The sequence below is a fragment of the Diplotaxodon limnothrissa genome, linkage group LG4 (genome assembly GCF_057381915.1).
Source record: "Diplotaxodon limnothrissa isolate DT_005_m linkage group LG4, D_limnothrissa_male_GT1.1, whole genome shotgun sequence".
NCBI lineage: Eukaryota > Metazoa > Chordata > Actinopteri > Cichliformes > Cichlidae > Diplotaxodon > Diplotaxodon limnothrissa.
Window position 1 is genome coordinate 6,105,625 of NC_140599.1, and position 64,786 is coordinate 6,170,410.

Here is a 64,786-nt window from a genome sequence, read left to right on the forward strand (position 1 = left end):
TAACACGTGCTTCCTCTTCATACTATATAGATTTGTAGCTGGACTAAGTGCCTCTGAATGGAACTCTTTTTTCTTTTAGGTGCTCACGAAGTTTGAGGAAACAGCATTAGCCGGGTTAAACGCACCATTACGTGGTTTGCCAACTGACAGACGAAGAAAGCCAGCACGATGAGGTTGGTCAGCAGGTGGCGGTATAGCACCTCCAAACCCGTTGGATAAGTGCCAATAAACCCAAAGGAAGAAGAAGTTGAAATTGGTTCCGGAGGAGCTCCGGGGTCACACAGGAAAGCTAAACCCTAAAATCCTTCAAAATGCTGTTACGAGTGAGTACTGAAAACCTTTCCAGTAAGCTTGACTGTCCGCAGACGACACATCACAAACTGGTTATATGTGTACTCGGCGGTTTGTGCTGTTATTCTGTCGTGTTGATGATGTTAGCTAACAGCTTGTGTGACATAAGTCTGATGGCATCACCTTTAACTTCCTAAGACTCGAACTCTTCCACGACATGCATTTTTAATTTCTCTTTGATATTTAGGCATATTGGGACTCGATGAATGTAAAAACAAAGAATTACCAGATTTTTTTTTTACCTTATTTTTAAGAAAAATGAGAGCCACATATGAGGATATTTGTTTAAAATTTCGATAGAACAGTAGCAGTATAATGTCCTCGTAAGTGGATATCAGGCCCTTGTAGAGCAAAATTGAGTATTTTGGTCTAAATAACCCAAAATGTGATGTCCACATATGTGGACGCCAGGTCCTAGGAGGTTAAAGCTGCCAGCTCTGTACGCTAACAGCACTGAGGATCACAGAGAGCCCGATCAGCAAACACAACGAGCTTAAAAGCAGTTTGTGGGGCTTTCTCCCCACGCGGTGCTTCTTTAGTTTTTTTAGTTTGTATTATTGTTATTATTATTTGATTGTACAAAGAGTGTTCAAAATAGTCGTATGAAAAAAAGTTTCAACTCATGATCAGAATTCTATGAGCAAATTCTCTGGATTATTTTTTAGTCCGAGGACAGCTGTGAACTTATGAACATGTTTGCTCCTTAAGCAATTTTAGTCTGTCACTTAAAAACAAACTAGTGCTGAAAACATCCCTTAGAGATGTTGGCCTTTATTCACATGATGCATATGGTCACACATAGTGTCATGCACTTGCTGCAGATTTGACAGCTGCACATTCATGATATGAATCTCTGTTACGTCCCAAAGTGCTCTGTTAGACTGAGATCTTGTGACTCATTTGAGTGCAGTGAATCCATCGTCGTGTTCACGAAACCAGTCTGAGATCATGCTGGAAGCAGCGATTAAGATGGGCAGATCATAAATGGCTGTACATGGTTACTTCTGCCCTATAAATGATGCTTAGTTAGTATTAAAGGGGCCAAAATGTTCACTGAAAGTATCGTCCACACCATTATACCAGTTTGACCAGTTTATACAAAGCAGGATGGAGATATGCTTTTATGTTGTTTACACCATATTCAGACTCTACCATCTAAATGTCTCAGCAGAAATGAAGACCCAACAAACCGGGCAAAGTTTTTTCCCTGTCTCAGCTAGGACTGAGCCATGCTTGACACTAGGTGGCAACAGCAGTCTGTAAATGAGAGATGAGATGAGATAGCCTTTATTTGTCAGTTGCAGGTCTTTGGCCACAACCAAGATGACAGACCTTGCCGACCGTACATACAATACACAAACATCACATTGGGGAGACAGGTCAGGCTAGGTAGCGAGGAAAAAAACATCGAAATGTGTAACACAAAATGATAATACAGGAATGCACAGATATCAACACACCATAGCACAATAAACACAGACAAGCAACATGGGAAAGAGTTCCAGTGTGTACATCTGATCTGGGACCGCTGCAATCTTTCGACTGCGCCTCCAACTGACCCGATGGCCACATCAGAGGGGAGGTAAGCGTTGGAGGTGGCGTTGGATCCGGGGTAGGGAGGGTGATGCGTCGGTGAGTGCTTATCAGTATCAGTATATGTATGTGTGTGCGTGTCCATAGTTCAGCTGAGACAGTGTCCTTCGCCCTGCCAGGCTAAGTAAACAGTGTTCCAGCCAACCCAGGTGGCCTTGTAGGGAATGGGAAGGAACAAACTAAACACAGTCGTTATCAAATGTCTGGAAACTGCAGTTACTGAACTTTTGGGAGTGTTGTTGATCCTATATCTTGGGAGGATTTTTTTGTCTGTCTTTCAGCAGGTGTTGCGTATCGGTTCTTTGACACTGACACACAGCAGATCCATCCACCACAGTTCCATATGCCGGACTCCACTCATACCCATAGTCGTGGAGCAGACGGTGAGTGTGATCATTTGAACGGCTGAAGCAGGACTTTCTGTGTTTAGTAGAAGTGTATATACAGTCAGTATAGAGGTGTATATACAATATAAATACATGATGGTTTCTTTTCTCTTGCAAACAAAAATGTTGCACAAAAAGAATTTAAACAGGTGTGAATCATGAAGATTTAGGATGAGAGAATTTTTGTTTGCTTGGCAAAGCAAAGACAGACATCTGTATAAGTGGCTTTATTCCTGCTAATATCGATGTAAAAACATGAATTTGTGTTGCGGCAGCATATTTGTGAACCTTCTGTATGAATTTGAGATACTGTGCTGTTCAGACCTGTAATCCACAGAGAACATCTTTGTCATTTGATTTAAAATCCTCTCCTTTTGTTTCGTTTTTTGTTTGTTTTGTTTCAGGGGAGAGGAGAACGAGCATATGACATCTACTCTCGCCTCCTGAGAGAGAGAATCATATGTGTAATGGGTCCTGTAAGTGTCTTCCTGAAGATTTTTGGAAACATGTTTTCAGAGTGATTTATATTCAAGCTCTTTCTCTTCCCCGTCTGCTCAGATCGATGACTCCATAGCCAGTCTGGTTATAGCCCAGCTGCTCTTCCTACAGTCAGAAAGCAACAACAAGCCCATCCACATGTACATCAACAGTCCTGGTATGACATAATCAAAACGAAGAGTTCCAATCTGAGTATTTTGCTGTGAGGTTTATTGATAAACTTTATGAAAAGAAGGATGAAGGAATGAGACATTTCACCGTCATGAAAATGAAACTGCAAAGAACTTGTTAGAGCACTACTTTTTCATTTCTGATCCACGGAGAAAGGCTGAGCTGCGTCAGTGTTACAGTAAACCACTGCTGACTGCGAGAGTACTCGCACTAACTATCAATATTTTCTCGTATATTTGTGTCATTGTGCTAAGGCTCACTCAGCACCTACAAGAATTTGTATTTTGATTACAATTCTTTTGCCAAAAAGTAGTGCAGTTAAAACCTTTAAAATTAACTATAATTTTTTATTGCTTATTCAAAATATTGATGTTTTTAATCGCAGTATTTATAAAGTAACAGTTTCTTGATTTGTAGTAACAGAAGCAAAACCAGCTGCTTCACTGGGACTTTCACAGGCTGCTGTCATTTTGTTTGTGACTGAAGCCTGTCGGTGTTTGTGGCCATGCTTCAGCTTTGGTCATTGCATGTATGCTTATGGTACAGTTTGTATTAAGTGCTGTAACACTGTTTGTGGGTGTGATGGTTGCACTAGCGTTGCATTGAAGTTAAAGTGGACCTGCTATATTCATTGTCAGCTCCATGTTTTACTTTTGGACTCTGTTAGAGTAGCTTTGCACGATTCACAATACAAAGTAATCTTGATTTATCTTATACTGGGCTTTGGTGCAGCCAGTTTGTCCATCAACAGTCAAAGAAGCAGTTCTAGTCCCGCCCCTTTAAGCCACCTTTCTTCTGATTGGCTGCCAAATAAAAAGTTTGAACAGCAGATGGGCAGAGCTTCCTTTTAGCCCCTCTCTTTGACAGCATGCATTCACGGTAATGGAGCTCAAAGGGATTACTATACATAGGGTGGCCTGATTTTTATTTTATTTTAATTTTTTTATTTATTTGTCTTTTTTAACGTTATCCGTTTTTAAAATGAGCATAAATTGCTTTTATTGTGATGAAACTTGAGGAAAAGCACAATACGCCCACTTCAGTATATTCTAAATATGGACATATAAGAGCAGCAGCAGATGATCTTGTGTTGTTGGTATCACACAGTCCAAATACTTTGTGATCTGAATCTCACAGATGAAATTTTATGCCTGACATAATTAATGTCTCTGTTGAATGCAGTGTATTTAAGTAAATGAGTAAATTCATGCAAAGACAGCTCTCATTCTGTCTCTTTTTAAGGTGGTGTGGTGACAGCAGGACTGGCCATTTATGACACCATGCAGTACATTCTGAATCCCATCTCCACCTGGTGTGTTGGCCAAGCGGCAAGCATGGGCAGCTTGCTCCTGGCAGCAGGAACGACAGGCATGAGGCATTCACTGCCCAATGCCCGCATCATGGTTCACCAGCCTTCAGGAGGGGCCAGAGTAAGTTAGTCTCTCTGTGAGTACTGGTCAGTTGGTGTAAAGAAGGGAATAACATTCAGTGTGCTGTGTGTCCAGGGTCAGGCCACTGACATTGCTATCCAGGCTGAAGAGATCCTGAAGCTGAAAAGACAGATCAACAACATCTACGCCAAACACACGGGCCAGTTACTGGAGACCATTGGTATGTTTGTGCAGCTCATTACCACAACACAGTACAAACTTAAAAGTAGGACAAAAGCAGCACAATGATTTCCCCCCTTTGCATGTTTCCTGGCGACAAAAAACTTGGATTTCAGACAAAGAAGGCTAATCCAGGCCTGGAGTGCACGTCTCAAGTTCGTGGCAATGTGTGACATGCAAATAACCAACCGTATATTCTATATGGACGAGGGTGGCCATAATGTTTTATTCTGAAGAGTGTAGGACTTGCAGGTGTGATGAACATTAATATTTGGAATTCACAGAGGTGTTAGACATCATCTCAAATAGGGATGGGTATTGATAAGATTTTCACGATTCCGATTCCATTTTCGATTATGTTTAACGATTCGATTCTTTATCGATTCTCTTATCGATTCTTTTTTAAAAAAGGAGAACACTAAAGTCGATTAGCTCAGAACTTTGTTTTATGTCTTCTCTTTGAACAAGATAGAAATTTAGGAGTAGCATGGCCTTACAAACCCAACAGTGAGATCTTAAGAGATCCAGTCTATGGCTTTTCAATGGGGTGTCAGAGGGTCCCCGGGGAAAAAAATGTAAAATAATAAAATAAATATTCTTCTGTAGCAATAACAAAGTATAACATAAATTATTCTGTAGCAATTACACAAGAATATCCAGTAATGTCCCTGCCTACAATTAAACACATTCACTTGCCGAAAATTGGGGACATCTGCTGTGGCAAATGGGTGCAAGCCTTTGACCACAAACTTAGTCACTGCTCGGTGACATTCGTCTATCCTGGCCTGAAAGGAGACGCTACCGGCAGACTGCAGCGAGAACTGCCAGCATCTGAGCCAAACTCTGTCTCTCTCATCATGGTCGCCTAAATGCACAGTAATGGCAGGTTTTGTGATAAGGCAGATCGCGCTAACATAATACGCACTGTTAGTTGATTATTTACCTGCCGCATTAACGGGAGAGGACGTGCAAACGTTACCGCTGCTGCTGGGTTGAGATTCACGAGTCCGGAGCGGAATTAAAAACACGACATTCATTTAAGGTCATCGCGTGTTTTGTGAGCAAATGCTTTTGCATATTCGTAGTGTTTCTTCCCTTAAATGAAATATCTACCTTGCAAGTATTGCAAGTTGCCCTGTTGTCATCCGTTCTCATAAAGTATAACCAAACTTTTGAGCGTTTGAGCCGCCATGTTTCCTGCCAGGTAAATGACGCTCCGCAACGTGGTGACGTCATTCGGGGCGACTGGAATCGATAAGGGAATCGTTTGCAAAAATGGCAAACAATTCCAAGGGATTGAAACAGTGGGAACCGGTTCTCAACAAGAACCGGTTTTCGATACCCATCCCTAATCTCAAAGAAACCGATTTTCATATGTATAAGGAGAGGAGGAAAGTTAGTTTAAAACATTTAAACTATAAAACGCTCATTTCTGTCCGACTTACAGAAAGTGTGATGGAAAGGGATCGCTACATGAGTCCCATGGAAGCACAGGACTTTGGCCTCATCGACCGGGTCCTGGTCCACCCACCACAGGCAGGGCAGGATGAGCCAGAGCTGGTGCAGAAAGAGCCAGCGGCAGCAGAAGCAGCAGCAGCAAGCCCCTCGCCCCAGCCAGAGTCCACAGATCCTGAGAAGGCCTCCCCTGGGACAAATCCACCCTCCTCATACAAACCAGAGCCATGAACGCACCACAGCAGAGCTGTCTGCTAGCTGCAAGATCATCTTCAGGAGTCAAGAGAGCAAGATCCAGCCTCCCCGTGTTTCTCCTCCACTCAGTAGTAGCTTACACATGAGCAGGACCCAAGCCAGCCTCATGTACAGTCATCACAGTAACGTCTTTTTAATGATGGTGCTGTTTCCTTTTTTTTTTTTTTAAACGTAATTTCTGTGAAAGAAATCTTCAAAGAAGTGATATTAAAACGTAGTTGATTTTTATAATTTATACCACAGGAAGGAAAGCAGTGTTTCATCTGGGTGGGCTTTGGTCCTTTCTCTATGGTGGCTGAGCTGTACTGTACATGAGCTTGTTTAGGGGGAAAGCTTAAGAGTACAGAGCCATCTGTTTCTCTCTCCTGGCTGATGTCCACTCGAGACCGGAGAGAACCTGATTTGATGACCTGATGCTTAATATTTGTAATAAATATGATCAGTTAAACATGACTCACAAAATGTGCTACTTCTTGATCCAGTAGTGTACTGTTAAGTTTTCAGCTGGAGGTTAAAGGCTGTGTTTGAAACTGTATTTTTATTTTTTATTAATTTTGTCACACCATGAAGCAAAGTTACATTATTCACATTACTTCACGAAAAACAGTGACAGAAACCATCTGGCTAAAACTGTACAGTTGTTAAAACGGCAACACTGTAACAAAATTACACATAACTATGCAGCACAGGAACAGGAAAGGACACAGTTGACATTTAAGATGCGCGGCCATTTAACGCCACAGCATGTCGTCTATAACAACTGCAGATGTAAACTTACCACACAGTATCATCTTTTATTTCCATTAAGAAGTTAGAGAAAAATTAATGTGTGCACAATAACACAACCAACCTCTAAATAAAAAAAAATCTACATGAAATAGTACAAGTTTTATCAGTTGATAGGTCAAAAAGGCAATTTTAGGAAGCATATGAAAATAAAGTGTAACAATTATTATTATAATTATGCTTAACATGTAACACCAAGTGTGTCATATTTGATAAATGAGCTTTTATGAGATGTCAGTGTACTTTTGGTTTCCCAACCAAAAAAGTAAATAAATAGGACAATGCATTTTTAAGCAATGAGTTGCACAAGTGTAGCAAAGATGAGACATTTCACCGTCATGAAAATGAAACCAGCATATGCTAACAAATGCTAATTAGTATTTGTTTTTAATGTCAGAAGATTGAATAAACAATAACAAAATATATAATTTCCTGGCAAATATAATATGGTTTCGACTTACAGGAGAAAGATACTCATGAGCATTATTGGTTTAAAGTTGCTAAAATTACTTGTATAGCTGCATTACTAACACAATAAGTTTGAAGTCGGCACCTTGTTAATCAAGCTAGCTAACGTTAGCCAAACGTTGCACCGCTAAACGTGATAGCTTCTGGCTACAAAAAGACCAACATGCTAACATTTTAGGCAGGCAATTATCAGGAGGCATCATTGTCTCAATCACTAGTTGTAAGTCTTACTGAAGATTATATTCACTTTAATAATGTTCCCTATTTGAAGAGTATTATTAGATATGCTCATTGTCAATGCAATGATATTAGTGTACAGTATTACAATTCTGATACATTTCTAACATACCGACACTCAGCAAACATCATTTTGAACAAAAATAAGTCACTTTTATAAAACATTCAGAAAAAGCTCTATCAAATAAACATAGCCAACACCGATTTGGTCACCGATTTCTCCCTTCATAATATAAAGATTATGAGAGAGAATTTTACTTTTCTTAAAAAGCTTTTTTCTTTTTTTTTTTAAGGCTGTTCGACACAGTTTTTTTAAAACATTAACCTGACATGTCAGATGTTATTCAAAACTGTTAGAAAGGCAGGAACTTTTCAAAAAGTACTTGGCACATGACTTCAAGAACCTCAGTCTGGTACAGTCTAACAGGCCAAGTTAAACCACAGGATTAATACAGCACAGTTTGTAGAGGTAGGACAACAAAGAGGGGGAAAAAGGCAACGGGAAGCATCTCTGATTACTCGCTTTTAAAGCTAGTAAGTCAGTAATGCAGTTAACATTTCAGCAGATAGTTTGTGCAGAAAATGAGCACTTTGGGAAAAGCTCTTTCAAAAGGAAATAATCATATGTTTATCATATGCATCATCACTCCTAAGACATGCCCGATACTGCCACAGGTATAATAATCCAGTGAGGTAAATAAAACATCGTCTTTGTTGGGTAACAAAATAAATTCAAAAGAGCTATTTCTTTTTCTGCTTCAACACTAAAATGATTTATTTGAATGCAACTTTATTCATTTTTTGAATGACACTTGACAACATGCAGCGCTCAGTCCAGATGGGGGATCTGTAAAAATAACAGAAATATTATGAGCATAACAGAGTCATGAACCTTAATAAGAAACTTGTCTATTTAGAGCCAATATTAACAAAAATGAGTTATTTAATAAAACAGCATAAAAGTAAGTAAGATGACATAATTTTTGTTATTTACATCCAACTACATCTTAGCAGACCGGTGGATGCAGAAAATATAATCGAGGCTCGAGCGACTCCTTCATGGATAAGTCAAACCACAATGAATTTTAATGTTATTCTAAATAACTAAGACACTCAAAGCAACTTCTTAAACATCTATACTGTTATTAAGTAAGATACGAATGCCTTAACATCTAAATAAACTTAATTACTAAGGCTTATTACAAAATCCTTAATGTGAACCGTTACTCATCTCTCGCTCTCACTCACACTCTTCTTGCCGGTCATCACATGATTGAGCAGCTCTTGGGTGAGGTGGTCCAGCGCAGCCAGCTCAACTTTTCATCACTATACGGTGGGTAGCGCAGGGCGTTAAGTTTTTCCAAAGCCCAACCACGCAGCATGACTGCTCGCTGGTGACTGAACGCCTCAAAGCCCCAGTGACCATGGTAGTGACCAAATCCACTGTTTCCTGGATGGCAGAGTGAACACTGGTTACGCATATGACTGCATCTCTTACATCTCTTTCTCAGCAGGCCAGCCTGACACATACCTACACCTCCAAAGGGCAGGCCTGGCAGGGCCATGTGCACAATTCCATCATTAGAGCAGAATCCTCCACTGCTTGAATTTTCCAGCACCTTCTTCACCACCTTAAAGAAATAATGACAATATTAGCTAAAAGACTAAATGTTATAAATGTTACAGCAGAAAGTGGAGGCTGCAGAGTTCTGTGTTCTTACAGAGGATTCATCTGAGAAAACATAGAAGGCCAGAGGCTTCTCTTTTGTTTTGGTTAATTTGATGCTTTCCTCCAGAGACTCAATCGTGAGGATCGGCAGGATGGGGCCAAAGATCTCCTCCTCCATTAGAGCATCATCTTCAGCTACATCCACCACTACCGTTGGAGCTATGGAAAGATGAGGACAAAATATTCTTTCATATATGCATTTTTTTCAGTCAAGGAAATTCAGACTCAAGCTACTTTATAGAAACGTGTGACAAAAAAAAGGATACAAGGAATGAGGTGAGATGACCTGTAAAGGATGCAGTCAAAAGAAGAATAACATAATGATCTCACTGACAAAAATAATGAAGTGTGTTACCCATGTGACCTGGTTTCTGTTAGTAACTTGGGTACAAAAATACACATGAATCCATTTGTTTGGTTTTTGTTTGCGCTTTTCCCCCTTTCACTCAGATTTTTCTAACATTTTTATATGTAGTTAATGTTTGAGTCTTTACTAAGCTAACAACAATGCAGTTTAAAAATAATCTTGTTTTATTGCCCAACTCTGCTCTGATCTGCTGGTTGTCGTTTGTTCCATGTTACCAGCAGGAAAGTTGTAGAACGCCCTCTGGTGGACAAACAAAATCAACATGCATAACTTGGTTGAAGGGTGTTTCTCTTGTCTCTTCTTTACTTTTTACATTCTCATTTAATCACTCATCACACCAATGAATCTCCAAATAGCTAATGTCAGCCAATATATCAGCCCCATCAATACACTGGTCACACTCTAATATAAAGACTGCTTTAAGAAAAAGTGAGACTATTTAAACACTAGTATTCACTGTGCCATCCAAGTCATTTAATTCAGGTGTTCCAATCATTTCATGGCAAGGTGGATAAAATCAAGCAGTTTTACTGCATTTGTGAAAGAATGGGTCGCTCTCATGAGCTCAGGGAATTGCAGTGTGTTACCGTGATAGGATGCCACCTTTGCAACAAGTCCACTCATGAAATTTCCTCACTATTAAAAATATTCCACAGTCAGCTGTTGCATTATAACCAAGTTAGAGCGATTAGGATCGACAGTAAGTCGGCCACAAAGTGGTAGGCCATATAAAATAACAACTGAGGTGCATAGTGCACAGAGGTCACCACGTTTCTGCAGAGCCAACCGTTACAGAGCCCCAAACTTCATGTGGTGTTCACCACCCTGCCACTGGACTCTAACACAGTGGAGATTTGTTCTCTGGAGAGACCAATCACACTTCTCTGTCGCTAGAATGGTACTGGTCTGATTGCACTGTGCCAAGTGTAAAGTTTGGTGGAGGGGGAATTATGGTGTAGTGTTTTTCAGAAGTTGGATTCAGTCCCTTAGTTCTAGTGAAAGGAACTCTTAACGTTTCAGCAGAGCAAGATATTTTGAACAATTTCACACTCCCAATTTTGTGGGAACCGTTTTGGGATGGCCCCTTCCTGTTACAACATCACTAACAGTGCATAAAGCAATTTCCATAAAGATATGGATGAGTCAGTTTGGTGTCTAAGAACTGCCAGAGTCCTGACCTCAACCCAAAAGAACACCTTTGAGAAGAATTATGTAGAGCAGAGACTGCGAGTCAGGCCTTCTTATGCAACATCAGTCTCTGACCTCACAAATGTGCTTCTGAGAGAATAGTCAAAAATTCCCAGAAACACACTGCTAAACTTGTGGAAGTTAGATCTGAAAAGGTTAGGCTGATGTCATTTTCAACCATCCATCCATTCGCGGAAGGTATTTTCAGCCATATGGATTGAAATTGGGATGTCACTCAAGTTCATATGCATGTGAAAGCAGACAAGCAAATAATTCTGGCAATATAGTACAGGTCTCAAAGCTGAAAGGCAATTTCTTTTTCTTTTTTAAAAGCGGTGCAAGGCTAACTCTGGGCTGGGAGAGCAACTTTCCCTACATCAATGGTCAAGAAGACTGTTAATTTCCTCTTTTTGTTTTTCCTTGAAACATTAAGTAAAAGTGTGATCTAAACACAGATCAGCCACAACAATGAACAAAAACTAGGAAAAAGTAATGTTCTGTGGAGAAATCCTGGGTTCTGACATTGATGTTTATTTAGTTTGACTTGTACCACCTACCTAAACATTTTTGTAGACCCAACACACCTTGCCATGGTAATGGCACTCCCCAATGGCAGCAGTCTCCCCCAGTAGGACAATGTGTCCCATCACACCAGAGAAACTGTTCAAGACCGGTTCAACATGACAAAGAATTTAAGTGTTGACTTGGCCTCCTCACTTTCCAGATCCAAATCCAACTGTGCAACAATGGGAAAGACTGGAACAAGCCCGCTCCACAGGCCCTACCCTGCAACCGCCAGGACCCAAGGGACTGGCTACCAATGTCCCGATACCAGACAGAGATTACTTGTCCACGCCTCAACGGGTCAGAGCTGGTGGAAAGAGAGGACCTACACAATATTAGGCAGGTATTCTTAATGTTGTGGCCGACTGGTGTAACATTTTTTGCATTGTTTATTTAAAAGTAAATGTATACCAGCTAATATACGGTCTTATACCAAACACCAAATCCTCCTTAAAATACTTTTTAACCCACCTATGTACCTATCCTTCTCGTCGTGCTCTCCTCCCACAACGACCTTGCCCTTGGTCCTGTTGAGCAGTCCCATCAGACGAGTCCAGTGTTTAGGTGTTACAATGCGTGACATATCGGGGCTCTTCTGAATGTCACTGCCGTAGAAGTCCTCCAGGACCTGGCGCAACGCAGGCACAAGGGCATCACAAGTGGCTTTCGAGCACAGAACATAATCCGGTGCCACACAGCTCTGGCCAGCATTGAAAAACTTGGACCACACCAAGCGGTGAGCAGCAGCAGTGGCATTCACCCGACCATATATTAAGCAGGGGCACTTGCCTCCCAGCTCCAAGGTCACTGGGGTCAGGTGGACTGCAGCAGCCTGGAGGACAACGCGTGCCACAGCCTGAGAACCTAACAAAGACGGGTGAAGACTCAGTTCCCAGAACAGAAAAGGATAATCTACATTTCAGTCTTACTAAGCCAACCAGGGAAAAGAGGAGAGAATTGTGTGTCACTTTACTATTGACATGCTGTATTAGACAGGTCATAATTAACTCATAATCATCTAAACCTCTAAACAGTACAGTGAAGCTTTGGCTATGTAAAATTCCTGACATCTGATGCATACCTGTGTGCTCTGAGGTTTTTACCTGTGTAGAAAATGTGGTCAAATCGATTCTTCAGAAGGGCTTGGGTCTCCTTTGCTCCACCGCGAACAACTGCATAACAGTCCTGTCAACAGTCATATCGTCACTGTCACGTTCACTGTGCCCATCTCTATTCATAACAATTGTGAAAAACTCATTTGTCTGTTACTTCTGGTTGATATTATCAGTTATTTCACCTTAGACAGATATTTGGGGATGAGCTCCGTTATCAGATTGTCTGTGGCGGCGCTGACTTCGGAGGGCTTGATGACCACACAGTTTCCTAATCAAAGACATCAACAACAGGCAGCATGTAAAGGCACGTGAAGTCTATAAAATCATTCAAGGTGGACTCTAGGACTCGTTGCCATATTTGCAAATTCTGTCAGCTCACTTTAAAACTTTCGCTCTTACTTTTAGAAATATTACCAAGTTGAGTTCCACTGTGTCTATGAACTGTTAGTCATCCCTTTATTTCATCACATTTGAATTATTGAACTTCAAAACATCCCTAAGACGTCTGCAGATTGTTCAGCGCGCTCCTGTGAGGTATTCACATGTCACACCACCACGCCCCTCCCAGTTACATTTTTCCTGAGCTAGCATTAAATCTCTGAAGTCACCTCACTCAAGGTACCTGTGATTACATTATTGTCATCAATTTTAATGTTGCCTTCAGGATTTAGTTTTGCTAAAAGCGTGTTTGTGGAACTACCTGCAGCAATGGCTCCAATCAAGGGTACGATGAGAAGTTGCATGGGGTAGTTCCATGGCCCGATGATCAACACAACTCCTAAAGGTTCCCTCCGTACAAAACATTCATCAAGCTTTGTGGCCTGAACAACAGAAAACATTACAAAATAAATTATGCAGCAAGAAAAGGCTTTTCAAAATGCAGGACATGCATAGATATATGAAGATATTCTGGATTGCTGTCAGTAAATGCTAGACATATACATTTTATAAATTTAACATTAAAAACAGTCTGAAAACTATATGTGCCAATGAGGCACTGGCCATAAATTTCATCTTGCAAAAAATAGAAAGCGCAGCACACGTCGTATTTCAGTCTGTGCTCTTTGTTTAACAGTGATTTCCTAATAAATACGTTCAGAGTGGAGTTGCTACATTCATTCTCATCATTCTGCAGTGGTGAATTTCCTTTGGCACTGCCTGAAATCTCTCTGGGAGGTGCCAGGGATTTCTCTCTGCAGGAAAAAGACTGCGAGGACACAAGAGGTTCAACTTGTTTGACATGAGGAGTATTACTTGGGCCATGAAAACAGTTGTGTAACGTTTCCTTTTTTGTTTTATTTGGTCGCACACTATTAATAAGTCTTTTTTTTTTAAACTTACCAAGTTTTTGCTCACATACTCCGGCTGCATCCAGCTTGTGAGGTTACTGAGGGCGCAATGGAGCTCGTTCATCACTATTTCAACCTCAGACAGGATAGCCTCAAATTTTGGCTATTGTGCAACGACAGCAACAACAGCAAGACAATTAGTGCTTATTTAAGAACAGCAGACAACAATGAATAATCTACTAATAAAACCATTGGATTTATCGATTAAATTCACTAAACTATTCTCACTTTAATGTTTTTTAAAGGAGATGTTAACCACTTCCGTACAGTTGTATTACGGGCTTTAAAACAAATTGTCATGATTGCAAAATCATCATGACAGCAAGACAAACAAAAGCCTGAGGCTTTAGTTGCGTAATTATGTGTTGGAGAATTACAGTCATGTGTTCATGCTTTGTGTGGAACATGTGAGCACAGTCCTGTACCTTTGTGAGGTCTTTGTGCAGCGCATTTACAATCTGCTCCTCGTTGTCTTTGATCATGGACATTAGGTTGGTCAGCTGTGTCCTGCGAAACTTCTCCGGTATTGTAACACGCGATTCAAACGCTGTGCGCAGCCTTTCCAAAACCTGACTCTGGCTCTCCATTTTTTCAAGCTTCACAAAAAGAAAAGAAAGAAAAGAAGGATTGTTTTCCCTAGAAGCTGTAACGGGCAGATACTTTGTGAAAGGTGGACATTAACTTCTCACATCTTCAACTCAGTGCACGTCGATTACTTATTCCTACTCAGAAATGTTAAACGTCATGAGAAACGTTACAAAAACTGTATTAGGTAAATGATGAATTATACCAAATGTATGTGTATAAAATCTGCATTTTAAAAAGCAAACCACTGCACAGCTCTTTACATACCGCTCCTGTCAGTCTTCTGATGGAATAGTTGGCAACGATATTTCAATTTGTGTAATTACTCTGACAGCGTTTGCATGGTCACTGTTGTGACAGCCTGTAATAACGGCAGATGACTCATTTGAAAAAGGGATTATGGAACCCGGTGAGTAACGTGAGCTGCACATTTCCTCATCCCAGTAAGTCTAGTTTGGAAAACACTGAACAAGACCAGCGAGTCTGAGAAATTACTGCCACACACAGCTTTTAAATCCACTATTTATGGATTTCGCAACATTTCACAGGGGCAGTAGCGGTTTTTGATAGGGGCGACACAGGCGGTTGGGGGGGGGGGGGGGCATCGTGGTGGGGGGCGCCATCAGGGGCATGGGGGAAAATAAAAAATAAAAAAAATTGCTGGTACTCATGCTGCCCCGACATCATGCCAGCGCATATTGGGAACGGCATAGGCACCAATCAGTTTTCTATCGCCCATTTGCTGGGAGTAAGGGCGCCCTTCGTTTGCAAGGTGCGCCAGAGGGAGTGTTCGCCCAGGGCGCAAAAACAGCTAGGACCGCCACTGCACAGCGGATATATCAAATATTTGTGTGGCGAAATGACCGGAACACTGATTTTGCGGAATGGGGAAGAAATACTAACTGTGACATTTCCAACGGACATTCGCACGCTACTGTAGACAATGGCACGCGGACGTTAACTGATAAGTGCAGTCAAACAGCACAGAAACGACGAATTATCAAACAAATTGTTTTTAACATAATTATTACAGCCTGGCAGATTTCCCACGCGGGATTTGGATGCCTATAAGTGCATTCGTACGCTAGCTGTTTGTGGTTAGGGCGAAAAAAACTTTATCGTGGGAAGTAATTCCCGGGAGAGATGAACAATAGGTTCCAGTGTAACCATTTCTTTCAGTGTGGGAGTCAGGATTTTCTCACGATGGTTTAAACTGCTCTAACATTCATTTGCGTGAAGTAGCTAGCATTTTGCAAACAGCAGAAATAAAGCGAAGATACTGCTGTGTTTAGCCTACCTGCTACTGGGCTTATCGTCTGTCCAACTGGCAGACCTGCGAGCAGACACCGTGCCGACAAAATGCTGAAGACCGTTGACGTTTCCGGTAGTGATGGGTCGTTCGCGAACGAAATGGCTCTTAGAGCCGACTCTTTCACGTGAACGACGCGAGCCGGCTCCTTATCGCGAGCCGTCACGTGGGTTTTTTTTTTTTTTCTTTCTCTCAGCCTCTCTCTCGCACTTTTTTTCCGCTTCACTCTGCACGCGAGCCTTGTGCTTTACGCTGGGCAGAGGGGGGAGGGGCGGTAGTTACACTCAGTAGCACAGGAACAGAGCCAGAGAGAGAGAAAGAGAGGCAGGGACAACAACATTAGAAAGGTATAGTAATCATCCACAACTATTTTCAGTTGCAGATGATAAAGGATTGAGAAAGTTTATTCATGCAGGTCCATATGACAGAGAATATGCATGTTCTTTTAGTTTTCATATTATAATTTATATTTAATTGTGTTGTGGTTTGCAGTGTTTTGTGTTCTTTTCACTTTAAATTTGTGAAAGGAAAAAGCTGAAAATTTAAATAGTTAAAACTTGAAATGTGAATAGTTGATTTTTGTATTATATGATTTATTTATTACATTTTATGTGGAGTGAATAAATAAAAGTATATTTACGGTGGCCCCTAGAGACAAAGCACATACAAACTTCAAATCACGTACGAACTCTGAAGCATGTACAAACTCCAAAACACGTAAAAACACGTACAAACTCCAAAACACGTAAAAACTCCAAAACACGTAAAAACACGTACAAACTCCGAAGCACATAAAAACTCAGAAGCATATAAAAACTCAGAAGCATATAAAAACTCAAAACACGTACAAAAGACAACAGAAGTGCTCCAGGATGCTGGGCGCAGTGTTGAGCCTTTGTTATCTTGTGGCTACACAAGCCAGCAAGTACCAACGACCGGATTTGGTGTGTGGTAATAACAGGTAAATGAACTTTTTTTTTTAATTATTTGAATATATATATGAGTGCCTGTGTATAAATACACAAACAATACACACATGCTTTCAATTGTGTAATTTAAGTGATCTAGTAGCTCTGCTTTGGAAGTTCAGTTCATGCTAGAAATGTGTTTTGGAGTTTGTACGTGTTTTGTCTCTAGGGGCCACCGCATATATTTATATATAAACATATATAAATAAAACCACTTGTTTTTATGTTAGTAATTCCTTTTGTGCATAATTTTATATTATTGTTAATAATAAATTAATTAAAGCAACAAAACAACCTGAAGAGCCGGTTCGGAGCCGAAAGAGCCGACTCTTTTTAGTGAGTCGAACCGAAAGAGCCGGGTCTCTAAAAAGATCCGGAAATCCCATCACTAGTTTCCGGGCTTCACTCCTTTTTTCGGAAGTACAGACACCGGGTTTCTTTGGGAGGGGAAACACTTTTGGTCGAGCTAGAAAAACTAGCCTTAAAACTTGTCAAGCGGCAAAGGTGGCTGTTTTTAGTATACATTTCCGTGTGCGAAGCATTGACTGTAAGCGAGTTAAGTGTCGCAGTTATTTGGCTCAGTGGTCCCCGCGGAGGGTTACATTTGACGTTTTTACGGGTACAGCAGTTATTCCTGTTTTAGCGTGAATAAGACAAACTCCCGTTTAAACCTTATTTACCAAAGCCAGCCTTATGTGCCCCAGGGACGGAAAAATAAAGCTGTCCACTTTTATACTTTCACACATTTTTCATTGTCTAAACCAGGGGTCTGCAACCTTTTACACACAAAGAGCCACTTGGACCCTGTTTCCACGCAAAAGAAAACACTGGGAGCCGCAAATACTTTTTGAAATCTAAAATGAAGATAACACTGTATATATTGTTTTTTTTTTTTTTACCTTTATGCTTTGTGTGAACAACTAAAGGAAGTAAGCAAAGTTTATTTATTAAGCGCTTTTCACAGACAGGCAGTCACAAAGCGCTGTACACAAATATTAAAATAAACAATACAATCAATAGACATTATACACAATGTAAAAGATCAAATGTACATAATGTAAAGAATATAAAATATGTAGATCAACAAAAGGCTTGTTTGAACAGAAAAGTTTTTAACTGCTTTTTAAAATAATCCACAGAGCAACTAAGGTGTGTTGCTTATGAAATCCATGAAGTGCTACAGAGAAAATTACATTTTATTTATGTAATTAACACATTTTGAACTCTTAAAGAAATATAACAAAAGGAAAGACACCCAGCTGAACTAAAATAATCCATGTAGTAAACAAAAACTGTTGTGAGCCGCCACCCTTATATCGCCTTTGGGCTTTTGGAGCCTTGACCTGACTTTTAAAAAGTAATTGGAAAAAAAAGCACTATGCTGCTAAAAAAAAACAGATATTTGCAAAATTCTGCCTAAATATGTATTTTACCTGGTTAATGTGTGTGGCGGGGCGTGGTCTGCAGCGCCGCTGCAAGGGAGGCGGACGCACGTGAGCGGCACCCGCAATCACGCCTCGCCACCTTAAAGTCTGTGCTCTCTCTGCTGTTGCGTTGTCGGGCTGTGAGCTGAAAAGCTACAGCCGGCTGTGTGCGTACAGCAACCGCGTGTGAAAAGTGGTCAATAAAGAGATGCTGAAAAGCGTGTTCATGCAAACACTGTCAGGTCTGCCGTGATATGTTTACAATAAGACTTATGGTCCCGAACCTCTGCGCACAGCGTCTGCAAATCGGGGCTTTCATCTTTACGCAGGACTGTAAGCTTTCATCTGTGAGGCGTGAGCGGTGTTTGTTTTTAACATAGTTCACGGTGGAGAAGTTACTGACATAATGTGGATCCGAAGATCCATAACTGGCCTATCTGGGTTTGAAAGTCGATAAATGCACGGCGTTTCGGCGGGTATACCGGCTTCCGCGAGTGTGACGCTTATTTTGAGCGATGAAAAAATAAGATATAATTTTATTTTTATATTTCAAAATCACAATAATCTTCCAATTTAGAACTACAAGTTTAAAAAAAGAACTAAACACAAATAAAATACACTTCAGCTAAATACTTCTAATTTCTTTTCCCAAACCACCCGGAGCCGCAGTATAAGGACTAAAGAGCCGCAGGTTTCCGTCCCCTGGTCTAAACAAACAATGATGCTATTTTGACAATTAGTGTATTGTGACTAACATCTTAGACAAGAGGATTTTTTTTAGTCTGCTTTAAATAACAAACTGACAACTGTGGATTTGTAGCCATCTTTCATAAGGAGGTGCAACTGAATTGATATATCAGCATAGATACAAAACCTTTATTTTCACAATATCAAAATTGACACACCTACAGAGAAGTGTAGATTAAAAGAAATTAAGAGGGCAATGGTTAATACATGACTCGTGTTGGGAGTCGTTACATCTCTGGTGTTAAGATGTGAGGGTGTGGAGCTCTCGGGAAGCTCTTGTTAAAAGGAGCACATGTGGTGGGAGACAGTTAAACAGCAAATAAAGAGAAGAGAGGGCATTTTGTTTAATCCTGGCAGCAACAATTATACAAAAATCAAAAACAGAGACAACATATGCATTGAAGGAATTTCTAAAATGATAAAACTGAAGCTTCCTACGGCTGCATACTTTAGAAAAATCATGAAAAAGGAGAAGGAAAAAAAAGAAGAAGAAAAAAACAGCACTCCTTCCAAATACGTCTAAAACTAAATGACAGTGTCTGTCACAGGAGGGGGACAAAACAAAAAAACAAAAAAACAAAAAAACAACTACTACAATTGTAGTGAAAGTTGAGCCAGGAAAGGAGAAATTCATATCTACACAGAGTGAGGAAGATGAGAACAAATGGAAGGAGAGCAGAAAGAAATGGCCATCTTTATGTAGCTGAAGAGAAATGACAACAGTCATGGGCCCATTAACCACCTCGTCCTTACACCTTCCACAGTGACTGCTCTGTCAGGCTTGGGCAGTAGGGCAAAAAATCCAGCTCTTCAAGCTGAAGCTGTGCAGGAGCTTGGCAGGGTTTGGCAGGTTTTCTGTCTCACTGCTTTGAGTTCACACTGACAGAACGATCCAGCGGCAGGATGGAGGGCAGCTGATTTGAAACGGTACTGGAAATTTGGATGTGTCATGGCTGTCTGCTCAAAGACTTCACAGGAAATAGTCGGCTACTGGTTTCTTGGAGGGTATGCCTCTGGTCTCTTGTGGTGCTGCTTCAAATATGATGAACTCCCGCTGTAGATGCTCATCCAACTCCAAGATGGCTGCTACATTACCACATCTGTTAGGAGAGGAACAAACATTGGTTATACACAAAAAGAGCCTTGTGTATATTTAATTAGCACAGTTTCAAACATTTCTTTGGTATGAAACAACACCGAGATGGCCTTAACCATGCCTGATCACTGGAAACTTTTCCTTTTATTAGTCATGCAATGTATGTAATCCCATCTATTCTGATTGTCAGTGGCCTTTCGTGCCGCCTGTCAAGAATAGAATGAGTTATATCAACTTTATATAGACCATGTTTCATATTTTGATCGAGGAAAATTTCTTTCACTGTAATTATTTTTAGTGTTTTATCACCCAGCCATAGCACAACGGTATAAACTGCTCTATAGATAAAAGTTTCCTTACTACTATGCTTGTTAAAATGCATTCCCCAAAGTGAGTATTGTTTTGTATCTATGCCAATTGGGTCAAAGCAGCAGACTGACATGTATGAAGCATTATGGGGAATCAAAATGTTACACAACGGCTTTTAATGCTTATTTGTCACAGGGGTAACCATCTCATATTTCAACAGTAGTAAGGTAAACAGAACAAATAGTCTGTTTATAAAGTAATCCACCATGAATGGAGGCTTGACTGGCCAATTCAGCTGACGTCAGTTGATGCTAGAACAAACCCGAACATGGTTCAACTTGTTGTACAGCAAGTCTCTACACAGCAGCAGGTATGCCTTTCCAAACATTTGCAATCTTAACATTGGCCTGCATAAGCTGTAGATTTCAATTTATAGTGCTGGAATTTCACTGGTAATTGCTGTTAATACTAAGACAACATGATCCGCCTTTGGAATATTTCAGGGACCAAATCAGTATTTACATGACGAGGACATCTTTCCCCATTCAAGATATCTGAGATTAATGTAGCTATGTACCTGTAGCAGTAGTTGGGTGCTGACCACACTGTGAGCACCGTCTCATTGAAGTGCCACTTGTAGCCTTCCATAACTAGCTGATGAGCTCGACAGATCATGTGGATGTCGTTGGCGGCGTTGAACTGAGCCACTACGTCACTCCCAAATAAGTAGCCGGCACCTCTAGGACTCACCCCCCAGCCTGTGGTGTCTGAAAACAGAGAGAAACTGGTCACACAAACACATCCGTCATACAGTCCTTTAATTCTCCACTGCTGTTTCTTGTTAACGTCAATTTCAATTTTTAGATGTCCAAGTGAACTGTCTGTACCTTCAGGGTCTGACCACAGGAGGTCACACATTGGTCCATCATGGGGCACTTCCTGTTTTCTATCAATGGTCCGGATCTGATCCAGTGTCTGGATGGAGGGAGACAATCCCCCGTGCACACAGAAGATCTACAGACACAGAATTATATCAAAACAAATGAAACAGCTACGTTACACAGGGAGTTTTAAAAGCAGTAACATGTTCAGAAGAAAACGCTACATATGAAGTAAGTGCTGGATGACGTATCTAACCTTGCCATCGATAATAGCAGAGAGAGAAAGGTAGTCGAAAATCTCTGTGCAGTATCTCCAGACAGTGACTGAGCCATATTTGCGGAGGCACTCGTCATAGAAGCCGTAGACCTGGGTGATCTGCCGGGACTCGTGGTTTCCCCGGATCAAGGTAATCCGGTCTGGATAACGTACCTGGATCGTACAGCAGAGATAAAAGATGAAGAAAAGGGAGTTCTGACACCCCGTGGGAAAGTAAATGTAAAAACTGTGACTGGTGTAGCTCAGCAGTGGACAGACAAACTACCTTAAGAGCTAGCAACAGAAGAAAAGTCTCCACACTGTAGAAGCCTCTGTCCACAAAGTCACCCATGAACAGATAATTTGTCTCCGGGACATCTCCTCCCACCTGTCATGCAGAAAAATGAAAAAGAAGCCCTTTAAACAGATGCATACTGGTAATTTAATGTGCACAAGTCTCTACCTCCCCAACTCACAATAATGGGCTCCAAGACCTGCAATGCACCAAGATTGAACCATACCACTAGGGCTGCACGATTTTGCATAAAATGAGAATCACGATTTTTTGGCTTAGAATTGAGATCACGATTCTCTCACGATTTTCTTTTCCAGTATAAATATTTATCGCGCTTATTAAATGCACATCAACTTCGTAACAGTTGAGACTGAACATAAAAACAATAAATAAACATAAAAACAACAAATGTCTCACATTTTGTCGTTGCTGCAAAATGTTGTACTGCTTGAAATTCCATCTCCACCGTTGCTCGACGCTGCGTGTATAGAGCAGGTAGTGCAACAATAGAAAAATAGTTGCGGGACGGCACTGTGTAGCGTTTGTCTAGGGTGTTGATCATTTTCCTAAATCCCTCGTTTTGCACAGAGTTGATGGGAGCCATATCTTTGGTCAGGTGATAAGTGATAGCCTCCGTAATTTCTTTGTGCCTGCGGGAGTTCGACGGGTATAGGGAAGCGCTGTATAAGGTTCCCGTTATTGATGTTTGGGTGGTTGACCGGGACGGATTTTCTCCTGTCACTTTCTCGTCATCCCTGACGTGCTCTCCGTTGTTGTTTCCCTGCTAATTTTAGCATCACACGGCACAGCTTCTGTATCACGTGGTATAAGGCTCCGCCCTTGCCATTTGTTGAGCAGGAAGAGTGAGCGCTTGTTTTCATGCAGAGTACGTCCCGGATCAAAATGCGGTACAATCGTCGTCGTTTTTTTTTTTTTTTTTTTTTTAAATCGTTGTCATTTGGAAATGAGCTCGCACATAAGTATGAATCGAGATTGCGATTTTCTAACGATTAATCGTGCAGCCCTACATACCATATCTCAAAATATTACCTCACATGAGATTAGTAAAAGAAACTAGCATCAATTCACTATTTGGACGACATTTTGGTCCAATACTGACTCAAAGCTACACTGGGTATCGATACATTGGAGCAGCAGTGTACTGCTTGCACCCACTCTCGCTCTTCATTACGTCTGCTGTAAATCTTATTGAGAAGCCTCTACTGGAGCATTTACAGCAACATAACATGATGCCAAGTTTCTCGTCAGCTTCACTGTGTGAGTGTGTGAGGAGGTGTACTCACAGGAAGAGCCATAACAGGAGAAACTAGGATGTCCATAAGTAACAGCAGTATGAAATGAGACTCATGCATATTTTAGCTGAAAAATAAAAATGTACCCCCCCCAATTTTACTAATACCTTTTCACTGGATTTATATTCTTAAATATATTTATTGATGAATTTAGGAGCGCAGTGTGAAAGCTGAGCGACACGTTGCCTTAAACATAAAGAACGATACCCAGATTTTCATCAGAATTAAGAATACGAATTATTCATTTAATACAGTTATGGAATCAGTACTCAGTATGGTCACACACTCAAACTCCAGGCAAGAGTATCAAATTTAAAAAGCTGCATTTATTTCTAATAACTAACCAAGTTTAGTAGTGCTGTGCAGGATTGTAACTCAGCAACAGCAGTATCATACTTAAACGATGAAATATAACCCAATCAGAAGCAAAAGAGATTTTAAAAACAAATAGAAAAAAACTTACTCTAAAAAGTTCTTTCAAGTCATAGAACTGACCGTGTATATCTCCACAAACCTGTAAGAAATAACAGGAGAAACATTATTACCACATTTATCTGACATCCAGGCAAATTCGGAGACAACAGTGAGTAGATGTTACTTACCGTAACAGGAGAATCTACTCTCTGGACATTGCTTTCTTCAACCAAAATCTCTCTAAAGAAATAAAAATACATATGTGTATTTATTAATAAACAAATAACGCACAACAGCACAAGACTAACAGCAGACATAAAACAATCCTTGAGTTACAGACAAGCACCCCCTAGTGGCCACATCTACCGTTTCCTGTTGTGACTCCAGAAACACAGCTGACAGGTGATGTAACTGCAACTTGAAAAATATCCAAACTAAACAGATCGACTTTTTGAAGCCCAGTGACAGATCCCGGGGGGGGGGGGGGGGGGGGGCACCTTCACTCCTCCACCAACCACAATAATCATTTCAAATTAAGATCAGATTGCTTAAATTGTTTCTCCATCATCCTTATCTGAGTTACTTGATTATTTAATAATATCCAGGAGCAGCTGATTGGCTAACAAAGGTCAGTCAGGATAAGGCTCCATTTAATGAGTCTGTATGGCAGTTTGCATCCAGTAGACTTATCCCAGTTCTTCCTAGTTCACAATAGGCCTGTGATTGGTCTTGCGCCTTATCCTATAATGATCGTAGCATACCTTTGCGTATATTTTTTTTTTCCTGGACTCCTCCAAGATCTTCAATCTTGATTAAATTTAGTCTATAAACAACCTAGTCCTAAAATTCAATTCAATTCTATTTGTATAGCAACAACACTGACCTCAAAGTGCTTTATACAGTAAAGATCCTGTCAGATCCCCAGAGAAAACAATCAAATGGGCCTCTATGAGCAAGCACTTGGCGACAGTGGGATTCGTAACATTTATATGGTGATTGATTAAAATATTAACTTTAAATAAAAAATATTATTTTGTTTACTGTGCATTTGTGTATAGAAACTGCATGATCAAGGTCTACCCAACATACCCAGTAGCATGTTTATATGCACAGTGCATAGACATTTAACAGTCACCAGAGGGTTTAAGTTTTAACAACTCGTAAACTATTCCTGTTATATTTATCTATTAACGATATATATTTTCTTTAAAATTCTCAGCTGTAACTGGTCAGCGTCTGATGCAGGTCTGGCTAGTCTAGTTAATCAATTTTTGGCATCTGTAAAACTGTGCCAAATCAAACATGCGGAGCTCACCCATGTAGTGACCCCTTTGTCGAAACAGCCATTGGTCTGCATATAGTTAAGACAAAGAGGCTGCCCCATTACTTTTGAACATTACATATAAATATATTTAAGCTCTACTAAATATCACCCCTCTTAAAGTACGTTTAATTCGCAATCCTTCCCGTTCTTTAAGTATTCAGAAATAAGACAACAGCTAGTTTTCTGCCTTGAATCGAGAGTGTATAATTGATTAAATAAAAGTGCTGTTGGTCCAAGCACACTGATGCTTACCTAGCTTTGGCACACAGTGCTTTGACTTCATTTTCCTTGATGAGCTCACAGCGTCTGAGCTGCTCTATCTGTCGGTCCAGGTCACTGATGTCCCCCATTGTCACACACATAGGGAGAGCTGCTCACACACCAGGCACACACTCCTCTTCTCGCACACTGGGCTCGCTTAAATATGTGGCTCCAAGAGCGAACAGCCCAAACAAAAACTTCCTCGAAAGCAGCCGGGGGGCTTCAGCTCTTAAACGTCAGGGTATTGCTACGACGATGCTCGGAGTGACGAACTGCAGACAAAAAACATAAATTAGGTTATTCAACCGAAGTAATTCCGAGCTAAACATCGCAATAACAACCTGGTAGGCGGATAATCCAGTTTAGGTAATGTCTGCTGTATGATAAATAAGACCCGGTCGTACATAGAAATCCCTAACTAAACGCCAATTTAACACACCACTGTGAAAGTCATACGACTAGTTTGTTCACACCTAACATAAAAGTAGTCTCCCACAGAAAACTGATGTTATTCGTTAGGGAATGTAAGGCCTCGGGGCGTAGCAGTAAGCTAATATTAGCACGCTAGCTTACATCACAGCTAACGACGTCAGCGAACAACTGATTCTTTGATAACTTAGCCAACCATTTTGTTTGGGAATTTGAACAGATGCTTCACAAAAATGTCTGACAGTCGATACCAACAAACTACAGATAATCTATGTGCCAGAAAAAAACAAAATAAAAGCAATGTGTTAAGCGTAGTTGAAATGTTGCATGTTAGCGGGCTAATCGATGCCGACCTGGGCTAACTTACTTGGTTTTCGGCGTCAACGCTGGTTACTGCTAATGTCGCCAGTAAACTAGCTAACGCGAATAACACTATTTAAAAACGGCTCAACTCGAATAACCAAAAACAGCGAGCAAACGAAAAGAACCAACGTTAATATATTTCAGTCCATGGAGCGTCGGCTCACTCACTGGCCCCTCTTCTTCCCCCGGTCTCGTCTTTGCCGGTTTACGCCTGCCGTGCTCGTGAACACTTGCAGGTCGGCTGTAACTTCCGGTATAGGAAGCGCACTACTCAGTCTACTCAACCCGACATTCACTGTAGTGGTAATTTACAGATCGCTTACTAGTCCATCCCAAATACTGAATATCATGAAAAGTTTATTTTTGTTTTCTTTTTTTAAGTGATTAATTTAAAAAAATAAACTCGATATTTATTGTATGAAAAGTATTTCAAAACCCTTTCTTACAATTTTGATCAAGTTTAAGGACACTGAATAAAGTCAGAAATACAGTATTTAATTTTGAGCCTCCCTATGGCCCCACAATAAGCAAGCAGGTTCAGGGTGGACTGAGCCGAGGTCAAAGGCAGGCCTCGGCTGTCCGATCCCCTCTTGCTGCTGTCTGAAACTGGAAAAGAGATATTCTAATATTTTGATTCAGGATTTCTGATTACCACCAGCTATAAACCATTATCATTAAAATCAAGAAAATATTGAACTACTGAAATATTTGACTTGTAATGAAGGTAGAATATACCCTTTTAATTTAATTATAAAGAATTAAAGTTTTTGTGTCATGTTCTGTGCTCCACTATGAAATGTAATGTAGTTCAAGTAGAAGTTTAACAAGAAAAATGTGTGTTATGGAACAGTAACCTATATTTATACATTTTAATTCATTTTGGCTTAGAAACATCACCTATAGCTTTGGGATACCACAGTATAAATTCTCCACTCTACAAGCATTTGTCTGATATATTAGGCACAAAGTGGACAGCAGAGAAAATACTGCAGATTGCTGACTATAGCAACCTTACTTTTTTCCCTAAATAATTTTGAATTAAATATTAGGTTAATAAATGGTTCACGAAACACCCCAGTTAAAGACCAACCTATGTTATCTTACATCACTATAAGTAATAAAGCACGACACATTCCAGTTCATGACACATACACTTTATATCAAAGAAAAAATTAGAAATTAGAAATGTCACGGCTCTCTGCGCAAGAAAGGACAACCACATGTTTGTAGCTAACTGGCAAGCTAACAAAGTCAAAGTGAACCTCATCTCTGATTTCCTGTAAAATTTGATTTGAAGCAAGCAGAAGATTAAAAAACAATATTATGTTGTAACAAGGTTCTTCCAGTTAAGCATTAGCATTAGCTTTATGTGGTCATTAGAATGTCAGTAGGACCGTTGGTCTGCGTTTGAGTGTTCAGGAGAAAACAGGACACATGAATCAAGTATTTAAGGACATAAACTGCATTCCAAGAAAAGAAAACAAATTCAACAGCCCACAATGTTACAAAAAAATAACAAAAGTGCTTCCAAGAATTTTAGTAAAATACATGTCAGCATGACGGCATGAGCAACCTCTATTTTCTTTATTTTACAACAAAAATATTAAAATCAACTTTGTTTCACATCTCAGCCATTCCCAGGTGTTCTGTGCTCCACCTGCAGTGACTAACTGTGCCACAGTTTAACAAGCAGTCTTTCATTAGAATCAGAAAAGCCACAGCTAAGCAAAATGATGTCAAGTTGCACACGATAAACATCACAAAAACAAATCTGTGTGTGACATTGTTTTTGTACAAATCTGAAACAAGTGGCATTTTAAAGCTCCGAATGATCTCCTGGTATTAAAAACTATAATAGAAGGCATTTTTGCTCGCTTTGTTACATACACTCACATTTTTGCTCGCTTTGTTACATACACTCACATTTTTGCTCGCTTTGTTACATACACTCATCATGGACATGAATGTCATGGTAATTTTGGACTTTAATCATTTCTTTGAATTGTTTTCTTCCCAGAGAGGAATGATTTTACAGCATCTGCAAAAACAAAAGACTTTGAAAATGAGAATTGGATGCACATGGTTGAAGTTAATTTGGAAAAATTTCCACCTCAATCAGGCATGATTCTGACGTTATATTTGACCATTATTCTTCTCTTGGTTTCCTGGTACCAACCTGGATTTTATGGTAAAATGGTAAATGGCCTGCATTTGTATAGCGCTTTTCTAGTCCCTAAGGACCCCAAAGCGCTTCACACTACATTCAGTCATTCACCCATTCACACACACATTCACACACTGGCATAGTCCACAATCTTTCAGTAAGATTGAAGTCACCTATAGTCATGTCAAAAAAATAATGAAAATCCCAAATTTCAGATTCATTTCTACGATGAGTGTTTGCAAACGTTTGACTACAACTGAAATACGAAAGTAATCTCTGCTATTTATTAACATGAATTAAACTCTTAACTATAGAACTACTTATTATAGAAGGCACTTAGTGAGAGCCGTCAGGCTTCAGCATTATATTTACTCACAGTTTCTTCAAATAATAATAATAATGTATACTTTATTGATCACCGTGGGAAAATTCCTCTCATTTAACCCATTCACTCAGTGAAGCAGTGGGCAGCCACCAATCTAGTGCCCAGGGAGCAGTACCTTGCTCAGGGTAGCTGTTCAGTAGATTCAAACCCCCAACCTTCCGATCATGGGGCAACCACTCTACCTATTGAGCTTTATTTGCCCCCTGAAAGCAATAGTTTTATAATTTCACCTCCCAAAAATTTAATTGCAGCATTCAATGACTGAGCTCTCTGACTTTTAAAATAGTTTGAAAATAGTAATGGCACATCCTAGCTGAGTAGTCATTCATAGAACTGTTTCTGAACCCAGAGTTCAGTTTGAGGAGTTAATGTTAAAATGAAGGTCAGTAAAATAACAGTTTAGATTTTAAGGTAAATCTTAGCGTTGAAGGTTGGTGTGGAGGGATTTCCTACACGATACTAGCTGCCTGGTCACAGCTCAGAGATACTTTATACTTAAAGAGGACTCTTTAGTTACCACAATTAAAACACAGTAAACTTGCTGAAATGACATCTCCTCTTCTGTGACTTTAAAATGTATTGCATTTATATTTTTTTTATTCATTATGTCAAATTGAAATATATCTTGTTTCACATTGAAAGCTTTTGTTCTGTGAACCACTGGAAGGTTTTTCATGAAGGAAAACCACAAAGAAACTGGTCATCAAAACAAGACAATATTTTCTGGCCTATCGGTTTCACTGATCTGTGTTTCAGGTTTACCTTCTGTGATCGTAGGTAGGATGTTATTGATATTATTTGATCTCTGGCTGAAGGTAAAAAACACTTTTGTGGACTCTGGACTTTCTATATAGTTCACTTGCTGTTATCTATAAATATGCAGCAAGTACAGGATGTGGAGTCAAAGACTTTATATTGACATTTTTATGTAATGTCTGCTTTTTGTCTCTAACCCAGTTCGGATTTAAAAATCGAACGCACCCACGTTTTGCTTACTCATCGTGCTGGTCAGTGTGTGGGCTTGGTTATAATGAACAGAAGTAAGTGTGGACAGGAAGAGATATGAGTCCAGCCACAGTTATGCCCAGGCTGTCTCCAATGCTGGCAGCAGCCATGGAGAACTCCCTGTGTCTGTCTTCAGTCTGTAGGAGAAAAGAGAAGACACTCTGAGGTAGATGCATGCTTACTGTGGAGTAAAAACAGCTCAACAGTGCACAGCTGCTTCTGTACTGATCTCCTAAAATAATCATTGTGACATTTGCAGAGTGTGTATGTATCCGTGAATGGATAAAAAATGAAATGCAGCTTTGCACAGAGGTCGAAGAACAGAAAATATGGAATTATCCAGATTCCTAAAGTCAGAACTGTCTAGAATACTCCAGAGTCTAAACTATATGAATGGTTCTCTGAAGCTGTCCTTTACCTCCTTGCTGATGAAGTGGAAGGTGTTGACATATGCTGCTCCACCCAGCAGACCCTCATAGAGGATAAAAGCGAACACCAACCAAACAGTGGGCAGGAACAGGTAACGTACAGCAAACAGAAGAAACACAGCGTTCAGCGTCTGTGGAGAGGAGAGAGAAGCAGCTCTGAGAAACACAGCAGTGTCTGTAAAGTATACATTCACACACATTTAACAACCCCATATGCATGTACTATAGTTATCTGCATCACAAAGCAACACAAATTATTCAGTCACCTGAAAACAAACCATAAACTATGCAATGTATGATGGAAAATAATCATTTATTCAGCTCTCCTATTATTTCAGCCTGAGTGTCACTTTGTCCTAAACAGTTGTTGAGACACTCTGCAAAGCCACACCTCTCCTGGCTTCTTTCTTTTTCTACAGTCAGATTTTCTCCAAATTTCTTGCCTTAGAGGTGCAGGCTTCTCTCTTATACAACATCATCAGCACTTTCTCTGTTTCACCTGGAAATTTACACAGGGTCACTGTGTAAATAGTATGAACGTTTCCTTGTAAATATTACTAGATGAGGATCATTGTGTGGTCGTAATTTTTTGAGGACAGCTGCTGCGCCGTTTTGTTATTGGCTGCTCCTAACACTTCTATGCACTAATGCAGCTTCACCTACTGCCTAATGGACCAATTATGGATTTGTGCACAACATTTTATATGCACTACGTACACACAGATACACACAAGCAGCAAAAAATACTGATGTTCAAATCTATTGTTTGTAATGAGTAGCCAGTCAGAATAAAGTTGCAGGTTAAGCTCCTCTACCAAAAAAAGGGAGCCTAGCTTAACCCAGACATCCTTCTGGTGCTGATTTGTATTTTATTCTCATTTCTCACCTGCAGAACACTGAGAATCCACACTTTCCTGATCTTCACACAGTGCAGAGAGGATCGAGAGAGCAGTACACCAAGCTGGTACAGAGTCTGATACCTGAGGATGCAAACAAGAGACAAGTATAGCTGCACACCCCAAACAATCTGCATGAAGTCATTCATACTGAATACTCTCTGTAATGGATCACTGACCAGCGATACTGAGCTGCATGGGTCAGGAAAATATTGTGGAAGAACAGGAGTTCCATCTTACAGAGAGGGAAAAAATATTCCTGGTTCAATATTCTCACAACATCACACAAAATCAGAGCCAAGTTTCACTAACAGCATGCAGTGAGCTGAGTGTGCTGCTAGAGGGCATCAGAGGACTCACCAAACCCTGGTTGATGAAATACTCGGTTAAGTAGACCACTCCCAGTGGAAGCACAAACCTCCACAAGCCCTGCTCACAGAAATCAAGTTCAGTAACAGTTTGGCTGAACAGTTTCAGATCAAACAAGTAAACTGTGTACTTACTCTGATAACAAACAGTCTCTCTCTGAAACTGAGAGGCCCAGTGGGTTGGTCCTCTGCTACATTCAAGAGGAAGAGAACATTATTTCCCAATAAGCAGCAGAACTTTAAAACGACAATTCATTCACATAAACTGTGAAGTTCCACAGCAGGAGATGAAGTCAGCAGCCTCATGTTCACTGTCTTTGTTAAGTGTTAACAAACAGTTTGCAAAAAGAAAGCTGTGATAACGTGGTCAGAAATTACAAATCATTGAAACATTTCATTTCTGGGTACTAAATGATACGTATACACATAGCAGCCTCTCACTGAGGCCACTGTAAGGTAACATATACAAACTGTTGAGCAGCAATAGGAAGCAACTGCCAATACACTGAGTATCAGTATCAGTCACATGAGTAAGAACAGAGAGGAACATGTGATCCGTTTAGCTTAGCACGCAAATTTGTGTTCCAAAGGGTGGTCAGAAACTGAGACAGCTACTGCAGAGCCTGTGAGCGCTCGTATTTTACTCCGGCTACAATTTGGCCTTCTGGCACAGACGTACCGGAGCATTCAGGCCCTCACTGCCAGACCGCGAAAGTTTCTTCCCCCAAACGTCAGACTACTGACCACTCAGTGACTGGACTGACACACACACTTATCTGCACAATCTCATATACACAAACATGCACAACCAACTGTCATTGATGCACATTTCTGTTGCACTGTTGTGTCTGTATCGTTCTGTTCTGTCTGGTGCTGCAATGTTTTTTGCAGTTTTTGCACACTTGCACTGTATGTATGTATGTTGAAGCACCTTGAGGTGACTTTTGTTGTGATTATATAAAGCGCCAAATCAATTCAATTCAAATAAATAAAATTGAATTGAATTAAAATATGTAGTCCTGTGTTGATTGTCTTTTATATGTCATGTCATATATGTCATTGACCATGATACTGGAGGGACGCTGTCTCGCTTCACTGTGTACTATAGCACTGAACATGGTTGAAATAACAATAAAGCCATTTGACTTGACCTCAGGTTTTCCTGTAACCATTTCAAATTAAAAGCACTTTCGTGCTTCACTGGATAGAAACACTTAATTTCTTAACTGGGCTCTTATTCTGAAATATTATGAAAACAAACGTTTTTTATTTACTTGTTAAGAACCACCATACAGTAAGTGAGGAAGAGAGGAACATGCATAGTTTAAATGGAGGCAGTGAGAGTCAGGATGAAGCTGTGCACAGACGACTTTCTGCAAGTGAAACTAATGTTTGATGCCACTGCAGATGTGTCATTTGATATATGCAAAAACTCAGGTAACCTGCATGCACATGTGCGCTACACCTCTGCCAATGCAGTCACACTGTGGCTGTATCCCAATTCAGGGTCTGCAGCCTTAAAGGCCGCTTTTAAGGCCGATTACGTCACAGTGACGCGACGAAGGCTGTACCAATTCAAAGGCTGCTCGGTTTTAAAGCCTTTACTTTAAAATATACGCCGTTCAATAGCTGACCTTAATCCTACAGAGAATGTGATGATTTTATGGATATTTAACCTCCTAAGACCCGAACTTTTCCATGACATGCATTTTTAATTTCTCTTTGATATTTGGGCGTATTGAGGCCCGATGAATGAAAAACAAAGAATTACCAGATTTTTTTTTTTATCTTATTTTTGTTTTTAAGAAAAATAAGAGCTACATATGAGGATATTTGTTTAAAATTTTGATAGAACAGTAGCAGTATAATGTCCTCGTAAGTGGATATCAGGCCCTTGTAGAGCAAAATTTAGTATTTTGGTCTAAATAACCCAAAATGTGATGTCCACATATGTGGACGCCAGGTCCTAGGAGGTTAAAGTAAACACTGAGACAAATTGAGTAATACCAACATATTAAAACAACAATATTTGTCTCTTATATATAACACAGTTATATATACAGTGTCAAAGAAACCTGTCTTTGAGTGAAGATTTAAGGTGACAGCAAATACAAATAAATGCAGCTTGAATCTTTACTGAAGCTCAGTATTTGAAACAGAATTCTTTCACTGCTTTAATAACTAATAATGATTGAAATAATGACTTTAATATTGTCCATATTATATTTACATTACCAAAGTAAGATGACTTTAGTCTCATGAACAACATTAGCTAATTGTTATTTACGAGCTAATCTTAAAATGACTGTTCAGTACAGAAGTGAAGCCCAATAATCATGATTTCACAGTCCTGTGGTCTCAGCCTCAGATACTCATCAAATCAAAGCTCATGTACAAACAAACAAACAAACAAACAAACAAACAAACAAACAAACAAACAAACAAACAAACAAACAAACAAACAAACAAACAAAAGATTTTCTCCTTCATTTCTGTCAAATAATGCTGTATGAAACGTTTCCAGCTGTTAGTGTCATGGTTGCTAGGCAACCTGGGCAGTGCCACGGAGACTAGACCGTCCCATTTCACAAGCCTCGCACTTCCGGCCTTAGTCTTCCTTGAGTACGCGGCCCTTGTGGACCGTTAAGGCTGCAGACCCTGAATTGGGATACAGCCTTTGTGTAGGTCAAATGCTGATTGGTTAAAAAGGAAACAGCATGTTCACCTTGAAGACAGAGGCATTAAGAAAAATCAAAGACCAAAAAGTACACGAGAAAAACATGAACAATACTGCAGCAGACAGTTTTGAGGAAGTTTCACTTCCCCACTTCACCAGAGTCTCTTATGACTCTTCTGTGAAACAGAGGCTGAGCTAAAGAACCAACTGAAGGCCAAACATAATCCACCGTAGCCCACATTATTGGCTCTTTCGAGACACTTCACTTAGTGACAATAGGCAGCCACAACACATACCTGCCAAACTCATAGCTCCTATGGACTACCAGCACACATTCAAAAAAGGAAGAGAACTTTTAAGAAGTCTGTTGTTTATACTTTAAACAATAAAAATATAAAATTAGCCCCGTTTTGCAATTTTAAAATTTGGGCTATAAACCTGCTGACTGACAGATTAATAACATTACTTCTACCTTCTTAGCTGAGGTAAATATAAACTACTGTTGTGCTTTAAATACCTTTTCACTGTTTTCCATCTGAGCGACTCACATCTTCCCCTAAGTCATGACCTCCTTTTATCAATTTCAATAAAGATGTAGAATAGTGCGTTTCCTCTCACCATGTCAAACAGAAACTGACACGTGTTGATGACCATCTGATTAGATAACAGCAAAGCAACGCTCTGGGATCTTTCAGGCGTGTCTATTGGGCAACAGTGTAAAGTCATCATTGTAAGAAAACGTGAGTGTCTGTGGACAAACTTCAAATGTAAATGATTTTATATCTTCATCATATTTGTTGCATCTGCCTTTTTGTGCAAATTATTGCTTAAAATGTTAAAATTCATGTATTCTTACGGAAAAACAAAACTGGTGTCATGGAGGACTCAAACACTTACAGGAACTCATGTGTTCGTGTTCAGTTAGTAGATATATCAAACAATGAAACAGAGTTTGTCTTTACAGGATTTGGTTGCTGAACTTTATTTAAATTTCAGTTTATTGCTGATTTCATGCTACACCCTTCTAATGTGACATTTACCTGTGGTGGAGCTCTCGGGCTCCTCCTCGTCTGAACTGTCCAGAAGTTGCTGTCTGTCCTCAGAGACCAAAGCTGCATACTCAGTGTCCTTGGTCCTCCACTGAGGTAATGAAGGTGGACAAACCAGCAGGAGGAAATAGCTGGTAAAATTGTTGGGATGAAGAAGACGACAAATCATTTTGTAAGTTTCAGCTTCATTTATACGCAGTTTACAGGGAAAAAGTCTCAACAGGAAATACAAACTACATCCTGTCAATGTCTCATTTGACTGAAGTGAACTGGAGTCAACTGAACTCAATTAAAGTGACTATTTGGCCACCACTTCACCTCCACAGATGAAAGCATTGGGCTACCTACACCTTAGACCTACAGAAGCTTAATTCAAAATTGGACCCTTGTTAAGTCTCTGTTACGACCCAGCTCAAAAGCCGCAACATAAAAAAGGAGATGAATACCAGATTGTGGGTGAGAAGAGGTTTTAATCCTAAAATGCATAGCAGGTCGGCTAAAATGGCTGGCTAAAAAGCCTGCCTCAGATATGCCTTTATCAGCACCTGACTAGGTGAACACACTGAGGAGATTAGGGGCTGCAGAGGGACATAACACCTCCTCCCTCAAAAGGGTTCCTCTAGGACCCCTACATTTATTAAAAGCCCCCCTGAAGCCTTCAGGTCCTTGAACCACAAACCTGAAATAAAAGTAAAAGCTAACAGAAGCACAGTGTTCACATTATAGTAGGCATCTTTAAGCATGGATGCCCCTGCATGAGGATTTGAAGTTGCCACACTGAACACACAGGAAGTAACATGTGACCAACACAAAGGAGCACGACAGTCACAAACTCAAAATGATTACTTGACCTGCTACAACACAAAACCAAAAGTAGCAACAAATACCCACAATCAAGTGATCTGTTGTTTCCACCACACAAATGGTCACATTCAAATGGCCTTATACCACAAGTTACTTTAACCCTTTAAGACCTACCATAGAACCAAGTCCGCCAGAGCTTATATTATATTTTTACATGCTGTGGAGCCATTTTTGGGAGCATTTCAAGTTGCTATACATCAATACAACCATTATAGCCCAGATTTTAATAATATGTATTCATTAAGTGCATAGTAATTACATAAATTGCAAAAAAGTGCAATAAACTACAAAAAAATTGAAAATCGTTTTTGCTTTTTTAACATATATTTGTAGTTAGAGAAATTTAAGAGGCTTATCCCTCAAAACTGTAAATACAAAAAAGTTGCACAAAATAGTTTCCCACCACAGGAAATTTATTTTGAGTGTCTTCATAGTTTTATTTTTGAAATACACCAATTTTTATATACTGCAGGAAAAACGAAAATAAATATTATACTGCAAATTTGCAAAAAAGCAGCATATGCATCAAAATAAACTATTTCCAGCAGTGCAATATGAGTCCTCAGCATCCCAGAAACGACACAGAAAGTCATAAAGTCAAAGATAACTTTTAAAAAGACCAGTATATGCCCTGAGGCCCTGATGGTAAAAAAGACTACATTTCCGCGAAAATGAAGTCACTTCCGGTTTCGGGCCGGTAATGGCGGAAATGCAAAAGTTCGCGCTGACGTCTATTCCAACTAGGAAGTGTTATGAACAGCTGATCGGATCGGCAAAGCGTGTTTCTGGAATATCATGTTTTTGTTCCTGCAAGCGCTTTTTATGCAGTTTTTGCAAAGCTTTATGTGGAAGGAAACCGTGACCGAGGACAATCTGATGGCATAAGATGTAAGTACAACTCCTCCGATTTCATATGCAAAAAAAAAATTTGCGCTAGCTTACGTGGTTGCAGAGCTACTGGGATTTAAAAATAGTTACGCAAAACAGAGCGTGTCCGCTCCAATCGGCTCTAAAGGGTTAATCCACAAGGTTCAGTAAAGAAAGCATACTAGTGACCAACCACAAAATGGAGAGCTATGGCCACACAATGATCACATCAAGGATGGCTCAGCACCCCTCAGTGTTATTGCCATCACCTGGCCAACAACACTCACAAGTGATCCAGTAGCCATATTTCCCACAGCACTAAAGGTCACAGCACAAAACACTCACCTCGTGAGGATGTCATTAGCATCCATCACCACTGACATATTAGATGCACACACGGTGTACATGCTATGACAACTTAAAAACAGCCTACCTGCCTAAGCCACAAGACCATAGTTAAAGAATGTCTTAATCCCCTGCCAAGTTTGGTGCCACTGATTCACTTTAAGCAACTCCCATCCAAAAATGCTAAAAACAAAATAAGATAATATGTCCACAAATAACAAAGCACAAACTAACTATCTGAGTGAGCGATGAGTCACAACACAAAAATACAGAGAATCCTTGTCCCTGCACACTTACCTTACCACCATAGTGAATGGGACGACCAGCATGATAAGCAGTGTAACCCGTGGTGAAAGGCCAGCTTGGATGAGGACTGAGTAAAGGAGGGCTCCAATAAGACCAGCAGCACCAGTGCCTGAGCCCCAGCCTTCCAGTACACTCCTGGAGCAGACAGAAAACCACCGTTAATGTTCCAGAGTAAAAATAAAAACACGGTTGGAAGACCATTCACAGCTTCTTAAACTCATTTCTGACCGGGACTTTATCTGCTGTGAGTCTAAGCTGTAAGCAGGATTACTGTTAGAAGGAAACTTGGAGTTACTGTGAAAAAGCTCTGTCATCGTGGAAACTGACATTTAAAGTCAAGCACCCAAACTACGTAACTCAGTGGAAAATGTCTGATATCAAGAATATCAGATTGATAACTCCTTCATAACTTTTCTTTTTGCAAACCTGTAGCAGTCCATCTGTCCTCTGCTAGGCATCAGCACAGCTGGTCACTGATGCCAGCTGATTTATGCTGCTGATGTCTTTTGAAGAAGGAATTATCTTACAGAGGCAATCAGTGGGCCCCAGGGCAGCTGTGGCTACAATGCAGCTTGCCATCACCAGTGTGTGAATGTGTGTGTGAATGGGCAGATGACTGAATGTAGTGTGAAGCGCTTTGGGGTCCATCAGGACTAAGTAAAGCGCTACGCAAATACAGGCCATTTACCATTTTTACCAAGATCATATAACTCTGTGGTGCAGACTGTCCAAGAAGTCTGGGAATTCTGGTGGTGTTTTTTATTAGTGTGTAACTTATTAATGAGCAGGTGTGTCTGTGTGCACAGCTCATGGAGACAGCACTCCAACCTCTGCTTGAGTCTGGCTCCATAAAACACTATGACGCTCCAGAAACAAATGGGTGGCATCAGGGAGAAAATGATGAATGGAAATTTGTGTAAAATGTATGAAAAATAAACTCACTTTGCTTTTCTTGTTATCATCTGTATTTTATTTCAGTTTTTAGTTAGAACTGTCAACAATCCCAACCCCTCTAAACTTTTGTTTTTATAAAACAACCAAAGCTCCTTAACTCTCAACTTACATTTAAACTACTGTAAAATTACTTTCTGCAAACCTCCATTAATACTGCACACTTGGTATTGTTCATTTAATTCTGACACATAGAATTAGTTTTGTTTTGTTTGTTTTTTTCAATTTTTCTTTTTCCATAGCAGTTAATTCACTTGGACTTTGTTATATCAACTTAATGAATTATTATTTTATTTATAATTTTTTATCTTTTCACAATTTTTACTAAGCAAGTGTAACAAAAAGTAATTTCCATTGAATGATTCTGGTTTCAAGCTATTCTTACTTCAGTCCTGGCAGAAACGGGATTCCACACAGCAAATAAAATACAAATAAAATTTTGTCTTTATGCAGGAATTCAAAGAATTCGACTGTGTAAACTCTGCCTTGTTCACAAACTTTACCCTACACTTTGGGCATCAACCCAAGTTCTGTCATCTGGACAAGCTCTGTTTGAATCTTTAATAAGAGAGCAGCAACTGAATTCAAAATTGGCAAAAAGAATGAGTGAAGAGTGTTTACCTGCTGAAATATACTGTTAGAGAGAGGAAGGACAACTCTCCCAGTCCTGAGCTGATACTGGCAAAGATCACTCCTGCAAACACAGCAACAGAGAACGTGATCAGAGAGAGCAAAGAGGAAGAATTTATTCTTTTGTTTGAAGAACAAACTTCAATAAAAAGAGCTCATTTACAGGACCTTTGTGGGCAGTCACAATGGTTGCATTTTAGTTACTGGTGAACTGAATCGAATTTAGTTGCTCTTTACTGACTTATTTTATTCACATAGAGGTCTGCTTGATTCTAACAGTAATGTCTGAAATAGTGCTGTCTATTAAAAAAAAGAAACAATTTCCATCCACTGCTAATGGTATTTTGCTGCACAAGCCCTTTAGAGCCTATCAGGACATTTCTAGCAAGCAGGGGCCATCTTTGCATCTGGTATCCAGTTCTACCAGTAGATCTGTGGTGCCAGTATCACTACTGCTTTCAAGGTGGCAGCATTTAGTTTGGGGCTGGTACGTTTGGTGTCTGGAGGAGTGTATTTGATAGAAGCGTGAACTGGTACGATAAATGATTATTTATAGCAGCAGTAAAGCTCTATCAAGCTTCTGTGGAACAACCACAGATGCTCACAGTAGATAAGAAGAAATTAAACCGAAGAAAATAACTCAAAGTTTTATCTAATCCACCTTCTAAAAGCTCATCAGAGCCATATCAGACACCCTTAATGATAAAAGATCTGATCTGAATTATTAACAGGTTGCTTTACCGAGAATACTCATCCACACAGCTGAGGAGAAGGACACCAGGAGGAAACTCGTTGCTGCCATGATGGCACAGAACAACACTCGAATGCTGGGATAAAAGAACAGGAATTAACCAGGAAAGCTGGAAAGCACCATGACAGCGATGTTTTTATGCAGACAGCAAGAAGAACTCAGTCTGTTAACAACTGACTTCCTGACTATATCACACACAAAACATATAAAGTCCAATTTTTCTTTTCTTTTTCAGCTCTGATTAGTCAGCCGGGGCCACTGAAACCAGGCACAGCCATTAACCAAGTAGGTTTGTTTATTGCTCCAATTTCATGTTTGGTCACTGCTAAGCTCTCATTCATAAATTTAACATCTTATATACATGAAAACATTAAAGCCAGACGAAAACAAATGGAGATCATTATTGCCAAAAGACATCACAGCAGCTTAGCAGCAGTACAAAAAGAGCGCCAAAGGTGGGATTGAGTGGAAATAATATGCAAATAAAACAAAGTTCTTGTTGTTTTCTTCTTCTGTCTCTTTTTTTAAACCAAACTCAAACCTCATGTTGCCAGTGGGGCTAAAATCCTGACACCTGATACAAACACACTACTGTAAAACAGGAAGGACGTCACAGTTTTTGTCATTTGCAAGTTTGTCAAAGAAACAACTATTTGTTTATTATCAGTGCAGTGAAATCAGATCGTACCAATAATGTGAGTGATGATTGTTAGTTACTGTAAAAACACAGCAAGTGGAAACAAAGAACAGCAATCAAAGTAATAATTACCCATAAGGCATTTTGTGGATCACAAAGGGAGCGAACAGTTTGATGAAGAGTGTTGGTAGGATGTCAGCTAACAGCACAGCCTGCCAAGAAAAATGTAACAACTGAACATCTGTGGACACAAATGATACAGCTTGTAGTTTCTGCCACACCATCCATCCTTATGCCCTCCTTCACTACCATCCATCAATCTCCTCTGAGGTCTTCCTCTTGTCCTCCTGCCTGGCTGCTCCATATCTAACATCTTTTGTCCTGCATTTTCAGTTTCTGTCCTCTGTACACGTTCAAACGCTCTGATATACTAATTTCTAATCATGCCCATCCTGGTCACTCCTAATGAAAAGCTTCAGCTCTACCTTTTGCCAGTGCCCACTGTTATCACACCATACATCATCACAGCTTTTACTACATTCCTAATTCCTCCTCTAATTCTTCTGTCACAAACCACCCTTTACAATCGTCTCCACTCCTCTCTGTTGTGCACTGCACATTACTTTGGATGACTGATTACAGGTATTTAAACTTATCTACCTTCTCCATTTCTACTGCTTGCATGTTCACCTTCTCTCTCTCTCTGACTGATGTTCAGTCCTCATCTCTCCCACGCTTACCTCCACCTGTCCACACTCTGTTCCACCTGCTCTCACTACATATCATAACGTCATCTGCAAACATCATCGTCCACAGAGACTCCTGCATGAACATCACAATCACAATCAAAAGGGGCTCACAGTAAAGAGTGCGGATGCCACCCCCAGCTTAAACCCATCCGTCACTCCTACCACACACCTCACCACTGCTGCCTCATACATCTGTCAATAGTTTTAATGAAGCTGGGAAACAACCAGAAATAAAACTCAGCTTTTATTTTTGGGTGTTAGGAGAAAACTGTAAAAAACCCAGGAGAAATAAAGACACAATGAGACAAAGTTACTTTCTGTGCTAAACGTGTACACGGGTGAGCTGCTGAGAACAACTCACACCATGCACAGTGGCTTGGCATTTTTTATAGGCACAGAGCACAGAGACAGTGAGAACAGGATAAGAAAATAATAAACAGATAAAATAAACAACTCCATATGTGGTACTAGTCTCGTCAGCAGAGAGCTGGGAGAGAGCTGTGAGAGATAAAACAATCTAAAACAATATGTCCCAAAACAATATGTCTTTGCTGGGAAAGTCTAAAAGGATAATTCTAAACTAACCTAACCATAGACAAAGGGCATCTTTGTACATTTAAAAGAAGGTAAAGAAACATAGAATCATTTTTCCTGTAACATTGGGTTTTGTGGATTAAACTGAGAACACATGTTAGACCTTTTTCTTTTCCACACTTTCAAATGTACCAACAAACAGAACGCATTATTTATGTGGAGCGTGCTACTACAGTGATGGTGTTTGGCTGGTCCACCATAATGTAATGGCCATGACAACTAAATTATATAATACATAAATGTATGTGCTCAGTAATGTCTCTATAATGATAATAACATTTTATGAGTTTTTCATAACCTCCAGGAACCTGAAATATTTATGATCCGCTAAATACTGTTGACTACAAACATGAACATGTTTCCTAACTTACTATCTAAGATACAATCTACAGTATATCTGTTATTATACCAGATATTGGACTGTATTTATTGATTGAATATACTTCTGTTAATATGTACACATTAGCCTTATTAGTGTAGGAAGCTTTCCTGCTATTATCCTTCTTTGGTTAAGTGTTATACTAGTTTCAGTACCTCATCAATCATGTGACGTTTGTCTTTTTTAAAATAAACATTTAAAAGGAAGTCACTGCTTCTAAACGAGAGCACAAACTGTGAACCAGTCAAAAGTTTATAACATTTGTCTCGACACTAAACACCCAGAACAAACGTTTTACTGCATCAGTGCAGTGAACCTTTATTTACCGCAGTAGAGACAGGGTTGCAGTCATAGATGCTACTGTTGCTACTGTTCCCAACTTGGAAGTCCACGTGCAGTGAGGCTGAAGTCTGGGAAACAATAATAGAAATATACAGCTGAGAAGTTCACTTAACCCTAAACATAGAACGACTTTGAAACGTGACCACTGCCAAACTACACTGCTCAAAAAATAAAGGGAACACTTGAGTCACACATCAGATCTCAATGAATGAGATTTTTAACTTGAGAATATGAACTGGTAAAGTACATCATGCAGTTTATTGTGGAAAAATAAGATGTAACGATGGAAATGGAATCAGAGGAAACCAAAGTCATCCTCTGCCTGGAACATGATGAGTATATGAGCTCTGGCAGCGCTCCTCATCACATGACCGTCCTGCTGCAGGGTTAGAGCTGTGCACTCTGAATAGACTGCAGGTACCTTCTCTTACTATGAGCAGTGACATAGAAATAGTTGTTGTTACTCCTCCAGTGCACCTTATGCATCTTTCATTTGCACCTAAGCAGGTGAAATGCATTCACAACAGTTTCTGTTTCCTGATTGGACAGATCAACATCTCTGAAGACTTTGTGCCAGAATCCAGTGATCAAGTATTCCTTTCATTTATTTGAGCAGTGCATATTTAAATACACATTTGTTCTCTTACAGACGCCGTTTCATTTCGTGACTCTTGTTTCTCGAGAATGTCATGTGCGGCGCTCAGCATCACCACGTAAGCAAAGTTGTTGCACAAACCGAGGAGCCTGTATAGATGTGGAAAGATAAAAACGAGATACGGAGATGCATCAAAAAATAACAACTTAATCAGTGGCTGCAAAATTTCTCTCAACATAAAACCCCCCAAAATATCGTGCACTCAGTACCGTGCACTTTCAAAACTTTTGCATTACCAAGCATTTATCAGCTACTCATAGTTTAGTTTTTTGAATTCATTTAAGGATACATTTTTTAAAATAATATTAAAACTTTTTCAACAAAGACCTTTTCACAGTCTTTGTGCTTTTCATGTCGTTAACCTTTGTTCTTTCAAGCTTCTTCAAAGTCTTCCTTTTCCAACCTGCCTTCCACCTTTTTCCTGTCCATCCTTCCAGTTTGCTTCCTCATTATTTTCTAGCTTTCATCTTCTTATAGCTTTGTGTATTTTTCCCTCCCTCCTTTGTTAATTGCTTGTTTTCCAGTAGCAGCTAAAGTGCCTTTTCATTTCACTACCTGCTATGCCACCTTGGGCTTTCCATCTGTGCTTCAGTTTACTTACTAATGTGAATTATCAGTGTGACAGAATTCAATGACAACTTTTCTTTTGTGACTTATTTGTGGCTTTTTGTTTTTACTACAAGGTGATGGTTGAATGGCAATAACGTAAAGAGACAGACCGAGGGAGAGACATGCAGCAAATGCAAAACACAACGGAACTCAGGTCTCTGCAATGAGTACGAAGCGGAGCACGAGTACTCGGTCCCTGGCCTTTCCTCTGCCTTTCTGTCTCCATTTTCCCTTTGATCCCTTTCTGTCGTACATGCTTGAGACCTTTATTTATATCTGCGTTGCTCTCGTGAACCTTGAGCCGTGAGTAGGTGAGTAAGAGACGTGACATATGACACTGTGCTTCAGATACAGTGATAGATCTGAAGCAAAGACTCGAATGTACAAGAGAGGCTACTGATTATTCTCCTGCTCAGTCCTGATTATCATCTTTGCTTTCCCAGTGCCGACTCAAGTCTGTCGTTTTTCCACATAAAGACCTGACTGCACACACAGTGAATAGCCAATCTTAATGTGCCACCTTGAAGCAATTCCTGAAGTGCATGTGGTCTTAGGAAGGCTTGCTGGAGGAGCTAAATACATAAAAGGGGCGGGGCCCACAGCTGAAAAATCCGATTAATGGTGAGAGGAAGACTACAAATAAGACCTAAAAACATTTCCTCATTTCTGCGTGTGAATAAACATAGCAATGACGTGTATCTATAGGTTCTTATCACATCCCATTAAAGTTTAGGGAGAAATGAGAGATGACGAAGCTGTGGACTTCACTTTCACAGTCAGCACTTTTTATTCGCATAAGAAGTACTTACGAGCGAACAACGTCTTTTACTATAGATACGACACAACATGTATTTAGATGAAATAAGAGGGATCTTTCTTATTGGTGATCTGTTGAAAATATCGGGACACTCACCAAAATCCAATCCAGTTGCGGATTTGTACGCAACGACCTATAAATGAGAGGATAAAGCAAACGTTAGGGACTCACGGAGCAATAATGCTGATAGTTACACGAGTCCGCCGCTGACACACTCACCGGTACCGTCAAGTCGCTGAAGAGGATCTGAGTTGACACTGGCTGGCTGCTCCATGTTTACAAACCAGTCCAAGCTAAATGAAAGAGAAACTGAGTTGGTCTCGAACCGCTGAAAAGCACACAGCTCTCATTCTAACAGGCTCTGAGCTCCCACCAACACTGGCGAGAAGCTGTCACTAAGAACGCCCCGTAACTGCTTTTACGGTCCTCAGCTCAGCAACTTTCACAAACCTCACCGACGAAGCACCAGAGACGGCGCTTCAACCTAAAACCTCCCCGCGGAAACAATATCAGCTCTGAACGTTCCTGATCCGCCTGAGACATTAAGTTTGCTCAAATTCAAATAATGTCAAGAACACAGTTGGATTTTTATTATAATATGTCAAACAGATATTCGTGAGTGATGAAACGTTATTCTTATCAGCAGGTAGAAGCTGCAATCGGCTTGGGAAAAGTGATCGTTATGTTTCTCCTTTTTTTATCTGGTAAAAAAGTCTTTCCATCAAAAAATGCCTCCTTCAGAGATCGTAACAAATACAAAATCACAGTAAAGTAAACCAAAAAAAGACTTCTAAAAAGAGGACTGACTATAATATAGGTTCAATAACACATCATAAAGATACTTGCAAAACACTTTATTTTTAGAATCAGAATACTTTATTGATCCCTGGGGGAAATTATTTTTTGTTACACTTCTCCATTATAAACAAACATTAACAAGACAGACAATACGCTAACTAAGAATAGTACCGTGTGTGTGTGTGTGTGTGTGTGTGTATATATATATATATATATATATATATATATATATATATATATATATATATATTAGGGGTGCAACTAGGGCTGCCACGATTTGTCGACTAGTCACGATTACGTCGACTATCAAAATCGTCGACGACTGATTTAATAGTCGACGCGTCGTTTGAAGCTTTGTAAGATCACAAAAGACGCAGGAATAAGTGGCAGGATTTAAGAGTGTAATACCGGACTGAAACAGAAGATGGCAGCATTGCATGTACAAGGATGTCAGCTACCGTTAAACCCCGAAGAAGAAGAAGAAGCAGCTGTGTCCCAGAATTCATAGCGCGGCCCAGCGCAGTTTCCAACAATGGCGGCAGCTAGTTAGTTTTAATGTTACTCTTATTATTCTTTCTGGGTCACAAAATAAACGTTTAACATATTTTCAGGCGAGAATGTAGCTGTGTAAACCTCAAATATCTGCTCAGTTTATCAGGACACCACATATTTTCAAAAGCGCTCCGACGTTTTCGGAGACATCTGTTACCCACTAGCTCGTTAGCGAGCCGGGGGCTAGGCTCACTAGCACCGTGAGAACACCGGACTCCCCGCAAATCGTTTTCAAACCCACCGCCGTCTTTCGCTACTCAGGTTAAATATATATATGAGTCACTTAGATAACTTAAAATGTTACTGTTTGGCTTTTTTTTAGTATTTTATTTGTTCCTGAGTAAATCAGTTTGTCTGAGATTAAAGTTATAGTTTTTACACAGCTGAATAAACGTCAAGCAGACAACTGATTATCAGAAGTGTGAGATGCTCCAGAATATACTCCAGTGTCCTGTTATATTTTAGATAGCAAGGAGTTTATTAAACTTCACCGAAACAATCTGCAAATTTCATTAAAATTTAATAAACTATCATCTTTTCTTTATTTTTAGTTAGCACAGACCTTAAACACTTAAAGCTGTAAGCTAATGATAGTTATATAAGAGCAGATGCTGCTGGTGCAATAAGCTGTAGTTTTACGTCCAACGGATGATGATCTGATTAGTCGACTAATCGCAAAAATAATCGGTGACTAGTTGACTATCAAAATAATCGTTTGTGGCAGCCCTAGGTGCAACGATACACAAAATTCACGGTTCGGTTCAGTTCGATACTTTGGTGTCACGGTTCGATATTTTTTCGATACAAAAAAATGTTCATGCCTTTTTAATTTGTCATTTATTAAAATTATAAATATATATTTTAACTCAAAAGTACAGTTTTAAAATTTAACCCTAACTCTTGTGCGTGTTTTTTATTTTGACAGCGAATGCGTACCTGCGGACCACTTATGTGCAGCCCTGGTTATATAGCTCATCATATCACAGCCACAGAAATTATTTTGTCCATGAAACCATAAAGCTGCACTTTCTTTTTGCCTTATAGTCTGATTTGTCATAACTTTTCCGTTTTGTGGTAAGCTTTTCTTTGGCTGTCACTTCTTCACTCTGACCTGTCTTATTTGGCTCAGCAGAACTGAAATATATATCCTGATGCTTTTACACACGCACTCACATAAGCTCAGCGATTCTCTGCGCGATCAACCTCTCACATGTTTAAGCTTGCTGCGGGAGATTTCACTTGTCATGTTTGCGTAGTAAGCTAACGATTAATAAGACGATGTCAGAGGAATTGGTGCGCAAATTATCATCACTCACCAATCAGTGCTGTCTGAGCGATTGCAAAGTGAAAGCAAAAAAACAAGCCCAAATTCAAACGCGATTTCAATATGTCACATATTGACAGTGGCTCACCGATGCCAATGACATAATTACCCAGCTACATTTCCGAAAGAATGCAAAAGCATTGACATATATTTTTCCTTCCTACAATAGCCCGACGGGCAGGGCAGAGATAGATTTTGGTAGCTCGACTGGAAAAATCACTAGCCCCTGGACGTCGGGCTAGGGATATTGCGAGCCCTGTATCTGATTGAGGAATCATGCATCTTTGGAAAAGAGAGTTTATTACAGAGAAATGGCTCTTTCCAAAATAAAAGCTATACTACATGCTTCTTCTGGGCTATATTCTCAGCAGCATATTAAACATATCAGGTCCCCATAAGGAGACTCATGTGCTAACGGCTGTCTAAATGACTCGGCTAAAGTTTGTAGCATGCATGCTTGTTGTTTTTGCACTAGGATGATGTAAATGTGCAGTCATATTCGTTGTGTTCCCACTAGTGCTTTCAGGTTAATCTCGTTGAAATGACGTTGCCACAACACGGCAAATCTCCGTTAACGAGCTACCCCTGATCGCCCCGTGCATGGGGCTAGACGGCCAACACGTTAACGAGCTAACTGCGCTAACACACTAGTTCCCACCTATGTAATTGAGCATTGCGTGGCACATCCAACATACTGTTTTACTTTAGTCCATGACGCGCTTACCTTCAGGGTCATACGTCACATGAAAACCAAAATAATTCCAAACGCCAGATCTGAATGAGGGTGGGGGATAGGGCTGAACGATTATGGAAAATAATCTAATTGCGATTTTTTGCCCCAATATTGCGATTGCGATGCGATATGCGATTATTTTTTAAGGTCTTTGTCTTCTGTATTATTAAACAAAGACAAGCAATACATCATATAGTATGGCCAATACTATATTACATTAATTTTAAACTGTTCTTTCCTGGAAGACAGACCTCTGTTATGATGACATGAGGTGATGCATGAATTGATGACTGACATTTTTATTTAACTTCTTCAATCACAACAGTATATTTGAACATACACAATAGTTTATTTTTAGCTTACAAACATCTGAGCATAAAGTGCTGACAAGGAACCCTGGTGTAAACATTAAAATGAAAGTCAGTACAATGTGCAGATTGCAGAAATATACATAAAAAAAATCAGTGGCTTTACCACACTCAGTTTTTCGACATCTGTGAACTACTAGACAGTCATTCAATTAAAAAATAATATTAAATAAATAAAACTAATAAATAAAAAATACACACATCTTACTGATCTTTGCAGTCAGTAACATTACACATAAAGTGCAAACATAATAGCAATTGTATAAACACACACACAAACACGCCTTTAAAATTTAAAGGCGTGAAATTGGACGGTCTAGCCTTCTGATTAGCTAATCAGAAGGCTAGTTCTGATTAGCGTCACCGCTGTCTCGGTGGAGTTTAATAAACTCGGCCGTCTGCTTCTTGCTATCTAAAATATAACCAGACACTGGTGTAAATTCTCGACTGTCTCATACTTCTGTTTAATAAGTTTTCTGTTTGACGTTTAGTCAGCTGTGTGAAAACCAAGGAGGAACCCACCCGGGGGATTAATAAAGTTTTATTTTATCTAATCTAATAACTTTAATCTCAGCCAAACCGATTTACTCACGAACAAACAAAACACTGAAAAAAGCCCAACAATAACATTTTTAGGTTGTCTAAGTGACTTATATATTACGTTTAACCCGAGCAGCGAAACTCCGCGGTGATCTGAAAATGATGTGCCGGGAGTTGTGCCGTTCTCGGCCGCATCAGTAACCCTCGAGCTCCCGGCTAGCTGTCGAGCTGGTGGGTAGCAGACGCCTCTGAAAACGTCGAAGCACTTTTGCAAATATGGGATATCTTGATAAACCGAGCAGATATTTGATGTTTACACAACTACTTTCTCGCCTGAAAATATGTTAAAAGTTTATTTTGTGACCCAGAAAGATTAGTATGAGTAATTTTAAAACTTAGTAGCGGCCGCCATTGCTGGAAACTGGAGTTTGGCTGGGCCGCGCTATGAATTCTGGGATATGGTAGTAATTTGGACAGCCTTCGGCACGTCGCTGTGACGTAATCGGTCTACAAATGCGGCCTCAGGAGGATGCAGCCCATGAATTTGGACATGTCCAGAGTATAATCGCAGCCTTTGCGGTTAGAAAATTGCACTTGATCATGTCGCGATATTATCGCAAATGCGATATATCGTTCAGCCCTAGTGGGGGAGGTCCATGTTGCAAGGAGAGCTTAACTTCTGTCTCGCTAGCTTGCCCTGCGCTCTTCCTTCTGACGATGCTGTCTGTGTTGAGCGCTCAGTGGATCTGCGCTCGACAGTGCAGCCTAGGCGGAGTAGTCGAACGCAGATTCACTGAGCGCTCAACACAGACAGCATCGTCAGAAGGAAAGTTGATGAAATAAATTACAAATTTTGTATTGTTCGATACATATGCGTACCGAACCGAAAGCACTGTATCGAACGGTTCAATATTGATACGAATATCGTTGCACCCCTAATATATATATATGTGTGTGTGTGTGTGTGTGTGTGTGTGTGTGTGTGTGTGTGTGTGTGTGTGTGTGTAAAAGCTGAAAAAGAAACATGTGTAGTTGTAGCAGTATCCAGTGTGTTAAGTGGATGCGTTGTACAGGGAGCCACAGGCAGGAAAGATTTCCTGTGTCGTTCAGTGGTGCTTTTCGGTAATCTCAGTCTCTCACTGAACGTGCTCCTGTGACTGACCAGCATGTCATGGAGTGGGTGGGAGGTGTTATCCAACATTGTCTTTATCTTGGACAACATCCGCCTCTCTGACACCACCTTGAGGGAGTCCAGCTCCATCCCCACAACATTACTGGCCTTACGGATTAGTTTATCGAGTCTGTTGGCATCTGCGACCCTCAGTCTGCTCCCCCAGCATGCAACAGCATAGAGGATCGCACTGGCCACAACAGACTCGTAGAAAATCCTGAGCATTTTCTGGCAGATGTCGAAGGACCTCAGTCGCCTCAAAAAATAGAGACGACTCTGGCCCTTCCTGTAAAGTGCTGTGGTGTTTTTAGCCCAGTCCAGTTTATTGTCAATGTGTACTCCAAGGTATTTATAGTCCTCCACAATGTCAACACTGACCCCCTGGATTGAAACAGGGGTCAAGTGTTTCCTGGTCTTCCTGAAGTCCACGATCAGTTCCTTGGTCTTTGCCACGTTGAGCTGCAGATGATTCTGCTCACACCACGTGACAAAGGAGTCGACCACAGCCCGGTACTCTGTCTCGTCATCCCTGCTGATGCATCCAACCACCGCATATTTTATATTATAATATAAAATATATTAATGAACCCTGTTCACTACAGTCTGTTTAACAATATAAGTAAAGATATTAGACATTAGCAAAACACAGAGAACAATTTTAAAATAACATCAATATGAGATCATTTCAGTGGAATAGGAGAAAGCAATCCCATAGTTGATCTGGTTTAACCTTTTATGCCTTACACTTTAACTCTATCATTACAATTTAAGTGGAAATTAAACACAGCAGTAGCAGGTAACTTTTCAAGCACACTGTGCCACACAAACAGGTCTGCAGTGCAGATAATGAAACAATAGAGGTGAAAACCTTGACACATTGGAAAAATGGTCAACCAAACTCTTCAACAATTTTTCCACTGTATGTTAAAATCGCATGTACATTTTTTTAGGTGTGGTTTGAGATGTAAAGGGCGGGACTAATGATAGTCATCTCTCCAGCAGTGCATATAAAGCTGCACTTGTTCCCCCCTCACCACACAGAGGTACTGCTACACTGTTCTTCATCACGGCCATGGCTTTCTGCAAACTTCTGCTAACTGTGTTGGTACTGCTGCACAACAGTGATGGTGAGAGAGAAAAATGCTGAACCTTAATTTCCCAACTCCAGAGCCCAGATTTCAGAGTGCAGCCTCGATAGACTGATGCTCTAATGTTTATCATCCATTCTGAGCAAAATAGCAAACATGGGATTTAATTTTCTTAGATGCCTCAAACTTACATCCAGCATTTTGTTTGTGTTTTTCAGGTCTACTGGGAAATGAAGTGATGAGCTCCATCATTGGTGCAGAGGATGCCAAAAAGGAAAGTTGGCCATGGATGGTTCACCTCAACATGACATCTCATGATTCGAAAATGGTGAAATGGGGCTGCGGCGGCACCATCGTTGCAAAGCAGTGGGTGCTGACTTCTGCACAGTGCGTGGCTAAGTAAGTCTGTGTGTGTTTGCAGAAACGTGTCTCATTATTTTTATGAACATCCTCCAGAGCAGTCATAACAAAAAAACTTCACACTGCATGTGAGTATTTTGGGAGAATAATTACTCATAGGGACGTTCACTGGTGGCCAATAAAGACAAAATCATTTCAGGACACTTTCTGACAAGTGTCCTGAAATGGTCTGACAAGTTAGGTGAGTGGGCCTAACTTGTCAGACCTGGAGGCCTCAGTCAGTATTTAAATACACCATATGCACATTTCAGCACCTTAAGCTGTGTTTTTAGTGAGTAGCTGCATATTTACACACCCAGCAGACACCGCATCAAGTCCAAACTAATGTAATGTTTACTCCACTGCAGCTCCTTTTCTTTTAATTCCTGCCAACTATGAAAAAACATGCGCAGCCCTTTAAACTGCTGAATGCACCAGTGTCCACAAAACCCATGTGTAGTGTTGTTTTGTTGAAGGCTTGGTCATTCCAAAATACATGAGACTTAATGTGTGTGTTTCTCTTGTCATGCAGTTATGATTATCGTCGATCGTTCGTTGTTATCGGCACATATCAGCTGCAAAAGGTGGCTCACCGTTACATGGGTATAGCCAATATTGTTCAATACCGAGACCTGGGCAACAGCAACTACGAAAATGACATTGCTCTGATCAAGCTGAGGAAACCGATTACATTTTCAAAAGATGTTGCACCAGTGGCTCTGCCTGACAAGGATGACACCTTTGGTCCATCATCTGAGTGTTGGATGACTGGCTGGGGGGAAGTGGGAAATGGTGGTAAGTTAAGCACAGAAAGTAGGCTTTAAAGTATACATGCTGTATCAAGGCAGGCTCACATTGTACTCCATTGTAATTATCCATACCGTCACCAATAAAACAGATGTTTATAACGTGCAAAGCACTTTACAAATAAGAAACATCACTGAGGAGCTAAATCATCGTCAGAAGTTTTATTAATTTGAAAAGTGATTTGAAAATGAAATTCCAAATGTTTATATTGAATACAGTGTGTATAGAAAAAAAAGAATTATTTTATTTGGACTGAATTATTCGTTTTCATTGATAATGTTTCGTTTTTTTGTTTTTTTTGTTTGTTTTTCACTTGTTTTTTTTCTTCTTCAGTTTCAGACCTTTGAGCCCGTTGTGTGTTGTGGGCGTGTACAAAAAGGAGGGGCGGGGCACATACAAATGATTGACAGCTCCAGTTTTACCCCAGCAACAGAGAATATTGTTTTCTGATTGGCTGGGCTGAGCTGAGCTATAAACTGGAGAAGAATCGAAGACTCGACCTCAAATTCTAGACATCATTTTCAAATTTGAATCCCCCACTGTAATAGAGTGAATTGTTGCCCCCCAGTGGTAAAATACAGACGTGCTTGTTACAGGGCTAGTTCTTGGTTGACCAACATAACAAAAAAAAAGGTAGCTTGTGCACCGCTAAGAAAAACAACAAGTTTGTGTGTGATGTCCTGCTGTTCAATAAAGCACGTATCGCGTCCTTCTGTCCTGATCTTTTCGAAGAGCCTAATCCAGAATATCACATCCACCTTAATACATCTATAATTTCAGTGTATATCAATATGGTCCATCACAGGCTCATCAGAAACCGTATGTCTTTATTGTTCGGCTAGTGCTGGCAACATTCATTGAAGGAGCGCCATCTTTAACCAAAGGCCTCATTTTTAACTTTTAACGAACACGACACAGGAGCTGTCAATCATTAGTTGATTTGATACATGCCTACAAGTCTGAAGCAGAAAAAAAAGACCTGAAATATGAAAAACGGGTTTGAAACAAAATTTTTTGATTTATAATAAAATAGGCAGCACGGTGGTTAGCACTGTTGCCGCACAGCAAGAAGGTCCTGAGTTCAATTCCACCATCAGGCCGGGGTCTTTCTGTGTGGAGTTTGCATGTTCTCCCCGTGTTTGCGTGGGTTCTCTCCGGGTACTCCGGCTTCCTCCCACCGTCCAAAGACATGCAACTTGTGGGGATAGGTTAATTGGATAATCCAAATTGTCACTAGGTGTGAATGTGCGAGTGAGTGTGAATGGTTGTCTGTCCCTATGTGTTAGCCCTGCGACAGACTGGCGACCTGTCCATGGTGTACCCTGCCTATCGCCCTATGACAGCTGGGATAGGCTCCAGCGCCCCCCGCGACCCTGAAAAAAAAGGATAAGCGGAAGCGAATGGATGGATGGATGGATATAATAAAATAAAGAAATAGAAGCCAAACCCCCTGAAACTATAAAAACAAAAAAAGATTTGCTTGAAAAAATAATTCATTCAATATAATAGTTTTCATTTAGTGTTTGAAAGACATTTTTTAATTTGTTGAATACCAAAATGTAAAATTTCTATTTCAAATCACTTTTTCAAATAAAACCGATTTAGCAAACCGTCACTTCCATACTTTTCCTGTGTGTCCATGCAGTACCACTGCCTGATCCAAAAACTCTTCAACAGCTGAGGATTTCCATCATGCCTCGGAGTACCTGTAACGAGACATATCCTCAGATAGCCCGTAATACACTTTGTGGTGCCAACAGGAAGGGAAGGGATGCCTGCAAAGTGAGTTTTATTTTATATGAGTTTTTTAAACTCTTTTTTTGCATTTAATTGAATAGATGATTATACCTTTGAAAACACTTGATTTATCACACATGAAGTACTTTAGTTTCACTCAACTGAAGTCACTTGACAGCTGTAGTTACTAGTTACTTTTTAGTGTATAATTGAATCTGCTGTGTTTTAAATGAGACCTAAACAGGAACAAAAAGGCCACACTAATCAGTGTTGTGTGTTTCATTTCCACAGGGAAACTATGGTGGTCCCCTGGTGTGTCGTAAAAGGGAGAAATTTGTGCAGGTGGGAATCATGAGTCATGGGAGTCCTGGCAGTTGTGGCCTCGCCAACCATCCTAGCGTCTATACCGAGGTTGCAAAGTATCTGACCTTCATAAATGATTACGTCCACTTGTCTGAGAAACCTTCAGCTTTCCTGTATTGCAAAGTCACTGCCTGTTAATGGAAGGTTACCCTGATTCAGTTGCCAGACTTCATTGCATTAAAGCATTACTTTTAGGTCCTTTTTGTAATTTGATGAATTCCTGTTCATGCTTTAATAAAAGACACTGATGACACCTGCACATCCATAGCAACACCTTCATCAGGTACAGAGTTTCATTACTTGTGTGCTAATGTTTTGGTCTAATTTGTGGCATTTTAATAAGTCTATACAGTAACTTCACCTCAACCAGTGAAACCAGCAAAAATTGTACTGACTTGACATGTAAATATATATATATGTATGTATTATTGTGTAAAGTCTTGACCAGGCCTTACTTTCTTCATGTTTTGCTTCCAAGTAACCTAACTTTCTTGTCATTTTTTAAACTCTCTCGGCTTTCTGAAGATATTTTAAGGTTTTTCTTGAACACTGGCTTCTTTTTCACTCATTTTCAGTCCAGGCCTTATACCTGAACAGTTTTAGAGGCAAGTTTTGTTTGTTAAGCCTTCTGACACTGACCAATGATTCATTTCAAAAAGGCAACCAAACTAAAGTGACATGTATACTTTTGACCCTGCCTCTGGTAGCTCATTCCCCAGACTGACCAGTTTTGTAGGTTTTGTTGTCGTAACAAAAACAGAAGTGTCCATAGTAGAAGGAAAAACACATTCATTTATTGTTTATTGCTTAATTACTTTGTGTAATATGAATGTCCATAAATATGTTTTTTATCAGTAGGAAAAGGTGTAAAACTTATAAATATACAGTTAAAGGTGCAAACTGTATTCTTGTGCTTGTTTGTGGTGAGCAGCAGATCAAGCAAGGTAAGTATTATAAATGGCTTCAAGTGCAAATTCAGACACTCACATTAGGCAGATTAGACACACATATTTGTGTGTACACACTTTGAGCACAGCAGCCACAAATACTGATGTTCAAATCTATTGTTTGTAGTGAGGAGCCAGTCAGAGAAAGTTGCAGGTCAAGCTCCTCTACCTTGTCAAAAAAAGGGAGCAGACTCTGATGCTGATTTGTATTTTATTCTCATTTCTCACCTGCAGAACACTGAGAATCCACACTCTCCTGATCTTCACACAGTGCAGAGAGGATCGAGAGAGCAGTACACCAAGCTGGTACAGAGTCTGATACCTGAGGATGCAAACAAGAAACAAGTAAAGCTGCACACCCCAAACAATCTGCATGAAGTCATTCATACTGAATACTCTCTGTAATGGATCACTGACCAGCGATACTGAGCTGCATGGGTCAGGAAAATATTGTGGAAGAACAGGAGTTCCATCTTACAGAGAGGGAAAAAATATTCCTGGTTCAATATTCTCACAACATCACACAAAATCAGAGCCAAGTTTCACTAACAGCATGCAGTGAGCTGAGTGTGCTGCTAGAGGGCATCAGAGGACTCACCAAACCCTGGTTGATGAAATACTCGGTTAAGTAGACCACTCCCAGTGGAAGCACAAACCTCCACAAGCCCTGCTCACAGAAATCAAGTTCAGTAACAGTTTGGCTGAACAGTTTCAGATCAAACAAGTAAACGGTGTACTTACTCTGATAACAAACAGTCTCTCTCTGAAACTGAGAGGCCCAGTGGGTTGGTCCTCTGCTACATTCAAGAGGAAGAGAACATTATTTCCCAATAAGCAGCAGAACTTTAAAACGACAATTCATTCACATAAACTGTGAAGTTCCACAGCAGGAGATGAAGTCAGCAGCCTCATGTTCTCTGTCTTTGTTAAGTGTTAACAAACAGTTTGCAAAAAGAAAGCTGTGATAACGTGGTCAGAAATTACAAATCATTGAAACAACGGCTTGTACTTTATGCTGAATGAATTTCTGGGTACTAAATGATATGTATGCACATAGCAGCCTCTCACTGAGGCCACTGTAAAAGGTGACAACTATACAAACTTTTGAGGACGAATAAGAACCAATTGCCAATACACGGAGCATGACGTCCGAGCGGCATTGAGGAGAGTGAACACAAGGAAAGCGGCGGGGCCAGGCGGCATCACCGGCCGTCTGCTGCGCTGCTGTGCTGACCAGCTAGCAGGTGTGTTGACTTACATGTTCAACGAGTCCCTGGCGAAGTCTGTGGTCCCCACATGCTTCAAAAGATCCACCATCATCCCTGTGCCCAAGAACAGCAAACCCTCATCCCTGAACGATTACCGGCCAGTTGCACTGACCTCGGTAGTAATGAAGGTGTTTGAGAGGCTGCTGAAGAACATCATCTCCTCCTCCATCCCAGACACCACAGATCCGCTGCAGTTCACCTACAGATCCAACAGATCCACAGAGGATGCCATCGCCCACGTCCTACACACCACTCTCAGCCACGTGGACAAGAAACAGGGTAACTATGTGCGAATGCTGTTTGTTGATTACAGTTCAGCGTTTAACACAATAGTGCCCTGCAGACTGTTCACAAAGCTCAGGGATCTGGGACTTAACAGCCGTCTGTGTGCATGGGTGTTGGACTTCCTCACTGGCAGAACTCAGGTGGTGAGGGTGGGCAGGTGCTTCTCCAACAGCATCACCATCAACACAGGAGCACCTCAGGGATGTGTCCTCTCGCCACTGCTCTACTCCCTCTACACTTCAGACTGTGTGGCCACCCATGGCTCCAACACCATTGTGAACTTTGCTGACGACACAGTGGTGTTGGGTGCCATCTCCAACAACGATGAGGCGGCCTACATGGATGAAGTGAAGAATCTGGCATCGTGGTGCCAGGACAACCACCTCCAGCTGAACGTCTGCAAGACCAAGGAGCTGGTGGTGGACTTCAGAAGGGGTCAGCACAGAGACTACAAGCCCATTATCATCAATGGAGCTCCAGTGGAGAGGGTGCAGTCCTTCAAGTATCTTGGTGTCCACATCTCCTCAGACCTGACATGGGCTGCCCACATTCAGGTCCAGACCAAAAAGGCTAGGCAGCGCCTGTATCACCTACGACAACTGAGGAAGTTCAGGGTCTCTCCAAAGATCCTCAGGATTTTCTATACAGGCGCTGTGGAGAGCATCCTCACACAGAACATGACATCGTGGTTTGGGAGTACAGCAGAACGCTGCTGCAGGATTGCTCTCCCCCCGCTTCAGGACACCTACACCAGGAGATGCCGGACTAGAGCAGCGCAGATACTGAAGGACCCGTCCCATCCTGGCAACAAACTGTTCCAACTTCTGCAATCTGGTAGAAGGTTCCGCATCTTCCGGGCAAGGACAGAGAGACTCAAGAGGAGCTTCTATCCCCAAGCCATCCGTGCCCTAAACACACACACCCGCCCTCTCACATCATCTATAATTGACTGAGTCAGGACTCTTCCAGACACTAAACCAAGGCACAATGTACATTTCAATTCCTTTAATTTTAAATATGTTTATATTGTCTATCCTGTAAAATAGTCAGATGTCTATTCATATTAATGTACAGAATTCACCTGCTTCACTGTGTGTTATACTTTTATAACTGTGCATGTGACAAATAAAGAACCTTGAACCTTGAACTGAGTATTATTATCAGTCACATGAGCGACTCAGGCTACAATTTGGCCTCATCAGAATCAGAATCAGAATCAGAATACTTTATTAATCCATGGATAAATGTAAAGCTGCTAGAATGTGCCAGAGCAACGCACTGCTACTTTCTTCTGTCCTGACGAAAAAGAAGATTTGGTATCAGCTTTCAATCACATGCATGACAGAGCCAAGAAAGAATCTGAATGGTCAAAACTGTCAATTGTCAAACTATGTAGAGCCAGATTTACTAAAGAGGCCCAGCGTCAGCTGAGCAACCCAAAAGCCTGGACAGTGATTCCACATATGGTTTTATTGTGTATATATTTCCCTTTTAGAGCACAACATTATGAGAGGAGACAATTTAAATGAGTCACTCAGCCACGAGATACTTATGTTAGCAGATTGCATCAAATTTAACACTGAAATAATTCTGTCCTGATGAGGTCGTGACAGCTGCGAGATGCATCAGTTTATCTGGAACGAGAGAGGGAGATGTTATCATGACGAGTACGAGTGCAGCTCGAAGCCAGGAGAGTAGTGAACGCGCAGTGTAGCTCCTCAGCAACTAAGCCTCATTATTAATACAGATATTTTATTGTAACAGTACTGAAGTGAATTTAGCGTGGAGCAGTGAAAAGACAGAGATACACATTAACATGTGTCTTTTGTTCATCACACAGCTTACACCCACACACCCACAGTCACCTATAACTGAACACACACACATCTAGACAAAAACAAAAAAATGTCCAACTGTACCCTCATACACACAATAATAACATGGACCGAACCACCACTCACAACCACTAGCACTTTATATAACCACTGTAGAAATTAGCCACATATCTCACTGATCTAAACTGCACTACTGTAAATTCTGTACAGACAATCATTCTGTATGATAACAATTATAGTTCTACAACTGTTTATTACTTGGACCTATACCATATTACTGTATAGGTCCAGAGCAGGTCCACTGCCGGTTCAGATAGAGGTAGAGGAGGTGGAGGTGGTCAACAAGTACAAGTACTTTGGTCTGTGGGTGGACAACAAACTGGACTGGTCATGCAACACAGAGCACCTGTATAAAAAAGCCCTGAGCCGACTGTACTTCCTCAGGAGGCTGAGGTCTTTTAACATCTGCAGGAAGTTCCTGAGGATGTTTTACCAGTCAGTGGTTGCTGGAGTACTTTTCTATGCTGTGGTGTGCTGGGGGAGCAGCACAGCAAAGAAGGACTCATCCAGGCTAGAGAAACTGATCAGGAAGGCTGGCTCTGTGGTCGGCATGAAGCTGGACACTCTGGTGACAGTGGCAGAGAAAAGGACACTAAAAAAGCTGCTGGACATTATGAACAATGCTGGGCATCCTCTGCACACGGCCATTAACAACCAGAAGAGTCTGTTCAGTGACAGGTTGCTTCTCTCAAAGACAAGAACCAACAGACTTAAAAACTCCTTTGTCCCACACGCCATCAGACTGTTTAACTCCTCTCTGGAGGGGAGAGGGAGGGGAAACAGGAAACAGGAGGACAAAGGAGGGGGGGGGGGGGGGGGGGCAACTAAGCTGTAGTGCCTTTTCACTGTGCAATACTTTTTGTTAATATCCAACGGTGCAATAGACTTCAATACTTGAAATGTGCCATTCCCTTGTATTATTATTCCTATTTATTCTATTTATCCCTTTTGTATTCTCTTTATTTATATATGTCTCTGTATTTATATATGCGTATGGTATTCTGCTCACATTCTGTAACTTCTGTCAGTGCTGTGTTTTTGGAAACCGAATTTCTCGGAGGAACCCACCCGAGGGATTAATAAAGTTTTATCTAATCTAATCTAAAAGCTTGAATATTTATATCCTGTTCATATCCTGTACATAGCTTGTACACTCACTACAGCCTGTACATACTTATAGTTATAGCATATTCATAACATACCTTCATACCGTGTACATTGTAACATACCTATAATAGACCCATTTTTGTAATATATCTATATTATTGCCAAAGCACTTCTGGATGGATGCAAACTGCATTTCATTGCCTTGTACTTGTGAGATGTGCAATGACAATAAAGTTGAATTCTATTCTATTGCACATTGAATTCAGCTTCATACTTGCAAACTCTAAATAACCTCAGCACCGTCTCCCAGTTAACCCTGCTCTCTTAATAAGCTGTCAAATTATTCCAGGAAACAACAGTCTCAGCTTCCAAGACCCCAAATCAAAAAACTGTTAAAACCTGTCATAACACTGCATTTGTTTTGTTGGTGCATTACACGCTCCCTCTTGGAAACAGTTCATTATCCACTTCTCTTAGCCCCGCTCAAGTTTGAACTGAATTGGCTACACAGTTGCTCAAAAATGAGCACATTAGAGTAAATTATCACACCCTTCACACACACTCTTCACTCTGCTGCCTTCTGGCAAAGACGTACTGGAGCATTTGGGCCCTCACTGCCAGACCGTGAAACTGTTTCTTCCCCCAAACGACTACTGAACACTCACACTGGACTGACACACACACACACACACACACACACACACACACACACACACACACACACACACACACGTACGCACACCTTAATGCATCAAGCTACATTTTGCACAAAGCTCAGAGTTTTTTGCACAACCAGCTGTCACTGATGCACATTTCTGTTGCACTGTTGTGTCTGTATCGTTCTGTTCTGTCTGGTGCTGCAATGTTTTTTGCAGTTTTTGTATACTTGCACTTTATGTAGTCCTGTGTTGATTGTCTGTTACATGTTATATATGTAGCACATGTTATATGTTACATGTTATATATGTAGCACTATGGTCCTGGAGGAACGTTGTCTCGCTTATTCTTTTTATAGGAATCTGTTGTGGAAAACACAGACACCTTTTATTTACATGTTAAGAACTACCATGCAGTAAGTGAGGGAGAGAGGAACATGCATAGTTTAAATGGAGGCAGTAAGAGAGTGAGGATGAAGCTGCACAGATGACTTTCTGCAAGTGAAACTAATGTTTGATCGTGTAGTCAGTTATAGCTGATTAATATATGTACAATGTCAAAGAGGTCTGTTGTTGTTTAGACTTCAAATAAAATAATAAAATAATAAAGTGAGCCCTGTTGTGCAATTTGCAATTTTAAAATTTGGGCTATAAACCTGCTGACTGACAGATTAATAACATTACTTCTACCTTCTTAGCTGAGGTAAATATAAACTACTGTTGTGCTTTAAATACCTTTTCACTGTTTTCCATCTGAGCGACTCACATCTTCCCCTAAGTCATGACCTCCTTTTATCAATTTCAATAAAGATGTAGAATAGTGCGTTTCCTCTCACCATGTCAAACAGAAACTGACACGTGTTGATGACCATCTGATTAGATAACAGCAAAGCAACGCTCTGGGATCTTTCAGGCGTGTCTATTGGGCAACAGTGTAAAGTCATCATTGTAAGAAAACGTGAGTGTCTGTGGACAAACTTCAAATGTAAATGATTTTATATCTTCATCATATTTGTTGCATCTGCCTTTTTGTGCAAATTATTGCTTAAAATGTTAAAATTCATGTATTCTTACGGAAAAACAAAACTGGTGTCATGGAGGACTCAAACACTTACAGGAACTCATGTGTTCGTGTTCAGTTAGTAGATATATCAAACAATGAAACAGAGTTTGTCTTTACAGGATTTGGTCGCTGAACTTTATTTAAATTTCAGTTTATTGCTGATTTCATGCTACACCCTTCTAATGTGACATTTACCTGTGGTGGAGCTCTCGGGCTCCTCCTCGTCTGAACTGTCCAGAAGTTGCTGTCTGTCCTCAGAGACCAAAGCTGCATACTCAGTGTCCTTGGTCCTCCACTGAGGTAATGAAGGTGGACAAACCAGCAGGAGGAAATAGCTGGTAAAATTGTTGGGATGAAGAAGACGACAAATCATTTTGTAAGTTTCAGCTTCATTTATACGCAGTTTACAGGGAAAAAGTCTCAACAGGAAATACAAACTACATCCTGTCAATGTCTCATTTGACTGAAGTGAACTGGAGTCAACTGAACTCAATTAAAGTGACTATTTGGCCACCACTTCACCTCCACAGATGAAAGCATTGGGCTACCTACACCTTAGACCTACAGAAGCTTAATTCAAAATTGGACCCTTGTTAAGTCTCACTGTGGCATGCAAAACTCTAAAAATGATGAATGGACTAACTGTCTGAGCTTGGAGGCCAGCTTGGATGAGCCCTGAGTAAAGGAGGGCTCCAATAAGACCAGCAGCACCAGTGCCTGAGCCCCAGCCTTCTAGTACACTCCTGGAGCAGACAGAAAACCACCTTTAATGTTCCAGAGTAAAAATAAAAACACAGTTGGAAGACCATTCACAGCTTCTTAAACTCATTTGTGACCAGGACTTTATCTGCTGTGAGTCTAAGCTGTAAGCAGGATTACTGTTAGAAGGAAATTTGGCTGATTTTCTTGAAGGTACTATTAAAAAGCTCTGTCACAGCTGGCTGCCGGCAGAGCCCGCGGGCACGCCACTGCAACCCCCTCTGGCCTCTGCTCCGTAGCTGCTGGGTGACCTCTCGTTTGGGGTTCTACTCAGCTCTTCCCAGGAGGGTGGCACGGTTCCCCTCCCCCTTTGGTGGTCCTCCTCGGGTCCTTGTACTCTGGGGCCTCTGGATATCTGGGGCCTGGATCTCTTCCATACCTGCTTCATACCCTGGAGGACGGGGCTGTGACCCCCCCACACTCCCTAACAGATCGTTACATGGAGAAACCTTTGGAATACAAGCATGTTGATCCACACAGGTATGCACACAAGTGTACACACGGGTATTCACAGACGCGGACTACAGCTTTCTTGGCTGCTGTATCTACTTAGTATCTACTGTTATCTACTGCTAGCTAGTTTATTGTGATGGTGCTGTTTTCTATTATGTTGCTCTTTTTTTTGTTTGCTTTCTCTTCTGTTTTTTTTTCTCCATACAGGTGATCCAGGTGTTTTGTTTGTTTTTCTTTCTTTCTTCCCCCCTTTCTCACCGTCTCTTCTCCCCTTTGGTTTTCTTTCTCTCCCTCTCTTTCTTTCATTCTTTCTCCCTGTCCTATCCCCCAGTCATGTCTGTCACGTTTGTAGCAACAGAAAATAAATTCATAATTATAATAAAGGTCAATCAAATGGACCAATATGGCAAGGCCATGATGCTCCACTTGGTAAAATAAATCCGCTTGGCATCTTTCTTGGCCTTAAGACAACAATTCTGATGGCTAAAGATCCAAGCGGGACAAAAGAAAAAAAAAAAACCTGATTGAAATAATGGGCTGAAACTGGATCGTTGTGGTCGGTTGCAATTACAACCGAATGCTTTCTGCAGAAAAAAAAGAAAAAAGAAAAGAAAAAAAGCTCTGTCACTGTGGATCTTGATATTTAGAGTCAAGCGCCCAAACGACCTAACTTAATGGAAAACGTCTGATATCAAGAATATCAGATTGATAACTCCATAACTTTTTTTTGCAACCCTGTAGCAGTCCATCTGTTCTCTGCTAGGCGTCATCACAGCCAGTTACTGAGGCCAGCTAAATTTGTGCTGCTGATGTCTTTAAATTCTCTGAAAGGTCATATAACCTACTCTGTGGTGGAGAAAAATCTGCTGGTTTGTGCTTTTTGGTTTTTTTTAGTGTGTAATTTATTAATGAGCAGGTGTGTGTGTCTGTGTGCACAACTCATGGAGACAGCACTCCAACCTCTGCTTGCTTCTGGCTCTATAAAACACTATGATGCTCCAGAAACAAATGGGTGACATCAGGGAGAAAATGATGAATGGAAATTTGTGTAAAATTCATGCAAATTTTTTCATCATGCAGGAACTTAAAGATTGTGAAGAAAGTAGAATTTCAAAAGTGCAAACTTTACCCTACACTTTGTCACAGACCCAAGTCATTTAATCTGGACAAGCTCTGTTTGAATCTTCAATAAGAGAGCAGCAACTGAATCAGAATCGTGTTTATTGCCCATGTATATGTGCAAACACATACAAGCAATTTGGTTCCGGTAGATGGTGACTCCCAAGCACTGCAATGTAAATCACAACAATATGTAAACAACACAATAGACACACAAATTCAAAATTGGCAAAAAGAATGAGTGAAGAGTGTTTACCTGCTGAAATATACTGTTAGAGAGAGGAAGGACAACTCTCCCAGTCCTGAGCTGATACTGGCAAAGATCACTCCTGCAAACACAGCAACAGAGAACGTGATCAGAGAGAGCAAAGAGGAAGAATTTATTCTTTTGTTTGAAGAACAAACTTCAATAAAAAGAGCTCATTTACAGGACCTTTGTGGGCAGTCACAATGGTTGCATTTTAGTTACTGGTGAACTGAATCGAATTTAGTTGCTCTTTACTGACTTATTTTATTCACATAGAGGTCTGCTTGATTCTAACAGTAATGTCTGAAATAGCGTTGGCTATTAAAATACAGCATTTCTAATGCTACTGCGAATGATATTTTGACACAGTCCACAGAAAACACTGAACTCTCTCAGTTGCAGAGAGTGAGCACAGATCTAAATTACTATTTGTGCAAGCATTCACCTTTACCTACTGATACAAATATCAATGCTTAATTCGCCCCTCTTTGTGATGTAAAATATCATTTCCAGACTCACCTCTCCACTGTGTTATAAAATATT

The 64,786-nt window shown here is 40.4% G+C and overlaps 5 protein-coding genes across 10 annotated transcripts; 2 read left to right on the plus strand and 3 right to left on the minus strand.

The window, feature by feature from the left end:
• Window positions 1-262: 262 nt before the first annotated feature.
• On the plus strand, window positions 263-6,767 carry clpp (caseinolytic mitochondrial matrix peptidase proteolytic subunit). 3 transcript variants are annotated; one of them, XM_085352010.1, is made up of 7 exons: window positions 263-323; window positions 2,226-2,327; window positions 2,735-2,806; window positions 2,889-2,985; window positions 4,242-4,429; window positions 4,505-4,610; window positions 6,057-6,767. In XM_085352010.1, exons 1-7 carry the CDS (start codon window positions 312-314, stop codon window positions 6,293-6,295), a joined length of 816 nt encoding a protein of 271 aa, XP_085208136.1. In that variant the 5' UTR covers window positions 263-311; the 3' UTR covers window positions 6,296-6,767. The 3 variants fall into 3 exon arrangements, with proteins under 3 accessions (XP_085208136.1, XP_085208137.1, XP_085208135.1); XM_085352011.1 differs by having other exon boundaries at window positions 2,229-2,327; XM_085352009.1 differs by lacking the exon at window positions 263-323 and having other exon boundaries at window positions 1,152-2,327.
• Window positions 6,768-8,362: 1,595 nt separating this feature from the next.
• On the minus strand, window positions 8,363-16,066 carry aldh3b1 (aldehyde dehydrogenase 3 family, member B1). The gene is made up of 11 exons (XM_085352012.1): window positions 16,005-16,066; window positions 14,548-14,718; window positions 14,115-14,225; window positions 13,474-13,594; window positions 12,956-13,041; window positions 12,762-12,843; window positions 12,130-12,522; window positions 9,532-9,698; window positions 9,342-9,441; window positions 9,059-9,260; window positions 8,363-8,657 (listed from the first exon to the last, which is right to left on the minus strand). Exons 2-10 carry the CDS (start codon window positions 14,707-14,709, stop codon window positions 9,076-9,078), a joined length of 1,407 nt encoding a protein of 468 aa, XP_085208138.1. The 5' UTR covers window positions 14,710-14,718; window positions 16,005-16,066; the 3' UTR covers window positions 8,363-8,657; window positions 9,059-9,075.
• Window positions 16,067-19,302: 3,236 nt separating this feature from the next.
• On the minus strand, window positions 19,303-26,319 carry LOC146633126 (serine/threonine-protein phosphatase 4 catalytic subunit B). 3 transcript variants are annotated; one of them, XM_085352015.1, is made up of 9 exons: window positions 26,265-26,319; window positions 25,296-25,576; window positions 23,908-23,959; window positions 23,769-23,819; window positions 21,984-22,085; window positions 21,698-21,871; window positions 21,448-21,574; window positions 21,138-21,327; window positions 19,303-20,255 (listed from the first exon to the last, which is right to left on the minus strand). In XM_085352015.1, the coding sequence occupies exons 2-9, from the start codon at window positions 25,403-25,405 to the stop codon at window positions 20,126-20,128; spliced, it is 936 nt and encodes a 311-aa protein (XP_085208141.1). In that variant the 5' UTR covers window positions 25,406-25,576; window positions 26,265-26,319; the 3' UTR covers window positions 19,303-20,125. The 3 variants fall into 3 exon arrangements, with proteins under 3 accessions (XP_085208141.1, XP_085208139.1, XP_085208140.1); XM_085352013.1 differs by having other exon boundaries at window positions 26,226-26,316; XM_085352014.1 differs by having other exon boundaries at window positions 26,101-26,316.
• A 2,132-nt stretch (window positions 26,320-28,451) lies between these two features.
• On the minus strand, window positions 28,452-45,027 carry cln3 (CLN3 lysosomal/endosomal transmembrane protein, battenin). 2 transcript variants are annotated; one of them, XM_085352018.1, is made up of 15 exons: window positions 44,784-45,027; window positions 44,661-44,697; window positions 43,131-43,227; window positions 42,468-42,551; window positions 40,552-40,631; window positions 39,773-39,858; window positions 39,023-39,095; window positions 37,442-37,585; window positions 35,060-35,199; window positions 31,478-31,530; window positions 31,335-31,403; window positions 31,154-31,209; window positions 30,965-31,058; window positions 30,069-30,209; window positions 28,452-29,787 (listed from the first exon to the last, which is right to left on the minus strand). In XM_085352018.1, exons 1-15 carry the CDS (start codon window positions 44,836-44,838, stop codon window positions 29,671-29,673), a joined length of 1,326 nt encoding a protein of 441 aa, XP_085208144.1. In that variant the 5' UTR covers window positions 44,839-45,027; the 3' UTR covers window positions 28,452-29,670. The 2 variants fall into 2 exon arrangements, with proteins under 2 accessions (XP_085208144.1, XP_085208143.1); XM_085352017.1 differs by having other exon boundaries at window positions 31,478-31,533.
• Window positions 45,028-51,122: 6,095 nt separating this feature from the next.
• Window positions 51,123-54,582, plus strand: LOC146633128 (tryptase-2-like). The gene is made up of 5 exons (XM_085352016.1): window positions 51,123-51,177; window positions 51,357-51,537; window positions 52,070-52,332; window positions 53,990-54,126; window positions 54,373-54,582. The coding sequence occupies exons 1-5, from the start codon at window positions 51,123-51,125 to the stop codon at window positions 54,580-54,582; spliced, it is 846 nt and encodes a 281-aa protein (XP_085208142.1).
• Window positions 54,583-64,786: the final 10,204 nt, after the last annotated feature.

Excerpts from the sequence above, each read along its gene's own strand:
- clpp (XM_085352009.1), top strand. The coding sequence starts at position 2,109 with ATGGGAAGGAACAAACTAAACACAGTCGTTATCAAATGTCTGGAAACT. Across the intron at positions 2,986-4,241 it reads CATGTACATCAACAGTCCTG|GTGGTGTGGTGACAGCAGGA; the intron begins GTATGACATAAT and ends TCTCTTTTTAAG. Across the intron at positions 4,611-6,056 it reads CCAGTTACTGGAGACCATTG|AAAGTGTGATGGAAAGGGAT; the intron begins GTATGTTTGTGC and ends TCCGACTTACAG.
- aldh3b1 (XM_085352012.1), bottom strand. The coding sequence starts at position 14,709 with ATGGAGAGCCAGAGTCAGGTTTTGGAAAGGCTGCGCACAGCGTTTGAA. Across the intron at positions 13,042-13,473 it reads GATTGGAGCCATTGCTGCAG|GAAACTGTGTGGTCATCAAG; the intron begins GTAGTTCCACAA and ends GTCTTTGATTAG. Across the intron at positions 9,699-12,129 it reads CGAGAAGGATAGGTACATAG|CTCCAACGGTAGTGGTGGAT; the intron begins GTGGGTTAAAAA and ends ATCTTTCCATAG.
- LOC146633126 (XM_085352015.1), bottom strand. The coding sequence starts at position 25,405 with ATGTGTGTGACAATGGGGGACATCAGTGACCTGGACCGACAGATAGAG. Across the intron at positions 21,575-21,697 it reads CTGCTATTATCGATGGCAAG|ATCTTCTGTGTGCACGGGGG; the intron begins GTTAGATACGTC and ends CTGTGTCTGTAG. Across the intron at positions 21,328-21,447 it reads CCTGTGGTCAGACCCTGAAG|ACACCACAGGCTGGGGGGTG; the intron begins GTACAGACAGTT and ends CTCTGTTTTCAG.
- cln3 (XM_085352017.1), bottom strand. The coding sequence starts at position 44,838 with ATGGAGCAGCCAGCCAGTGTCAACTCAGATCCTCTTCAGCGACTTGAC. Across the intron at positions 43,228-44,660 it reads CGCAACTGGATTGGATTTTG|GCTCCTCGGTTTGTGCAACA; the intron begins GTGAGTGTCCCG and ends ACATCTATACAG. Across the intron at positions 29,788-30,068 it reads TCCACTTCATCAGCAAGGAG|ACTGAAGACAGACACAGGGA; the intron begins GTAAAGGACAGC and ends TTTCTCCTACAG.
- LOC146633128 (XM_085352016.1), top strand. The coding sequence starts at position 51,123 with ATGGCTTTCTGCAAACTTCTGCTAACTGTGTTGGTACTGCTGCACAAC. Across the intron at positions 51,538-52,069 it reads TCTGCACAGTGCGTGGCTAA|TTATGATTATCGTCGATCGT; the intron begins GTAAGTCTGTGT and ends CTTGTCATGCAG. Across the intron at positions 52,333-53,989 it reads GGGGGAAGTGGGAAATGGTG|TACCACTGCCTGATCCAAAA; the intron begins GTAAGTTAAGCA and ends GTGTCCATGCAG.